The sequence below is a fragment of the Hemitrygon akajei genome, chromosome 14 (assembly GCF_048418815.1).
Source record: "Hemitrygon akajei chromosome 14, sHemAka1.3, whole genome shotgun sequence".
Classification (NCBI taxonomy): Eukaryota; Metazoa; Chordata; class Chondrichthyes; order Myliobatiformes; family Dasyatidae; genus Hemitrygon; species Hemitrygon akajei.
In genome coordinates, this window is record NC_133137.1 from 22,033,686 (window position 1) to 22,105,774 (window position 72,089).

Sequence of the window (72,089 nt, forward strand, 5' to 3'; positions counted from 1 at the left end):
AGTGAATGTGGATACCACCATACAGACACGAGAGTGAATGGGGATCCCACTATACAGATACAGACAGACAGTGAATGGGGATCCCACCATACAGATACGGACAGTGAATGAAGATCCCACCATACAGACACAGTCAGACAGTGAATGGGGATCCCACCATACAGATACAGACAGTGAATGGGGATCCCATCATACAGATACAGACAGTGAATCGAGATCCCACCATACAGATACAGACAGACAGTGAATGGGGATCCAACCATACAGATACAGACAGACAGTGAGTGGGGATCTGACCATACAGATACAGACAGACAGTGAATGGGGATACCACCATACAGATACACACAGACAGTGAATGGTGATCCCACCATACAGACAGACAGTGAATGGGGATACCACAATACAGATACAGACAGACAGTGAATGGGGATACCAGAATACAGATACAGACAGTGAATGGTGATCCCACCATACAGATACAGACAGTGAATGGGGATACCACAATACAGATACAGACAGACAGTGATTGGGGATCCCACCATACAGATACGGACAGTGAATGGGGATCCCACTATACAGATACAGACAGTGAATGGGGATCCCACCATACATATACAGACAGACAGTGAATGGGGATACCACCATACAGATACAGACAGACAGTGAATATGGATACCAGCATACAGATACGAGAGTGAATGGGGTTCCCACCATACAGATACGGACAGTGAATGGGGATCCCACCATACAGATACAGACAGTGAGTGGGGATCCCACCATACAGATACAGACAGACAGTGAATGGGGATCCCACCATACAGACACAGACAGACAGTGAATGGGGATCCCACCATACAGATACAGACAGTGAATGGGGATCCCACTATACAGGCAGACAATGAATGGGGATACCACAATACAGATACAGACAGTGAATTGCGATCCCACTTTACAGATACGGACAGTGAATCGGGATACCACAATACAGATACAGACAGACAGTGAATGGGAAACCCACCATACAGATACAGACAGTGAATCGGGATCCCACCATAATGATACAGACAGACAGTGAATAGGGATCTCACCATACAGATACAGACAGACAGTGAATGGGGATACCACCATACAGATACAGACAGACAGTGAATGGGGATACCAACATACAGATACGAGAGTGAATGGGGTTCCCACAATACAGATACGGACTGTGAATGGGGATCCCACCATACAGATACAGACAGACAGTGAATTGCGATCCCACCATACAGATGCAGACAGTGAATGGGGATCCCACCATACAGATCCAGAGAGTGAATGGGGATCCCACCATACAGATACAGACAGTCACTGAATGGGGTTCCCACCATAGAGATACAGACTGACAGTGAATGGGGATCTCACCATACAGATATAGACAGACAGTGAATGGGGTTCCCACCATAGAGATACGGACAATCAGTGAATGGAGATCCCACCATAACGATACAGACAGTGAATGGGGAACCCACCATACAGATACAGACAGACAGTGAATTGAGATCCCACCATACAGATACAGAAAGTGAATTGTGATCCCACCATACTGATACAGACAGACAGTGAAAGGGTTCCCACTATACAGATACAGACAGACAGTGAATGGGGATACCACCATACAGATACAGACAGACAATGAAGGGGGTTCCTACCATACAGATACAGACTGACAGCGAATGGGGTCTCAGCATACGGATACTGACAGACAATGAATGGGGTTCCCACTGCACAGATACAGACAGACTGTGAATGGTGATCACAGCATACAGATACAGACAGTGGATGGGGATCCCACCATACAGATACAGACAGTGAATGGGGATCCCATCATACAGATACAGACATTGAATGGGGATCCCACTGTACAGATACGGACCGGCAGTGACTGGAGATCCCACCATACAGATACAGAAAGTGAATGGGTTTCCCACCATACAGATACAGTCAGTGAATGGGGATCTCAGCATACAGATACAGACAAACAATGAATGTGTTTCCCACCATACGGATACAGACAGTCATTGAATGTGGATCCCACCATCCAGATACATACAGACAATGAATGGGGTTTGCACCATACTGATACAGACAGACAGTGAATGTGGATCCCACCATCCAGATACATAGAGACAATGAATGGGGTTCGCACCATACTGATAGAGACAGACAGGGAATGGGGATTCCACCATACAGATAAAGACAGTGAATGGGGATCCCACCATACAGATACAGAGAGACAGTGAATGGAGATCCCACCATACAGATACAGACAGTGATTGGGGATCCCACTATACAGATACAGAGAGACAGTGAATGGAGATCCCACCATACTGATACAGACAGTGAATAGGGATCTCACCATACAGATACAGACAGTCACTGAATGGGGTTCCCACCATAGAGATAGAGACTGACAGTGAATGGAAATCCCACCATACAGATACAGACAGTGAATGGGGAGCCCACCATACAGATACAGACAGACAGTGAATGGAGATCCCACCATACAGATACAGAAAGTGAATTGTGATCCCACCATACTGATACAGACAGACAGTGAAAGGGTTCCACTATACAGATACAGACAGTAAATAGGGATCTCACCATACTGATTCAGACAGACAGTGAAAGGGTTCCACTATACAGATACAGACAGTAAATAGGGATCTCACCATACAGATACAGACAGTGAATGGGGATCCCACCATACAGATACAGACAGACATTTATTGGGGTTCCCACCATCGAGATACAGACAGAGAGTGAATGGAGGTCCCACCATACAGATACAGACAGACAATGAATGTGGATTCCACCATACAGATACAGACAGTGAATGGGGATCCCAGCATAGAGATACAGACAGACAGTGAATGGGGATCTCACCGTACAGATACAGAATGACAGTGAATGGGGATCTCACCATACAGATACAGACAGACAATGAAGGGTGTTCCTACCATACCGATACAGACAGACAGCGAATGGGGTCTGAGCATACGGATACTGACAGACAATGAATGGGGTTCCCACTGTACAGATACAGACAGACTGTGAATGGTGATCACAGCATTCAGATACAGACAGTGGATGGGGATCCCACCATACAGATACAGACAGTGAATGCGGATCCCATCATACAGATACAGACATTGAATGGGGATCCCACTATACAGATACAGACCGGCAGTGACTGGAGATCCCACCATACCGATACAGAAAGTGAATGGGTTTCCCACCATACAGATACAGTCAGTGAATGGGGATCTCAGCATACAGATACAGAGAAACAATGAATGTGGTTCCCACCATACGGATACAGACAGTCATTGAATGTGGATCCCACCATCCAGATACATAGAGACAAAGAATGGGGTTCGCACCATAATGATAGAGACAGACAGTGAATGGGGATTCCACCATACAGATAAAGACAGTGAATGGGGATCCCACCATACAGATACAGACAGACAGTGAATGGGGATCCCACCATACAGATACAGACAGACAGTGAATGGTGAACCCACCATACAGATACAGAAAGTGAATTGTGATCCCACCATACTGATACAGACAGACAGTGAAAGGGTTCCCACTATACAGATACAGACAGTGAATAGGGATCTCACCATACAGATACAGACAGACATTGAATGGGGTTCCCACCATACAGATACAGACAGTGAATGGGGATCCCACCATAGAGATACAGACAGACAGGGAATGGGGATCTCCCCGTACAGATACAGACTGACAGTGAATGGGGATCTCACCATACAGATACAGACAGACAATGAAGGGGGTTCCTACCATACAGATACAGACAGACAGCGAATGGGGTCTCAGCATACGGATACTGACAGACATTGAATGGGGTTCCCACTGCACAGATACAGACAGACAGTGAATGGGGATCGAACCATACAGACAGTCAGTGAAAGGGGATCCCACTATACAGACAGACAGTGAATGGTGATACCACAATACGGATACAGACAGTGAATGGGAATCTCACTGTACAGACAGACAGTGAATGGGGATAACACAATACAGATACAGACAGTGAATGGTGATCCTACCATACAGATACAGGCAGTGAATGGGGATCTCACAATACAGATACAGACAGACAGTGAATGGAGATACAACCATACAGATACAGACAGACAGTGAATGGGGATACCACCATACAGATACGAGAGTGAATGGGGATCCCACCATACATATACAGACAATGAATCGTGATCCCACCATACAGATACAGACAGACAGTGAATGGGGATCCAACCATACAGATACAGACAGACAGTGAGTGCGGATCTCACCATACAGATACAGACAGACAGTGAATGGGGATACCACCATACAGATACAGACAGACAATGAATGGGGAACCCACCATACAGATACAGACAGACACGGAATGGGGATCCCACCATACAGACACAGACAGACAGTGAGTGCGGATCTCACCATACAGATACAGACAGACAGTGAATTGGGATCCCACCATACAGATACAGACAGTGAATGGGGATCACACCATACAGATACAGACAGACAGTGAATGGGGATACCACCATACAGATACAGACAGACAGTGAATGGGGATCCCACCATACAGATAGAGACAGACAGTGAATGGAGATCCCACCATTCAGATACAGACAGACAATGAATGGGTTTTCCACCATACAGATACAGACAGTGAATGTGGATCCCACCATACTGATACAGACAGACAGTGAATGGAGATCCCATTATACAGATACAGACAGTGAATGGGGATCCCAGCATACAGATACGGACAGTGAATGGGGATCCCACTATACAGATACAGACAGTGAATGGGGATCCCACCATACAGATACAGACAGACAGTAAATGTGCATCCAACCATACAGATACAGACAGACAGTGAGAGGGGATCTCACCATACAGATACAGACAGACAGTGAATGGGGATACCACCATACAGATACAGAATGTGAATGGGGATCCCACCATACAGACAGACAGTGAATGGGGATCCCACTATACAGACAGACAGTGAATGGGGATCCCACTATACAGACAGACAGTGAAAGGTGACACCACAATACGGATACAGACAGTGAATGGGGATCTCACTCTACAGACAGACAGTGAATGGTGATCCCACCATACAGATACAGGCAGTGAATGTGGATCTCACAATACAGATACAGACAGACAGTGAATGGAGATACCACCATACAGATACAGACAGACAGTGAATGGGGATACCACCATACAGATACGAGAGTGAATGGGGATACCACAATACAGATATAGAAAGTGAATGGGGAACCCACCATACAGATAGAGACAGACAGTGAATGGGGATCCCACCATACAGATACAGACAGTAAATGGGGATCCCACCATACAGATCCAGAGAGTGAATTGGGGATCCCACCATACAGATACAGACAGTGAATGGGGATCCCACCATACAGATACAGACAGTGAATGGGGATCCCACCATACAGCCAGACAGTGAATGGGGATACCACAATACAGATACAGACAGTGAATCGGGATCCCACCATACAGATACAGACAGACAGTGAATGGGGATCCAACCATAAAGATACAGACAGACAGTGAGTGCGGATCTCACCATACAGATACAGACAGAAAGTGAATGGGGATACCACCATACAGATACAGACAGACAATGAATGGGGATACCACCATACAGATACAGACAGACAGTGAATGGCGATCCAACCGTACAGATACAGATAGTCAATGGGGATCCCACCATACAGATGGAGACAGACAATGAATGGGTTTTCCACCATACAGATACAGACAGTGAATGTGGATCCCACCATACTGATACAGACAGACAGTGAATGGAGATCCCACCATTCAGATACAGACAGACAATGAATGGGTTTTCCACCATACAGATACAGACAGTGAATGTGGATCCCACCATACTGATACAGACAGACAGTGAATGGAGATCCCATTATACAGAAACAAACAGTGAATGGGGATCCCACCATACAGATACAGACAGTGAATGGGGATCCCAGCATATAGATTCAGACAGTGAATGGGGATCCCACCATACAGATACAGACAGTGAATGGGGATCCCACCATACAAATACAGACAGTGAATGGGGATCCCACCATACAGGCAGACAGTGAATGGGGATACCACAATACAGAGACAGACAGTGAATGGGGATCCCACCATACAGATACAGACAGTGAATGGTGATCCCATCATACAAATACGGACAGTGAATGGGGATCCCACTATACAGATACAGATAGTGAATCGGGATTACACCATACAGATACAGACAGACAGTGAATGTGAATCCAACCATACAGATACAGACAGACAGTGAGTGGGGATCTCACCAAACAGATACAGACAGACAGTGAATGGGGATACCACCATACAAATAGAGACAGACAGTGAATGGGGATAACACCATACAGATACGAGAGTGAATGGGGTTCCCACCATACAGATACGGACTGTGAATGGGGATCCCACCATACAGATACAGACAGACAGTGAATGGGGATACCACCATACAGATACGGACAGTGAATGGGGATCCCACTATACAGATACAGACAGACAGTGAATGGGGATCCAACCATACAGATACAGACAGACAGTGAGTGCGGATCTCACCATACAGATACAGACAGACAGTGAATGGGGATACCACCATACAGATACAGACAGACAATGAATGGGGAACCCACCATACAGATACAGACAGACAGTGAATGGGGATCCCACCATACAGATACAGACAGTGAATGGGGATACCACCATACAGATACAGACAGGCAATGAATGGGGAACCCACCATACAGATACAGACAGACAGTGAATGGGGATCACACCATACCGATACAGACAGTGAATGGGGATCCCACCACACAGATCCAGAGAGTGTATGGGGATCCCACCATACAGATACAGACAGACAGTGAATGGGGATCCCACCATACAGATACAGACAGTGATAGAGGATTTCACCATACAGATTCAGACAGTGAATGAGGATCTCACCATACAGAAACAGACAGACAGTGAGTGGGGATCTCACCATACTGATACAGACAGACAGTGAATGGGGATCACAGCATACAGATACAGACAGACAGTGAATGGGGATACCACCATACAGATACAGACAGACAGTGAATGGGGATACCACCATACAGATACAGACAGACAGTGAATGGGGATCCCACCATACAGATACAGACAGTGAATGTGGATCCCAGCATACAGATACAGATAGACAGTGAATGGGGATCACACCATACAGATACAGACAGACAGTGAATGGGGATACCACCATACAGATAAAGACAGACAGTGAATGGGGATACCACCATACAGATACAGACAGACAGTGAATGGGGATCCCACCATACAGATAGAGACAGACAGTGAATGGAGATCCCACCATTCAGATACAGACAGAAAATGAATGGGTTTTCCACCATACAGATACGGACAGTGAATGGGGATCCCACCATACAGATACAGACAGACAGTAAATGTGGATCCAACCATACAGATACAGACTGACAGTGAGTGGGGATCTCACCATACAGATACAGACAGACAGTGAATGGGGATACCACCATACAGATACAGAGTGTGAATGGGGATCCCACCATACAGATACAGACAGACAGTGAATGGGGATACCACCATACATATACAGAGTGTGAATGGGGATCCCACCATACAGATACAGACAGACAGTGAATGGGGATCCCACCATACAGATACAGACAGACAGTGAATGGGGATCCCACCATACAGATACAGACAGTGAATGGTGATCCTACCATACAGATACAGGCAGTGAATGGGGATCTCACAATACAGATACAGACAGACAGTGAATGGAGATACCACCATACAGATACAGACAGACAGTGAATGGGGATACCACCATACAGATACGAGAGTGAATTGGGATACCACCATACAGATATAGAAAGTGAATGGGGAACCCACCTTACAGATACAGACAGACAGTGAATGGGGATCCAACCATACAGATACAGACAGTAAATGGGGATCCCACCATACAGATACAGACAGTGAATGGGGATACCACAATACCGATACAGACAGACAGTGAATGGGGATCCCACCATAGAGATATAGACAGTGAATGGGGATCCCACCATACAGATACAGACAATGAATCGTGATCCCACCATACAGATACAGACAGACAGTGAATGGGGATCCAACCATACAGATACAGATAGACAGTGAGTGCGGATCTCACCATACAGATACAGACATACAGTGAATGGGGATACCACTATACAGATACAGACAGACAATGAATGGGGAACCCACCATACAGATACAGACAGACACTGAATGGGGATCCCACCATACAGACACAGACAGACAGTGAATGGAGATCCCACCATTCAGATACAGACAGACAATGAATGGGTTTTCCACCATACAGACACAGACAGTGAATGTGGATCCCACCATACTGATACAAACAGACAGTGAATGGAGATCCCATTATACAGATACAGACAGTGAATGGGGATCCCAGCATACAGATACGGACAGTGAATGGGGATCCCACTATACAGATAGAGACAGTGAATGGGGATCCCACCATACAGATACAGACAGACAGTAAATGTGGATCCAACCATACAGATACAGACAGACAGTGAGTGGGGATCTCACCATACAGATACAGACAGACAGTGAAGGGGGATACCACCATACAGATACAGAGTGTGAATGGGGATCCCACCATACAGACAGACAGTGAATGGGGATCCCACTATACAGACAGACAGTGAATGGGGATCCAACCATACAGATACAGACAGACAGTGAGTGGGGATCTCACCATACAGATACAGACAGACAGTGAATGGGGATACCACCATACAAATAGAGACAGACAGTGAATGGGGATAACACCATACAGATACGAGAGTGAATGGGGTTCCCACCATACAGATACGGACTGTGAATGGGGATCCCACCATACAGATACAGACAGACAGTGAATGGGGATACCACCATACAGATACGGACAGTGAATGGGGATCCCACTATACAGATACAGACAGACAGTGAATGGGGATCCAACCATACAGATACAGACAGACAGTGAGTGCGGATCTCACCATACAGATACAGACAGACAGTGAATGGGGATACCACCATACAGATACAGACAGACAATGAATGGGGAACCCACCATACAGATACAGACAGACAGTGAATGGGGATCCCACCATACAGATACAGACAGTGAATGGGGATACCACCATACAGATACAGACAGGCAATGAATGTGGAACCCACCATACAGATACAGACAGACAGTGAATGGGGATCACACCATACAGATACAGACAGTGAATGGGGATCCCACCACACAGATCCAGAGAGTGTATGGGGATCCCACCATACAGATACAGACAGACAGTGAATGGGGATCCCACCATACAGATACAGACAGTGATAGAGGATTTCACCATACAGATACAGACAGTGAATGAGGATCTCACCATACAGAAACAGACAGACAGTGAGTGGGGATCTCACCATACTGATACAGACAGACAGTGAATGGGGATCACAGCATACAGATACAGACAGACAGTGAATGGGGATACCACCATACAGATACAGACAGACAGTGAATGGGGATACCACCATACAGATACAGACAGACAGTGAATGGGGATCCCACCATACCGATACAGACAGTGAATGTGGATCCCACCATACAGATACAGATAGACAGTGAATGGGGATCACACCATACAGATACAGACAGACAGTGAGTGGGGATACCACCATACAGATAAAGACAGACAGTGAATGGGGATACCACCATACAGATACAGACAGACAGTGAATGGGGATCCCACCATACAGATAGAGACAGACAGTGAATGGAGATCCCACCATTCAGATACAGACAGAAAATGAATGGGTTTTCCACCATACAGATACGGACAGTGAATGGGGATCCCACCATACAGATACAGACAGACAGTAAATGTGGATCCAACCATACAGATACAGACTGACAGTGAGTGGGGATCTCACCATACAGATACAGACAGACAGTGAATGGGGATACCACCATACAGATACAGAGTGTGAATGGGGATCCCACCATACAGATACAGACAGACAGTGAATGGGGATACCACCATACATATACAGAGTGTGAATGGGGATCCCACCATACAGATACAGACAGACAGTGAATGGGGATCCCACCATACAGATACAGACAGACAGTGAATGGGGATCCCACCATACAGATACAGACAGTGAATTGTGATCCTACCATACAGATACAGGCAGTGAATGGGGATCTCACAATACAGATACAGACAGACAGTGAATGGAGATACCACCATACAGATACAGACAGACAGTGAATGGGGATACCACCATACAGATACGAGAGTGAATTGGGATACCACCATACAGATATAGAAATTGAATGGGGAACCCACCTTACAGATACAGACAGACAGTGAATGGGGATCCAACCATACAGATACAGACAGTAAATGGGGATCCCACCATACAGATACAGACAGTGAATGGGGATACCACAATACCGATACAGACAGACAGTGAATGGGGATCCCACCATACAGATACAGACAGTGAATGGGGATCCCACCATACAGATACAGACAGTGAATGGGGATCCCATCATACAGATACGGACAGTGAATGGGGATCCCACTATACAGATACAGACAATGAATCGTGATCCCACCATACAGATACAGACAGACAGTGAATGGGGATCCAACCATACAGATACAGATAGACAGTGAGTGCGGATCTCACCATACAGATACAGACAGACAGTGAATGGGGATACCACTATACAGATACAGACAGACAATGAATGGGGAACCCACCATACAGATACAGACAGACACTGAATGGGGATCCCACCATACAGACACAGACAGACAGTGAGTGTGGATCTCACCATACAGATACAGACAGACAGAGAATGGGGATCCCACCATACAGATAGAGACAGACAGTGAATGGAGATCCCACCATTCAGATACAGACCGACAATGAATGGGTTCTCCACCATACAGACACAGACAGTGAATGTGGATCCCACCATACTGATACAGACAGACAGTGAATGGAGATCCCATTATACAGATACAGACAGTGAATGGGGATCCCAGCATACAGATACGGACAGTGAATGGGGATCCCACTATACAGATAGAGACAGTGAATGGGGATCCCACCATACAGATACAGACAGACAGTAAATGTGGATCCAACCATACAGATACAGACAGACAGTGAGTGGGGATCTCACCATACAGATACAGACAGACAGTGAAGGGGGATACCACCATACAGATACAGAGTGTGAATGGGAATCCCACCATACAGACAGACAGTGAATGGGGATCCCACTATACAGACAGACAGTGAATGGGGATCACACCATACAGATACAGACAGTGAATGGGGATCCCACCACACAGATCCAGAGAGTGTATGGGGATCCCACCATACAGATACAGACAGACAGTGAATGGGGATCCCACCATACAGATACAGACAGTGATTGAGGATCTCACCATACAGATACAGACAGTGAATGAGGATCTCACCATACAGATACAGACAGACAGTGAATGGGGATACCACCATACAGAAACAGACAGACAGTGAGTGGGGATCTCACCATACTGATACATACAGACAGTGAATGGGGATCACACCATACAGATACAGACAGACAGTGAATGGGGATACCACCATACAGATACAGACAGTGAATGGTGATCCTACCATACAGATACAGGCAGTGAATGGGGATCTCACAATACAGATACAGACAGACAGTGAATGGAGATACCACCATACAGATACAGACAGACAGTGAATGGGGATACCACCATACAGATACGAGAGTGAATTGGGATACCACCATACATATATAGAAAGTGAATGGGGAACCCACCTTACAGATACAGACAGACAGTGAATGGGGATCCAACCATACAGATACAGACAGTAAATGGGGATCCCACCATACAGCCAGACAGTGAATGGGGATACCACAATACAGATACAGACAGTGAATGGGGATCCCACCATACAGATACAGACAGTGAATGGGGATACCACAATACCGATACAGACAGACAGTGAATGGGGATCCCACCATACAGATACGGACAGTGAATGGGGATCCCACCATACAGATACAGACAGTGAATGGGGATCCCATCATACAGATACGGACAGTGAATGGGGATCCCACTATACAGATACAGACAATGAATCGTGATCCCACCATACAGATACAGACAGACAGTGAATGGGGATCCAACCAAACAGATACAGATAGACAGTGAGTGCGGATCTCACCATACAGATACAGACAGACAGTGAATGGGGATACCACCATACAGATACAGACAGACAATGAATGGGGAACCCACCATACAGATACAGACAGACACTGAATGGGGATCCCACCATACAGACACAGACAGACAGTGAGTGCGGATCTCACCATACAGATACAGACAGACAGTGAATTGGGATCCCACCATACAGATACAGACAGTGAATGGGGATCACACCATACAGCTACAGACAGACAGTGAATGGGGATACCACCATACAGATACAGACAGACAGTGAATGGGGATCCCACCATACTGATAGAGACAGACAGTGAATGGAGATCCCACCATTCAGATACAGACAGACAATGAATGGGTTTTCCACCATACAGACACAGACAGTGAATGTGGATCCCACCATACTGATACAGACAGACAGTGAATGGAGATCCCATTATACAGATACAGACAGTGAATGGGGATCCCAGCATACAGATACGGACAGTGAATGGGGATCCCACTATACAGATAGAGACAGTGAATGGGGATCCCACCATACAGATACAGACAGACAGTCAATGTGGATCCAACCATACAGATACAGACAGACAGTGAGTGGGGATCTCACCATACAGATACAGACAGACAGTGAAGGGGGAAACCACCATCCAGATACAGAGTGTGAATGGGGATCCCACCATACAGATACAGACAGACAGTGAATGGGGATCCCACCATACAGATACAGACAGACAGTAAATGGGGATCCCACCATACAGACAGACAGTGAATGGGGATCCCACTATACAGACAGACAGTGAATGGGGATCCCAGTATACAGACAGACAGTGAAAGGTGATACCACAATACGGATACAGACAGTGAATGGGCATCTCACTGTACAGACAGACAGTGAATGGGGATACCACAATACAGATACATACAGTGAATGGTCATCCCACCATACAGATACAGGCAGTGAATGTGGATCTCACAATACAGATACAGACAGACAGTGAATGGAGATACCACCATACAGATACAGACAGACAGTGAATGGGGATACCACCATACAGATACGAGAGTGAATGGGGATACCACAATACAGATATAGAAAGTGAATGGGGAACCCACCATACAGATACAGACAGACAGTGAATGGGGATCCCACCATACAGATACAGACAGTAAATGGGGATCCCACCATACAGATCCAGAGAGTGATTGGGGATCCCACCATACAGTCAAACAGTGAATGGGGATACCACAATACAGATACAGACAGTGAATGGGGATCCCACCATACAGATACAGACAGTGAATGGGGATCCCACCATACAGCCAGACAGTGAATGGGGATACCACAATACAGATACAGACAGTGAATCGGGATCCCACCATACAGATACAGACAGACAGTGAATGGGGATCCAACCATACAGATACAGACAGACAGTGAGTGCGGATCTCACCATACAGATACAGACAGACAGTGAATGGGGATACCACCATACAGATACAGACAGACAATGAATGGGGATACCACCATACAGATACAGACAGACAGTGAATGGGGATCCCACCGTACAGATACAGACAGTGAATGGGGATCCCACCATACAGATACATACAGTGAATGGGGATCGCACTATACAGATACAGACAGAGAATGGGGATCTCACAATACAGATACAGACAGACAGTGAATGGAGATCCCACCATTCAGATACAGACAGACAATGAATGGGTTTTCCACCATACAGATACAGACAGTGAATGTGGATCCCACCATACTGATACAGACAGACAGTGAATGGAGATCCCATTATACAGAAACAAACAGTGAATGGGGATCCCACCATACAGATACATGCAGTGAATGGGAATCGCACTATACAGATACAGACAGTGAATGGGGATCTTACAATACAGATACAGACAGACAGTGAATGGAGATACCACCATACAGATACAGACAGACAGTGAATGGGGATACCACCATACAGATACGAGAGTGAATGGGGATCCCACCATACAGATACAGACAGTGAATGGGGATCCCATCTTACAGATACGGACAGTGAATGGGGATCCCACTATACAGATACAGACAATGAACCGTGATCCCACCATACAGATACAGACAGACAGTGAATGGGGATCCAACCATACAGATACAGACAGACAGTGAGTGCGGATCTCACCATACAGATACAGACAGACAGTGAATGGGGATACCACCATACAGATGCAGACAGACAATGAATGGGGAACCCACCATACAGATACAGACAGACACTGAATGGGGATCCCACCATACAGACACAGACAGACAGTGAGTGCGGATCTCACCATATAGATACAGACAGACAGTGAATTGGGATCCCACCATACAGATACAGACAGTGAATGGGGATCACACCATACAGATACAGACAGACAGTGAATGGGGATACCACCATACAGATACAGACAGACAGTGAATGGGGATCCCACCATACAGATAGAGACAGACAGTGAATGGAGATCCCACCATTCAGATACAGACAGACAATGAATGGGTTTTCCACCATACAGATACAGACAGTGAATGTGGATCCCACCATACTGATACAGACAGACAGTGAATGGAGATCCCATTATACAGATACAGACAGTGAATGGGGATCCCAGCATACAGATACGGACAGTGAATGGGGATCCCACTATACAGATAGAGACAGTGAATGGGGATCCCACCATACAGATACAGACAGACAGTCAATGTGGATCCAACCATACAGATACAGACAGACAGTGAGTGGGGATCTCACCATACAGATACAGACAGACAGTGAAGGGGGAAACCACCATCCAGATACAGAGTGTGAATGGGGATCCCACCATACAGATACAGACAGACAGTGAATGGGGATCCCACCATACAGATACAGACAGACAGTGAATGGGGATCCCACCATACAGACAGACAGTGAATGGGGATCCCACTATACAGACAGACAGTGAATGGGGATCCCACTATACAGACAGACAGTGAAAGGTGATACCACAATACGGATACAGACAGTGAATGGGCATCTCACTGTACAGACAGACAGTGAATGGGGATACCACAATACAGATACATACAGTGAATGGTCATCCCACCATACAGATACAGGCAGTGAATGTGGATCTCACAATACAGATACAGACAGACAGTGAATGGAGATACCACCATACAGATACAGACAGACAGTGAATGGGGATACCACCATACAGATACGAGAGTGAATGGGGATACCACAATACAGATATAGAAAGTGAATGGGGAACCCACCATACAGATACAGACAGACAGTGAATGGGGATCCCACCATACAGATACAGACAGTAAATGGGGATCCCACCATACAGATCCAGAGAGTGATTGGGGATCCCACCATACAGTCAGACAGTGAATGGGGATACCACAATACAGATACAGACAGTGAATGGGGATCCCACCATACAGATACAGACAGTGAATGGGTTTCCCACCATACAGCCAGACAGTGAATGGGGATACCACAATACAGATACAGACAGTGAATCGGGATCCCACCATACAGATACAGACAGACAGTGAATGGGGATCCAACCATACAGATACAGACAGACAGTGAGTGCGGATCTCACCATACAGATACAGACAGACAGTGAATGGGGATACCACCATACAGATACAGACAGACAATGAATGGGGATACCACCATACAGATACAGACAGACAGTGAATGGGGATCCCACCGTACAGATACAGACAGTGAATGGGGATCCCACCATACAGATACATACAGTGAATGGGGATCGCACTATACAGATACAGACAGAGAATGGGGATCTCACAATACAGATACAGACAGACAGTGAATGGAGATCCCACCATTCAGATACAGACAGACAATGAATGGGTTTTCCACCATACAGATACAGACAGTGAATGTGGATCCCACCATACTGATACAGACAGACAGTGAATGGAGATCCCATTATACAGAAACAAACAGTGAATGGGGATCCCACCATACAGATACATGCAGTGAATGGGAATCGCACTATACAGATACAGACAGTGAATGGGGATCTTACAATACAGATACAGACAGACAGTGAATGGAGATACCACCATACAGATACAGACAGACAGTGAATGGGGATACCACCATACAGATACGAGAGTGAATGGGGATCCCACCATACAGATACAGACAGTGAATGGGGATCCCATCATACAGATACGGACAGTGAATGGGGATCCCACTATACAGATACAGACAATGAACCGTGATCCCACCATACAGATACAGACAGACAGTGAATGGGGATCCAACCATACAGATACAGACAGACAGTGAGTGCGGATCTCACCATACAGATACAGACAGACAGTGAATGGGGATACCATCATACAGATGCAGACAGACAATGAATGGGGAACCCACCATACAGATACAGACAGACACTGAATGGGGATCCCACCATACAGACACAGACAGACAGTGAGTGCGGATCTCACCATATAGATACAGACAGACAGTGAATTGGGATCCCACCATACAGATACAGACAGTGAATGGGGATCACACCATACAGATACAGACAGACAGTGAATGGGGATACCACCATACAGATACAGACAGACAGTGAATGGGGATCCCACCATACAGATAGAGACAGACAATGAATGGGTTTTCCACCATACAGATACAGACAGTGAATGGGGATCCCAGCATACAGATACGGACAGTGAATGGGGATCCCACTATACAGATACAGACAGTGAATGGGGATCCCACCATACAGATACAGACAGACAGTAAATGTGCATCCAACCATACAGATACAGACAGACAGTGAGTGGGGATCTCACCATACAGATACAGACAGACAGTGAATGGGGATACCACCATACAGATACAGAATGTGAATGGGGATCCCACCATACAAATACAGACAGACAGTGAATGGGGATCCCACCATACAGATACAGACAGACAGTGAATGGGGATCCCACCATACAGACAGACAGTGAATGGGGATCCCACTATACAGACAGACAGTGAATGGGGATCCCACTATACAGACAGACAGTGAAAGGTGACACCACAATACGGATACAGACAGTGAATGGGGATCTCACTGTACAGACAGACAGTGAATGGTGATCCCACCATACAGATACAGGCAGTGAATGTGGATCTCACAATACAGATACAGACAGATAGTGAATGGAGATACCACCATACAGATACAGACAGACAGTGAATGGGGATACCACCATACAGATACGAGAGTGAATGGGGATACCACAATACAGATATAGAAAGTGAATGGGGAACCCACCATACAGATACAGCCAGACAGTGAATGGGGATACCACAATACAGATACAGACAGTGAATGGGGATCCCACCATACAGATACAGACAGTGAATGGGGATCCCACCATACAGCCAGACAGTGAATGGGGATACCACAATACAGATACAGAGAGTGAATCGGGATCCCACCATACAGATACAGACAGACAGTGAATGGGGATCCAACCATACAGATACAGACAGACAGTGAGTGCGGATCTCACCATACAGATACAGACAGAAAGTGAATGGGGATACCACCATACAGATACAGACAGACAATGAATGGGGATACCACCATACAGATACAGACAGACAGTGAATGGCGATCCAACCGTACAGATACAGACAGTCAATGGGGATCCCACCATACAGATGGAGACAGACAATGAATGGGTTTTCCACCATACAGATACAGACAGTGAATGTGGATCCCACCATACTGATACAGACAGACAGTGAATGGAGATCCCACCATTCAGATACAGACAGACAATGAATGGGTTTTCCACCATACAGATACAGACAGTGAATGTGGATCCCACCATACTGATACAGACAGACAGTGAATGGAGATCCCATTATACAGAAACAAACAGTGAATGGGGATTCCACCATACAGATACATACAGTGAATGGGGATCGCACTATACAGATACAGACAGTGAATGGGGATCCCAGCATATAGATTCAGACAGTGAATGGGGATCCCACCATACAGATACAGACAGTGAATGGGGATCCCACCATACAAATACAGACAGTGAATGGGGATCCCACCATACAGGCAGACAGTGAATGGGGATACCACAATACAGAGACAGACAGTGAATGGGGATCCCACCATACAGATACAGACAGTGAATGGTGATCCCATCATACAAATACGGACAGTGAATGGGGATCCCACTATACAGATACAGATAGTGAATCGGGATTACACCATACAGATACAGACAGACAGTGAATGTGGATCCAACCATACAGATACAGACAGACAGTGAGTGGGGATCTCACCATACAGATACAGACAGACAGTGAATGGGGATACCACCATACAAATAGAGACAGACAGTGAATGGGGATAACACCATACAGATACGAGAGTGAATGTGGTTCCCACCATACAGATACGGACTGTGAATGGGGATCCCACCATACAGATACAGACAGACAGTGAATGGGGATACCACCATACAGATACGGACAGTGAATGGGGATCCCACTATACAGATACAGACAATGAATCGGGATCCCACCATACAGATACAGACAGACAGTGAATGGGGATCCAACCATACAGATACAGACAGACAGTGAGTGCGGATCTCACCATACAGATACAGACAGACAGTGAATGGGGACACCACCATACAGATACAGACAGACAATGAATGGGGAACCCACCATACAGATACAGACAGACAGTGAATGGGGATCCCACCATACAGATACAGACAGTGAATGGGGATACCACCATACAGATACAGACAGGCAATGAATGGGGAACCCACCATACAGATACAGACAGACAGTGAATGGGGATCACACCATACAGATACAGACAGTGAATGGGGATCCCACCGCACAGATCCAGAGAGTGTATGGGGATCCCACCATACAGATACAGACAGACAGTGAATGGGGATCCCACCATACAGATACAGACAGTGATTGAGGATTTCACCATACAGATACAGACAGTGAATGAGGATCTCACCATACAGAAACAGACAGTGAATGTGGATCCCACCATACAGATACAGACAGACAGTGAATGGGGATCACAGCATACAGATACAGACAGACAGTGAATGGGGATACCACCATACAGATACAGACAGACAGTGAATGGGGATACCACCATACAGATACAGACAGACAGTGAATGGGGATCCCACCATACAGATACAGACAGTGAATGTGGATCCCACCATACAGATACAGACAGACAGTGAATGGGGATCACACCATACAGATACAGACAGACAGTGAATGGGGATACCACCATACAGATAAAGACAGACAGTGAATGGGGATACCACCATACAGATACAGACAGACAGTGAATGGGGATCCCACCATACAGATAGAGACAGACGGTGAATGGAGATCCCACCATTCAGATACAGACAGAAAATGAATGGGTTTTCCACCATACAGATACAGACAGTGAATGTGGATCCCACCATACTGATACAGACAGACAGTGAATGGAGATCCCATTATACAGATACAGACAGTGAATGGGGATCCCACCATACAGATCCAGAGAGTGAATGGGGATCCCACCATACAGATACAGACAGACAGTAAATGTGGATCCAACCATACAGATACAGACAGACAGTGAGTGGGGATCTCACCATACAGATAAAGACAGACAGTGAATGGGGATACCACCATACAGATACAGAGTGTGAATGGGGATCCCACCATACAGATACAGACAGACAGTGAATGGGGATACCACCATACAGATACAGAGTGTGAATGGGGATCCCACCATACAGATACAGACAGACAGTGAATGGAGATCCCACCATACAGATACAGACAGACAGTGAATGGGGATACCACCATACAGATACGAGAGTGAATTGGGATACCACCATACAGATATAGAAAGTGAATGGGGAACCCACCTTACAGATACAGACAGACAGTGAATGGGGATCCAACCATACAGATACAGACAGTAAATGGGGATCCCACCATACAGCCAGACAGTGAATGGGGATACCACAATACAGATACAGACAGTGAATGGGGATCCCACCATACAGATACAGACAGTGAATGGGGATACGACAATACAGATACATACAGTGAATGGTCATCCCACCATACAGATACAGGCAGTGAATGGGGATCTCACAATACAGATACAGACAGACAGTGAATGGAGATACCACCATACAGATACAGACAGACAGTGAATGGGGATACCACCATACAGATACGAGAGTGAATGGGGATACCACAATACAGATATAGAAAGTGAATGGGGAACCCACCATACAGATACAGACAGACAGTGAATGGGGATCCCACCATACAGATACAGACAGTAAATGGGGATCCCACCATACAGATCCAGAGAGTGATTGGGGATCCCACCATACAGTCAGACAGTGAATGGGGATACCACAATACAGATACAGACAGTGAATGGGGATCCCACCATACAGATACAGACAGTGAATGGGGATCCCACCATACAGCCAGACAGTGAATGGGGATACCACAATACAGATACAGACAGTGAATCGGGATCCCACCATACAGATACAGACAGACAGTGAATGGGGATCCAACCATACAGATACAGACAGACAGTGAGTGCGGATCTCACCATACAGATACAGACAGACAGTGAATGGGGATACCACCATACAGATACAGACAGACAATGAAAGGGGATACCACCATACAGATACAGACAGACAGTGAATGGGGATCCCACCGTACAGATACAGACAGTGAATGGGGATCCCACCATACAGATACATACAGTGAATGGGGATCGCACTATACAGATACAGACAGAGAATGGGGATCTCACAATACAGATACAGACAGACAGTGAATGGAGATCCCACCATTCAGATACAGACAGACAATGAATGGGTTTTCCACCAAACAGATACAGACAGTGAATGTGGATCCCACCATACTGATACAGACAGACAGTGAATGGAGATCCCATTATACAGAAACAAACAGTGAATGGGGATCCCACCATACAGATACATACAGTGAATGGGGATCGCACTATACAGATACAGACAGTGAATGGGGATCTCACAATACAGATACAGACAGACAGTGAATGGAGATACCACCATACAGATACAGACAGACAGTGAATGGGGATACCACCATACAGATACGAGAGTGAATGGGGATCCCACCATACAGATACAGACAGTGAATGGGGATCCCATCATACAGATACGGACAGTGAATGGGGATCCCACTATACAGATACAGACAATGAACCGTGATCCCACCATACAGATACAGACAGACAGTGAATGGGGATCCAACCATACAGATACAGACAGACAGTGAGTGCGGATCTCACCATACAGATACAGACAGACAGTGAATGGGGATACCACCATACAGATGCAGACAGACAATGAATGGGGAACCCACCATACAGATACAGACAGACACTGAATGGGGATCCCACCATACAGACACAGACAGACAGTGAGTGCGGATCTCACCATACAGATACAGACAGACAGTGAATTGGGATCCCACCATACAGATACAGACAGTGAATGGGGATCACACCATACAGATACAGACAGACAGTGAATGGGGATACCACCATACAGATAAAGACAGACAGTGAATGGGGATACCACCATACAGATACAGACAGACAGTGAATGGAGATCCCACCATTCAGATACAGACAGACAATGAATGGGTTTTCCACCATACAGATACAGTCAGTGAATGTGGATCCCACCATACTGATACAGACAGACAGTGAATGGAGATCCCATTATACAGATACAGACAGTGAATGGGGATCCCAGCATACAGATACGGACAGTGAATGGGGATCCCACTATACAGATACAGACAGTGAATGGGGATCCCACCATACAGATACAGACAGACAGTAAATGTGCATCCAACCATACAGATACAGACAGACAGTGAGTGGGGATCTCACCATACAGATACAGACAGACAGTGAATGGGGATACCACCATACAGATACAGACAGACAGTGAATGGGGATCACACCATACAGATACAGACAGACAGTGAATGGGGATACCACCATACAGATAAAGACAGACAGTGAATGGGGATACCACCATACAGATACAGACAGACAGTGAATGGGGATCCCACCATACAGATAGAGACAGACAGTGAATGGAGATCCCACCATTCAGATACAGACAGAAAATGAATGGGTTTTCCACCATACAGATACAGACAGTGAATGTGGATCCCACCATACTGATACAGACAGACAGTGAATGGAGATCCCATTATACAGATACAGACAGTGAATGGGGATCCCACCATACAGATCCAGAGAGTGAATGGGGATCCCACCATACAGATACAGACAGACAGTAAATGTGGATCCAAACATACAGATACAGACAGACAGTGAGTGGGGATCTCACCATACAGATACAGACAGACAGTGAATGGGGATACCACCATACAGATACAGAGTGTGAATGGGGATCCCACCATACAGATACAGACAGACAGTGAATGGGGATACCACCATACAGATACAGAGTGTGAATGGGGATCCCACCATACAGATACAGACAGACAGTGAATGGGGATACCACCATACAGATACGAGAGGGAATTGGGATACCACCATACAGATATAGAAAGTGAATGGGGATCCCACCATACAGATACAGACAGACAGTGAATGGGGATCCAACCATACAGATACAGACAGTAAATGGGGATCCCACCATACAGCCAGACAGTGAATGGGGATACCACAATACAGATACAGACAGTGAATGGGGATCCCACCATACAGATACAGACAGTGAATGGGGATACGACAATACAGATACATACAGTGAATGGTCATCCCACCATACAGATACAGGCAGTGAATGTGGATCTCACAATACAGATACAGACAGACAGTGAATGGAGATACCACCATACAGATACAGACAGACAGTGAATGGGGATACCACCATACAGATACGAGAGTGAATGGGGATACCACAATACAGATATAGAAAGTGAATGGGGAACCCACCATACAGATACAGACAGACAGTGAATGGGGATCCCACCATACAGATACAGACAGTAAATGGGGATCCCACCATACAGATCCAGAGAGTGATTGGGGATCCCACCATACAGTCAGACAGTGAATGGGGATACCACAATACAGATACAGACAGTGAATGGGGATCCCACCATACAGATACAGACAGTGAATGGGGATCCCACCATACAGCCAGACAGTGAATGGGGATACCACAATACAGATACAGACAGTGAATCGGGATCCCACCATACAGATACAGACAGACAGTGAATGGGGATCCAAACATACAGATACAGACAGACAGTGAGTGCGGATCTCACCATACAGATACAGACAGACAGTGAATGGGGATACCACCATACAGATACAGACAGACAATGAATGGGGATACCACCATACAGATACAGACAGACAGTGAATGGGGATCCCACCGTACAGATACAGACAGTGAATGGGGATCCCACCATACAGATACATACAGTGAATGGGGATCGCACTATACAGATACAGACAGAGAATGGGGATCTCACAATACAGATACAGACAGACAGTGAATGGAGATCCCACCATTCAGATACAGACAGACAATGAATGGGTTTTCCACCATACAGATACAGACAGTGAATGTGGATCCCACCATACTGATACAGACAGTGAATGGGGATCTCACAATACAGATACAGACAGACAGTGAATGGAGATACCACCATACAGATACAGACAGACAGTGAATGGGGATACCACCATACAGATACGAGAGTGAATGGGGATCCCACCATACAGATACAGACAGTGAATGGGGATCCCATCATACAGATACGGACAGTGAATGGGGATCCCACTATACAGATACAGACAATGAACCGTGATCCCACCATACAGATACAGACAGACAGTGAATGGGGATCCAACCATACAGATACAGACAGACAGTGAGTGCGGATCTCACCATACAGATACAGACAGACAGTGAATGGGGATACCACCATACAGATGCAGACAGACAATGAATGGGGAACCCACCATACAGATACAGACAGACACTGAATGGGGATCCCACCATACAGACACAGACAGACAGTGAGTGCGGATCTCACCATACAGATACAGACAGACAGTGAATTGGGATCCCACCATACAGATACAGACAGTGAATGGGGATCACACCATACAGATACAGACAGACAGTGAATGGGGATACCACCATACAGATAAAGACAGACAGTGAATGGGGATACCACCATACAGATACAGACAGACAGTGAATGGAGATCCCACCATTCAGATACAGACAGACAATGAATGGGTTTTCCACCATACAGATACAGTCAGTGAATGTGGATCCCACCATACTGATACAGACAGACAGTGAATGGAGATCCCATTGTACAGATACAGACAGTGAATGGGGATCCCAGCATACAGATACGGACAGTGAATGGGGATCCCACTATACAGATTCAGACAGTGAATGGGGATCCCACCATACAGATACAGACAGACAGTAAATGTGCATCCAACCATACAGATACAGACAGACAGTGAGTGGGGATCTCACCATACAGATACAGACAGACAGTGAATGGGGATACCACCATACAGATACAGAATGTGAATGGGGATCCCACCATACAAATACAGACAGACAGTGAATGGGGATCCCACCATACAGATACAGACAGACAGTGAATGGGGATCCCACCATACAGACAGACAGTGAATGGGGATCCCACTATACAGACAGACAGTGAATGGGGATCCCACTATACAGACAGACAGTGAAAGGTGACACCACAATACGGATACAGACAGTGAATGGGGATCTCACTGTACAGACAGACAGTGAATGGTGATCCCACCATACAGATACAGGCAGTGAATGTGGATCTCACAATACAGATACAGACAGACAGTGAATGGAGATACCACCATACAGATACAGACAGACAGTGAATGGGGATACCACCATACAGATACGAGAGTGAATGGGGATACCACAATACAGATATAGAAAGTGAATGGGGAACCCACCATACAGATACAGACAGACAGTGAATGGGGATCCCACCATACAGATACAGACAGTAAATGGGGATCCCACCATACAGATCCAGAGAGTGATTGGGAATCCCACCATACAGCCAGACAGTGAATGGGGATACCACAATACACATACAGACAGTGAATGGGGATCCCACCATACAGATACAGACAGTGAATGGGGATCCCACCATACAGCCAGACAGTGAATGGGGATACCACAATACAGATACAGACAGTGAATCGGGATCCCACCATACAGATACAGACAGACAGTGAATGGGGATCCAACCATACAGATACAGACAGACAGTGAGTGCGGATCTCACCATACAGATACAGACAGAAGGTGAATGGGGATACCACCATACAGATACAGACAGACAATGAATGGGGATACCACCATACAGATACAGACAGACAATGAATGGGTTTTCCACCATACAGATACAGACAGTGAATGTGGATCCCACCATACTGATACAGACAGACAGTGAATGGAGATCCATTATACAGAAACAAACAGTGAATGGGGATCGCACCATACAGATACATACAGTGAATGGGGATCGCACTATACAGATACAGACAGTGAATGGGGATCCCAGCATATAGATTCAGACAGTGAATGGGAATCCCACCATACAGATACAGACAGTGAATGGGGATCCCACCATACAAATACAGACAGTGAATGGGGATCCCACCATACAGGCAGACAGTGAATGGGGATACCACAATACAGAGACAGACAGTGAATGGGGATCCCACCATACAGATACAGACAGTGAATGGTGATCCCATCATACAAATACGGACAGTGAATGGGTATCCCACTATACAGATACAGATAGTGAATCGGGATTACACCATACAGATACAGACAGACAGTGAGTGGGGATCTCACCATACAGATACAGACAGACAGTGAATAGGGATACCACCATACAAATAGAGACAGACAGTGAATGGGGATAACACCATACAGATACGAGAGTGAATGGGGTTCCCACCATACAGATACGGACTGTGAATGGGGATCCCACCATACAGATACAGACAGACAGTGAATGGGGATACCACCATACAGATACGGACAGTGAATGGGGATCCCACTATACAGATACAGACAATGAATCGGGATCCCACCATACAGATACAGACAGACAGTGAATGGGGATCCAACCATACAGATACAGACAGACAGTGAGTGCGGATCTCACCATACAGATACAGACAGACAGTGAATGGGGACACCACCATACAGATACAGACAGACAATGAATGGGGAACCCACCATACAGATACAGACAGACAGTGAATGGGGATCCCACCATACAGATACAGACAGTGAATGGGAATACCACCATACAGATACAGACAGGCAATGAATGGGGAACCCACCATACAGATACAGACAGACAGTGAATGGGGATCACACCATACAGATACAGACAGTGAATGGGGATCCCACCACACAGATCCAGAGAGTGTATGGGGATCCCACCATACAGATACAGACAGACAGTGAATGGGGATCCCACCATACAGATACAGACAGTGATTGAGGATTTCACCATACAGTTACAGACAGTGAATGAGGATCTCACCATACAGGAACAGACAGACAGTGAGTGGGGATCTCACCATACTGATACAGACAGACAGTGAATGGGGATCACAGCATACAGATACAGACAGACAGTGAATGGGGATACCACCATACAGATACAGACAGACAGTGAATGGGGATACCACCATACAGCTACAGACAGACAGTGAATGGGGATCCCACCATACAGATACAGACAGTGAATGTGGATCCCACCATACAGATACAGACAGACAGTGAATGGGGATCACACCATACAGATACAGACAGACAGTGAATGGGGATACCACCATACAGATAAAGACAGACAGTGAATGGGGATACCACCATACAGATACAGACAGACAGTGAATGGGGATCCCACCATACAGATAGAGACAGACAGTGAATGGAGATCCCACCATTCAGATACAGACAGAAAATGAATGGGTTTTCCACCATACAGATACAGACAGTGAATGTGGATCCCACCATACTGATACAGACAGAGAGTGAATGGAGATCCCATTATACAGATACAGACAGTGAATGGGGATCCCACCATACAGATCCAGAGAGTGAATGGGGATCCCACCATACAGATACAGACAGACAGTAAATGTGGATCCAACCATACAGATACAGACAGACAGTGAGTGGGGATCTCACCATACAGATACAGACAGACAGTGAATGGGGATACCACCATACAGATACAGAGTGTGAATGGGGATCCCACCATACAGATACAGACAGACAGTGAATGGGGATACCACCATACAGATACAGAGTGTGAATGGGGATCCCACCATACAGATACAGACAGACAGTGAATGGGGATCCCACCATACAGATACAGACAGACAGTGAATGGGGATCCCACCATACAGATACAGACAGTGAATGGTGATCGTACCATACAGATACAGGCAGTGAATGGGGATCTCACAATACAGATACAGACAGACAGTGAATGGAGATACCACCATACAGATACAGACAGACAGTGAATGGGGATACCACCATACAGATACGAGAGTGAATTGGGATACCACCATACAGATATAGAAAGTGAATGGGGAACCCACCTTACAGATACAGACAGACAGTGAATGGGGATCCAACCATACAGATACAGACAGACTGTGAGTGCGGATCTCACCATACAGATACAGACAGAAAGTGAATGGGGATACCACCATACAGATACAGACAGACAATGAATGGGGATACCACCATACAGATACAGACAGACAATGAATGGGTTTTCCACCATACAGATACAGACAGTGAATGTGGATCCCACCATACTGATACAGACAGACAGTGAATGGAGATCCCATTATACAGAAACAAACAGTGAATGGGGATCGCACCATACAGATACATACAGTGAATGGGGATCGCACTATACAGATACAGACAGTGAATGGGGATCCCAGCATATAGATTCAGACAGTGAATGGGAATCCCACCATACAGATACAGACAGTGAATGGGGATCCCACCATACAAATACAGACAGTGAATGGGGATCCCACAATACAGATACAGACAGACAGTGAATGGGGATCCAACCATACAGATACAGACAGACAGTGAGTGCGGATCTCACCATACAGATACAGACAGAAGGTGAATGGGGATACCACCATACAGATACAGACAGACAATGAATGGGGATACCACCATACAGATACAGACAGACAATGAATGGGTTTTCCACCATACAGATACAGACAGTGAATGTGGATCCCACCATACTGATACAGACAGACAGTGAATGGAGATCCATTATACAGAAACAAACAGTGAATGGGGATCGCACCATACAGATACATACAGTGAATGGGGATCGCACTATACAGATACAGACAGTGAATGGGGATCCCAGCATATAGATTCAGACAGTGAATGGGAATCCCACCATACAGATACAGACAGTGAATGGGGATCCCACCATACAAATACAGACAGTGAATGGGGATCCCACCATACAGGCAGACAGTGAATGGGGATACCACAATACAGAGACAGACAGTGAATGGGGATCCCACCATACAGATACAGACAGTGAATGGTGATCCCATCATACAAATACGGACAGTGAATGGGTATCCCACTATACAGATACAGATAGTGAATCGGGATTACACCATACAGATACAGACAGACAGTGAGTGGGGATCTCACCATACAGATACAGACAGACAGTGAATAGGGATACCACCATACAAATAGAGACAGACAGTGAATGGGGATAACACCATACAGATACGAGAGTGAATGGGGTTCCCACCATACAGATACGGACTGTGAATGGGGATCCCACCATACAGATACAGACAGACAGTGAATGGGGATACCACCATACAGATACGGACAGTGAATGGGGATCCCACTATACAGATACAGACAATGAATCGGGATCCCACCATACAGATACAGACAGACAGTGAATGGGGATCCAACCATACAGATACAGACAGACAGTGAGTGCGGATCTCACCATACAGATACAGACAGACAGTGAATGGGGACACCACCATACAGATACAGACAGACAATGAATGGGGAACCCACCATACAGATACAGACAGACAGTGAATGGGGATCCCACCATACAGATACAGACAGTGAATGGGAATACCACCATACAGATACAGACAGGCAATGAATGGGGAACCCACCATACAGATACAGACAGACAGTGAATGGGGATCACACCATACAGATACAGACAGTGAATGGGGATCCCACCACACAGATCCAGAGAGTGTATGGGGATCCCACCATACAGATACAGACAGACAGTGAATGGGGATCCCACCATACAGATACAGACAGTGATTGAGGATTTCACCATACAGTTACAGACAGTGAATGAGGATCTCACCATACAGGAACAGACAGACAGTGAGTGGGGATCTCACCATACTGATACAGACAGACAGTGAATGGGGATCACAGCATACAGATACAGACAGACAGTGAATGGGGATACCACCATACAGATACAGACAGACAGTGAATGGGGATACCACCATACAGATACAGACTGTCAGTGAATGGGGATCCCACCATACAGATACAGACAGTGAATGTGGATCCCACCATACAGATACAGACAGACAGTGAATGGGGATCACACCATACAGATACAGACAGACAGTGAATGGGGATACCACCATACAGATAAAGACAGACAGTGAATGGGGATACCACCATACAGATACAGACAGACAGTGAATGGGGATCCCACCATACAGATAGAGACAGACAGTGAATGGAGATCCCACCATTCAGATACAGACAGAAAATGAATGGGTTTTCCACCATACAGATACAGACAGTGAATGTGGATCCCACCATACTGATACAGACAGACAGTGAATGGAGATCCCATTATACAGATACAGACAGTGAATGGGGATCCCACCATACAGATCCAGAGAGTGAATGGGGATCCCACCATACAGATACAGACAGACAGTAAATGTGGATCCAACCATACAGATACAGACAGACAGTGAGTGGGGATCTCACCATACAGATACAGACAGACAGTGAATGGGGATACCACCATACAGATACAGAGTGTGAATGGGGATCCCACCATACAGATACTGACAGACAGTGAATGGGGATACCACCATACAGATACAGAGTGTGAATGGGGATCCCACCATACAGATACAGACAGACAGTGAATGGGGATCCCACCATACAGATACAGACAGACAGTGAATGGGGATCCCACCATACAGATACAGACAGTGAATGGTGATCGTACCATACAGATACAGGCAGTGAATGGGGATCTCACAATACAGATACAGACAGACAGTGAATGGAGATACCACCATACAGATACAGACAGACAGTGAATGGGGATACCACCATACAGATACGAGAGTGAATTGGGATACCACCATACAGATATAGAAAGTGAATGGGGAACCCACCTTACAGATACAGACAGACAGTGAATGGGGATCCAACCATACAGATACAGACAGTAAATGGGGATCCCACCATACAGCCAGACAGTGAATGGGGATACCACAATACAGATACAGACAGTGAATGGGGATCCCACCATACAGCCAGACAGTGAATGGGGATACCACAATACAGATACAGACAGTGAATCGGGATCCCACCATACAGATACAGACAGACAGTGAATGGGGATCCAACCATACAGATACAGACAGACTGTGAGTGCGGATCTCACCATACAGATACAGACAGAAAGTGAATGGGGATACCACCATACAGATACAGACAGACAATGAATGGGGATACCACCATACAGATACAGACAGACAATGAATGGGTTTTCCACCATACAGATACAGACAGTGAATGTGGATCCCACCATACTGATACAGACAGACAGTGAATGGAGATCCCATTATACAGAAACAAACAGTGAATGGGGATCGCACCATACAGATACATACAGTGAATGGGGATCGCACTATACAGATACAGACAGTGAATGGGGATCCCAGCATATAGATTCAGACAGTGACTGGGAATCCCACCATACAGATACAGACAGTGAATGGGGATCCCACCATACAAATACAGACAGTGAATGGGGATACCACAATACAGAGACAGACAGTGAATGGGGATCCCACCATACAGATACAGACAGTGAATGGTGATCCCATCATACAAATACGGACAGTGAATGGGGATCCCACTATACAGATACAGATAGTGAATCGGGATTACACCATACAGATACAGACAGACAGTGAATGTGGATCCAACCATACAGATACAGACAGACAGTGAGTGGGGATCTCACCATACAGATACAGACAGACAGTGAATAGGGATACCACCATACAAATAGAGACAGACAGTGAATGGGGATAACACCATACAGATACGAGAGTGAATGGGGTTCCCACCATACAGATACGGACTGTGAATGTGGATCCCACCATACAGATACAGACAGACAGTGAATGGGGATACCACCATACAGATACGGACAGTGAATTGGGATCCCACTATACAGATACAGACAATGAATCGGGATCCCACCATACAGATACAGACAGACAGTGAATGGGGATCCAACCATACAGATACAGACAGACAGTGAGTGCGGATCTCACCATACAGATACAGACAGACAGTGAATGGGGACACCATCATACAGATACAGACAGACAATGAATGGGGAACCCACCATACAGATACAGACAGACAGTGAATGGGGATCCCACCATACAGATACAGACAGTGAATGGGAATACCACCATACAGATACAGACAGGCAATGAATGGGGAACCCACCATACAGATACAGACAGACAGTGAATGGGGATCACACCATACAGATACAGACAGTGAATGGGGATCCCACCACACAGATCCAGAGAGTGTATGGGGATCCCACCATACAGATACAGACAGACAGTGAATGGGGATCCCACCATACAGATACAGACAGTGATTGAGGATTTCACCATACAGTTACAGACAGTGAATGAGGATCTCACCATACAGGAACAGACAGACAGTGAGTGGGGATCTCACCATACTGATACAGACAGACAGTGAATGGGGATCACAGCATACAGATACAGACAGACAGTGAATGGGGATACCACCATACAGATACAGACAGACAGTGAATGGGGATACCACCATACAGATACAGACAGACAGTGAATGGGGATCCCACCATACAGATACAGACAGTGAATGTGGATCCCACCATACAGATACAGACAGACAGTGAATGGGGATCACACCATACAGATACAGACAGACAGTGAATGGGGATACCACCATACAGATAAAGACAGACAGTGAATGGGGATACCACCATACAGATACAGACAGACAGTGAATGGGGATCCCACCATACAGATAGAGACAGACAGTGAATGGAGATCCCACCATTCAGATACAGACAGAAAATGAATGGGTTTTCCACCATACAGATACAGACAGTGAATGTGGATCCCACCATACCGATACAGACAGACAGTGAATGGAGATCCCATTATACAGATACAGACAGTGAATGGGGATCCCACCATACAGATCCAGAGAGTGAATGGGGATCCCACCATACAGATACAGACAGACAGTAAATGTGGATCCAACCATACAGATACAGACAGACAGTGAGTGGGGATCTCACCATACAGATACAGACAGACAGTGAATGGGGATACCACCATACAGATACAGAGTGTGAATGGGGATCCCACCATACAGATACAGACAGACAGTGAATGGGGATACCACCATACAGATACAGAGTGTGAATGGGGATCCCACCATACAGATACAGACAGACAGTGAATGGGGATCCCACCATACAGATACAGACAGACAGTGAATGGGGATCCCACCATACAGATACAGACAGTGAATAGTGATCGTACCATACAGATACAGGCAGTGAATGGGGATCTCACAATACAGATACAGACAGACAGTGAATGGAGATACCACCATACAGATACAGACAGACAGTGAATGGGGATACCACCATACAGATACGAGAGTGAATTGGGATACCACCATACAGATATAGAAAGTGAATGGGGAACCCACCTTACAGATACAGACAGACAGTGAATGGGGATCCCACCATACAGATACAGACAGTAAATGGGGATCCCACCATACAGCCAGACAGTGAATGGGGATACCACAATACAGATACAGACAGTGAATGGGGATCCCACCATACAGATACAGACAGTGAATGGGGATACCACAATACCGATACAGACAGACAGTGAATGGGGATCCCACCATACAGATACAGACAGTGAATGGGGATCCCACCATACAGATACAGACAGTGAATGGGGATCCCATCATACAGATACGGACAGTGAATGGGGATCCCACTATACAGATACAGACAATGAATCGTGATACCACCATACAGATACAGACAGACAGTGAATGGGGATCCAACCATACAGATACAGATAGACAGTGAGTGCGGATCTCACCATACAGATACAGACAGACAGTGAATGGGGATACCACCATACAGATAGAGACAGACAATGAATGGGGAACCCACCATACAGATACAGACAGACACTGAATGGGGATCCCACCATACAGACACAGACAGACAGTGAGTGCGGATCTCACCATACAGATAGAGACAGACAGTGAATTGGGATCCCACCATACAGATAAAGACAGTGAATGGGGATCACACCATACAGATACAGACAGACAGTGAATGGGTATACCACCATACAGATACAGACAGACAGAGAATGGGGATCCCACCATACAGATAGAGACAGACAGTGAATGGAGATCCCACCATTCAGATACAGACAGACAATGAATGGGTTTTCCACCATACAGACACAGACAGTGAATGTGGATCCAACCATACTGATACAGACAGACAGTGAATGGAGATCCCATTATACAGATACAGACAGTGAATGGGGATCCCAGCATACAGATACGGACAGTGAATGGGGATCCCACTATACAGATAGAGACAGTGAATGGGGATCCCACCATACAGATACAGACAGACAGTAAATGTGGATCCAACCATACAGATACAGACAGACAGTGAGTGGGGATCTCACCATACAGATACAGACAGACAGTGAAGGGGGATACCACCATACAGATACAGAGTGTGAATGGGGATCCCACCATACAGATACAGACAGACAGTGAATGGGGATCCCACCATACAGATACAGACAGACAGTGAATGGGGATCCCACCATACAGACAGACAGTGACTGGGGATCCCACTATACAAACAGACAGTGAATGGGGATCCCACTATACAGACAGACAGTGAATGGTGATACCACAATACGGATACAGACAGTGAACGGGCATCTCACTGTACAGACAGACAGTGAATGGGGATACCACAATATAGATACAGACAGTGAATGGTCATCCCACCAGACAGATACAGGCAGTGAATGTGGATCTCACAATACAGATACAGACAGACAGTGAATGGAGATACCACCATACAGATACAGACAGACAGTGAATGGGGATACCACCATACAGATACGAGAGAGAATGGGGATACCACAATACAGATACAGACAGTGAATGGGGATCCCACCATACAGATACAGACAGTGAATGGGGATCCCACCATACAGCCAGACAGTGAATGGGGATACCACAATACAGATACAGACAGTGAATCGGGATCCCACCATACAGATACAGACAGACAGTGAATGGGGATCCAACCATACAGATACAGACAGACAGTGAGTGCGGATCTCACCATACAGATACAGACAGACAGTGAATGGGGATACCACCATACAGATACAGACAGACAATGAATGGGGATACCACCATACAGATACAGACAGACAGTGAATGGGGATCCCACCGTACAGATACAGACAGTGAATGGGGATCCCACCATACAGATGGAGACAGACAGTGAATGGAGATCCCACCATTCAGATACAGACAGACAATGAATGGGTTTTCCACCATACAGATACAGACAGTGAATGTGGATCCGACCATACTGATACAGACAGAAAGTGAATGGAGATCCCATTATACAGAAACAAACAGTGAATGGGGATCCCACCATACAGATACCTACAGTGAATGGGGATCGCACTATACAGATACAGACAGTGAATGGGGATCCCAGCATATAGATTCAGACAGTGAATGGGGATCCCACCATACAGATACAGACAGTGAATGGGGATCCCACCATACAAATACAGACAGTGAATGGGGATCCCACCATACAGGCAGACAGTGAATGGGGATACCACAATACAGAGACAGACAGTGAATGGGGATCCCACCATACAGATACAGACAGTGAATGGGGATCCCATCATACAAATACGGACAGTGAATGGGGATCCCACTATACAGATACAGACAGTGAATCGGGATTACACCATACAGATACAGACAGACAGTGAATGTGGATCCAACCATACAGATACAGACAGACAGTGAGTGGGGATCTCACCATACAGATACAGACAGACAGTGACTGGGGATACCACCATACAGATACGAGAGTGAATGGGGTTCCCACCATACAGATACGGACTGTGAATGGGGATCCCACCATACAGATACAGACAGACAGTGAATGGGGATACCACCATACAGATACGGACAGTGAATGGGGATCCCACTATACAGATACAGACAATGAATCGGGATCCCACCATACTGATACAGACAGACAGTGAATGGGGATCCAACCATACAGCTACAGACAGACAGTGAGTGCGGAGCTCACCATACAGATACAGACAGACAGTGAATGGGGATACCATCATACAGATACAGACAGACAATGAATGGGGAACCCACCATACAGATACAGACAGACAGTGAATGGGGATCCCACCATACAGATACAGACAGTGAATGGGGATACCACCATACAGATACAGACAGACAATGAATGGGGAACCCACCATACAGATACAGACAGACCGTGAATGGGGATCACACCATACAGATACAGACAGTGAATGGGGATCCCACCACACAGATCCAGAGAGTGTATGGGGATCCCACCATACAGACAGACAGTGAATGGGGATCCCACCATACAGATACAGACAGTGAATGTGGATCCCACCATACAGATACAGACAGACAGTGAATGGGGATCACACCATACAGATACAGACAGACAGTGAATGGGGATCCCACCATACTGATACAGACAGACAGTGAATGGAGATCCCATTATACAGATACAGACAGTGAATGGGGATCCCAGCATACAGATCCAGAGAGTGAATGGGGATCCCACCATACAGATACAGACAGACAGTAAATGTGGATCCAACCATACAGATACAGACAGACAGTGAGTGGGGATCTCACCATACAGATACAGACAGACAGTGAATGGGGATACCACCATACAGATACAGAGTGTGAATGGGGATCCCACCATACAGATACAGACAGACAGTGAATGGGGATACCACCATACAGATACAGAGTGTGAATGGGGATCCCACCATATAGATACAGACAGACAGTGAATGGGGATCCCACCATACAGATACAGACAGACAGTGAATGGGGATCCCACCATACAGATAGACAGTGAATGGGGATCCCACTATACAGACAGACAGTGAAAGGTGATACCACAATACGGATACAGACAGTGAATGGGTATCCCACTATACAGATACAGATAGTGAATCGGGATTACACCATACAGATACAGACAGACAGTGAGTGGGGATCTCACCATACAGATACAGACAGACAGTGAATAGGGATACCACCATACAAATAGAGACAGACAGTGAATGGGGATAACACCATACAGATACGAGAGTGAATGGGGTTCCCACCATACAGATACGGACTGTGAATGGGGATCCCACCATACAGATACAGACAGACAGTGAATGGGGATACCACCATACAGATACGGACAGTGAATGGGGATCCCACTATACAGATACAGACAATGAATCGGGATCCCACCATACAGATACAGACAGACAGTGAATGGGGATCCAACCATACAGATACAGACAGACAGTGAGTGCGGATCTCACCATACAGATACAGACAGACAGTGAATGGGGACACCACCATACAGATACAGACAGACAATGAATGGGGAACCCACCATACAGATACAGACAGACAGTGAATGGGGATCCCACCATACAGATACAGACAGTGAATGGGAATACCACCATACAGATACAGACAGGCAATGAATGGGGAACCCACCATACAGATACAGACAGACAGTGAATGGGGATCACACCATACAGATACAGACAGTGAATGGGGATCCCACCACACAGATCCAGAGAGTGTATGGGGATCCCACCATACAGATACAGACAGACAGTGAATGGGGATCCCACCATACAGATACAGACAGTGATTGAGGATTTCACCATACAGTTACAGACAGTGAATGAGGATCTCACCATACAGGAACAGACAGACAGTGAGTGGGGATCTCACCATACTGATACAGACAGACAGTGAATGGGGATCACAGCATACAGATACAGACAGACAGTGAATGGGGATACCACCATACAGATACAGACAGACAGTGAATGGGGATACCACCATACAGATACAGACAGACAGTGAATGGGGATCCCACCATACAGATACAGACAGTGAATGTGGATCCCACCATACAGATACAGACAGACAGTGAATGGGGATCACACCATACAGATACAGACAGACAGTGAATGGGGATACCACCATACAGATAAAGACAGACAGTGAATGGGGATACCACCATACAGATACAGACAGACAGTGAATGGGGATCCCACCATACAGATAGAGACAGACAGTGAATGGAGATCCCACCATTCAGATACAGACAGAAAATGAATGGGTTTTCCACCATACAGATACAGACAGTGAATGTGGATCCCACCATACTGATACAGACAGACAGTGAATGGAGATCCCATTATACAGATACAGACAGTGAATGGGGATCCCACCATACAGATCCAGAGAGTGAATGGGGATCCCACCATACAGATACAGACAGACAGTAAATGTGGATCCAACCATACAGATACAGACAGACAGTGAGTGGGGATCTCACCATACAGATACAGACAGACAGTGAATGGGGATACCACCATACAGATACAGAGTGTGAATGGGGATCCCACCATACAGATACAGACAGACAGTGAATGGGGATACCACCATACAGATACAGAGTGTGAATGGGGATCCCACCATACAGATACAGACAGACAGTGAATGGGGATCCCACCATACAGATACAGACAGACAGTGAATGGGGATCCCACCATACAGATACAGACAGTGAATGGTGATCGTACCATACAGATACAGGCAGTGAATGGGGATCTCACAATACAGATACAGACAGACAGTGAATGGAGATACCACCATACAGATACAGACAGACAGTGAATGGGGATACCACCATACAGATACGAGAGTGAATTGGGATACCACCATACAGATATAGAAAGTGAATGGGGAACCCACCTTACAGATACAGACAGACAGTGAATGGGGATCCAACCATACAGATACAGACAGTAAATGGGGATCCCACCATACAGCCAGACAGTGAATGGGGATACCACAATACAGATACAGACAGTGAATGGGGATCCCACCATACAGCCAGACAGTGAATGGGGATACCACAATACAGATACAGACAGTGAATCGGGATCCCACCATACAGATACAGACAGACAGTGAATGGGGATCCAACCATACAGATACAGACAGACTGTGAGTGCGGATCTCACCATACAGATACAGACAGAAAGTGAATGGGGATACCACCATACAGATACAGACAGACAATGAATGGGGATACCACCATACAGATACAGACAGACAATGAATGGGTTTTCCACCATACAGAGACAGACAGTGAATGTGGATCCCACCATACTGATACAGACAGACAGTGAATGGAGATCCCATTATACAGAAACAAACAGTGAATGGGGATCGCACCATACAGATACATACAGTGAATGGGGATCGCACTATACAGATACAGACAGTGAATGGGGATCCCAGCATATAGATTCAGACAGTGACTGGGAATCCCACCATACAGATACAGACAGTGAATGGGGATCCCACCATACAAATACAGACAGTGAATGGGGATACCACAATACAGAGACAGACAGTGAATGGGGATCCCACCATACAGATACAGACAGTGAATGGTGATCCCATCATACAAATACGGACAGTGAATGGGGATCCCACTATACAGATACAGATAGTGAATCGGGATTACACCATACAGATACAGACAGACAGTGAATGTGGATCCAACCATACAGATACAGACAGACAGTGAGTGGGGATCTCACCATACAGATACAGACAGACAGTGAATAGGGATACCACCATACAAATGGAGACAGACAGTGAATGGGGATAACACCATACAGATACGAGAGTGAATGGGGTTCCCACCATACAGATACGGACTGTGAATGGGGATCCCACCATACAGATACAGACAGACAGTGAATGGGGATACCACCATACAGATACGGACAGTGAATGGGGATCCCACTATACAGATACAGACAATGAATCGGGATCCCACCATACAGATACAGACAGACAGTGAATGGGGATCCAACCATACAGATACAGACAGACAGTGAGTGCGGATCTCACCATACAGATACAGACAGACAGTGAATGGGGACACCATCATACAGATACAGACAGACAATGAATGGGGAACCCACCATACAGATACAGACAGACAGTGAATGGGGATCCCACCATACAGATACAGACAGTGAATGGGAATACCACCATACAGATACAGACAGGCAATGAATGGGGAACCCACCATACAGATACAGACAGACAGTGAATGGGGATCACACCATACAGATACAGACAGTGAATGGGGATCCCACCACACAGATCCAGAGAGTGTATGGGGATCCCACCATACAGATACAGACAGACAGTGAATGGGGATCCCACCATACAGATACAGACAGTGATTGAGGATTTCACCATACAGTTACAGACAGTGAATGAGGATCTCACCATACAGGAACAGACAGACAGTGAGTGGGGATCTCACCATACTGATACAGACAGACAGTGAATGGGGATCACAGCATACAGATACAGACAGACAGTGAATGGGGATACCACCATACAGATACAGACAGACAGTGAATGGGGATACCACCATACAGATACAGACAGACAGTGAATGGGGATCCCACCATACAGATACAGACAGTGAATGTGGATCCCACCATACAGATACAGACAGACAGTGAATGGGGATCACACCATACAGATACAGACAGACAGTGAATGGGGATACCACCATACAGATAAAGACAGACAGTGAATGGGGATACCACCATACAGATACAGACAGGCAGTGAATGGGGATCCCACCATACAGATAGAGACAGACAGTGAATGGAGATCCCACCATTCAGATACAGACAGAAAATGAATGGGTTTTCCACCATACAGATACAGACAGTGAATGTGGATCCCACCATACTGATACAGACAGACAGTGAATGGAGATCCCATTATACAGATACAGACAGTGAATGGGGATCCCACCATACAGATCCAGAGAGTGAATGGGGATCCCACCATACAGATACAGACAGACAGTAAATGTGGATCCAACCATACAGATACAGACAGACAGTGAGTGGGGATCTCACCATACAGATACAGACAGACAGTGAATGGGGATACCACCATACAGATACAGAGTGTGAATGGGGATCCCACCATACAGATACAGACAGACAGTGAATGGGGATACCACCATACAGATACAGAGTGTGAATGGGGATCCCACCATACAGATACAGACAGACAGTGAATGGGGATCCCACCATACAGATACAGACAGACAGTGAATGGGGATCCCACCATACAGATACAGACAGTGAATAGTGATCGTACCATACAGATACAGGCAGTGAATGGGGATCTCACAATACAGATACAGACAGACAGTGAATGGAGATACCACCATACAGATACAGACAGACAGTGAATGGGGATACCACCATACAGATACGAGAGTGAATTGGGATACCACCATACAGATATAGAAAGTGAATGGGGAACCCACCTTACAGATACAGACAGACAGTGAATGGGGATCCCACCATACAGATACAGACAGTAAATGGGGATCCCACCATACAGCCAGACAGTGAATGGGGATACCACAATACAGATACAGACAGTGAATGGGGATCCCACCATACAGATACAGACAGTGAATGGGGATACCACAATACCGATACAGACAGACAGTGAATGGGGATCCCACCATACAGATACAGACAGTGAATGGGGATCCCACCATACAGATACAGACAGTGAATGGGGATCCCATCATACAGATACGGACAGTGAATGGGGATCCCACTATACAGATACAGACAATGAATCGTGATACCACCATACAGATACAGACAGACAGTGAATGGGGATCCAACCATACAGATACAGATAGACAGTGAGTGCGGATCTCACCATACAGATACAGACAGACAGTGAATGGGGATACCACCATACAGATAGAGACAGACAATGAATGGGGAACCCACCATACAGATACAGACAGACACTGAATGGGGATCCCACCATACAGACACAGACAGACAGTGAGTGCGGATCTCACCATACAGATAGAGACAGACAGTGAATTGGGATCCCACCATACAGATAAAGACAGTGAATGGGGATCACACCATACAGATACAGACAGACAGTGAATGGGTATACCACCATACAGATACAGACAGACAGAGAATGGGGATCCCACCATACAGATAGAGACAGACAGTGAATGGAGATCCCACCATTCAGATACAGACAGACAATGAATGGGTTTTCCACCATACAGACACAGACAGTGAATGTGGATCCAACCATACTGATACAGACAGACAGTGAATGGAGATCCCATTATACAGATACAGACAGTGAATGGGGATCCCAGCATACAGATACGGACAGTGAATGGGGATCCCACTATACAGATAGAGACAGTGAATGGGGATCCCACCATACAGATACAGACAGACAGTAAATGTGGATCCAACCATACAGATACAGACAGACAGTGAGTGGGGATCTCACCATACAGATACAGACAGACAGTGAAGGGGGATACCACCATACAGATACAGAGTGTGAATGGGGATCCCACCATACAGATACAGACAGACAGTGAATGGGGATCCCACCATACAGATACAGACAGACAGTGAATGGGGATCCCACCATACAGACAGACAGTGACTGGGGATCCCACTATACAAACAGACAGTGAATGGGGATCCCACTATACAGACAGACAGTGAATGGTGATACCACAATACGGATACAGACAGTGAACGGGCATCTCACTGTACAGACAGACAGTGAATGGGGATACCACAATATAGATACAGACAGTGAATGGTCATCCCACCATACAGATACAGGCAGTGAATGTGGATCTCACAATACAGATACAGACAGACAGTGAATGGAGATACCACCATACAGATACAGACAGACAGTGAATGGGGATACCACCATACAGATACGAGAGAGAATGGGGATACCACAATACAGATACAGACAGTGAATGGGGATCCCACCATACAGATACAGACAGTGAATGGGGATCCCACCATACAGCCAGACAGTGAATGGGGATACCACAATACAGATACAGACAGTGAATCGGGATCCCACCATACAGATACAGACAGACAGTGAATGGGGATCCAACCATACAGATACAGACAGACAGTGAGTGCGGATCTCACCATACAGATACAGACAGACAGTGAATGGGGATACCACCATACAGATACAGACAGACAATGAATGGGGATACCACCATACAGATACAGACAGACAGTGAATGGGGATCCCACCGTACAGATACAGACAGTGAATGGGGATCCCACCATACAGATGGAGACAGACAGTGAATGGAGATCCCACCATTCAGATACAGACAGACAATGAATGGGTTTTCCACCATACAGATACAGACAGTGAATGTGGATCCGACCATACTGATACAGACAGACAGTGAATGGAGATCCCATTATACAGAAACAAACAGTGAATGGGGATCCCACCATACAGATACCTACAGTGAATGGGGATCGCACTATACAGATACAGACAGTGAATGGGGATCCCAGCATATAGATTCAGACAGTGAATGGGGATCCCACCATACAGATACAGACAGTGAATGGGGATCCCACCATACAAATACAGACAGTGAATGGGGATCCCACCATACAGGCAGACAGTGAATGGGGATACCACAATACAGAGACAGACAGTGAATGGGGATCCCACCATACAGATACAGACAGTGAATGGGGATCCCATCATACAAATACGGACAGTGAATGGGGATCCCACTATACAGATACAGACAGTGAATCGGGATTACACCATACAGATACAGACAGACAGTGAATGTGGATCCAACCATACAGATACAGACAGACAGTGAGTGGGGATCTCACCATACAGATACAGACAGACAGTGACTGGGGATACCACCATACAGATACGAGAGTGAATGGGGTTCCCACCATACAGATACGGACTGTGAATGGGGATCCCACCATACAGATACAGACAGACAGTGAATGGGGATACCACCATACAGATACGGACAGTGAATGGGGATCCCACTATACAGATACAGACAATGAATCGGGATCCCACCATACTGATACAGACAGACAGTGAATGGGGATCCAACCATACAGCTACAGACAGACAGTGAATGGGGATACCATCATACAGATACAGACAGACAATGAATGGGGAACCCACCATACAGATACAGACAGACAGTGAATGGGGATCCCACCATACAGATACAGACAGTGAATGGGGATACCACCATACAGATACAGACAGACAATGAATGGGGAACCCACCATACAGATACAGACAGACCGTGAATGGGGATCACACCATACAGATACAGACAGTGAATGGGGATCCCACCACACAGATCCAGAGAGTGTATGGGGATCCCACCATACAGACAGACAGTGAATGGGGATCCCACCATACAGATACAGACAGTGAATGTGGATCCCACCATACAGATACAGACAGACAGTGAATGGGGATCACACCATACAGATACAGACAGACAGTGAATGGGGATCCCACCATACTGATACAGACAGACAGTGAATGGAGATCCCATTATACAGATACAGACAGTGAATGGGGATCCCAGCATACAGATCCAGAGAGTGAATGGGGATCCCACCATACAGATACAGACAGACAGTAAATGTGGATCCAACCATACAGATACAGACAGACAGTGAGTGGGGATCTCACCATACAGATACAGACAGACAGTGAATGGGGATACCACCATACAGATACAGAGTGTGAATGGGGATCCCACCATACAGATACAGACAGACAGTGAATGGGGATACCACCATACAGATACAGAGTGTGAATGGGGATCCCACCATATAGATACAGACAGACAGTGAATGGGGATCCCACCATACAGATACAGACAGACAGTGAATGGGGATCCCACCATACAGATAGACAGTGAATGGGGATCCCACTATACAGACAGACAGTGAAAGGTGATACCACAATACGGATACAGACAGTGAATGGGGATCTCACTGTACAGACAGACAGTGAATGGGGATACCACAATACAGATACAGACAGTGAATGGTGATCCCACCATACAGATACAGGCAGTGAATGTGGATCTCACAATACAAATACAGACAGACAGTGAATGGAGATACCACCATACAGATACGAGAGTGAATGGGGATACCACCATACAGATATAGAAATTGAATGGGGAACCCACCATACAGATACAGACAGACAGTGAATGGGGATCCCACCATACATATACAGACAGTAAATGGGGATCCCACCATACAGATACAGACAGTGAATGGGGATCTCACAATACAGATACAGACAGTGAATGGGGATCCCATTATACAGATACGGACAGTGAATGGGGATCCCACTATACAGATACTGACAGTGAATGGGGATCCCACCATACAGATACAGACAGTGAATGGGGATCTCACCATACAGATACAGACAAACAGTGAATGGGGATACCACCATACAGATACAGACAGGTAATGAATGGGGATACCACCATACAGATACAGTCAGACAGTGAATGGGGATCCCAACATGCAGATACAGACAGTGAATGGGGATGCCACTATACAGATACAGACAGTGAATCGGGATTACACCATACAGATACAGACAGACAGTGAGTGGGGATCTCACCATACAGATACAGACAGACAGTGACTGGGGATACCACCATACAGATAGAGACAGACAGTGAATGGGGATACCACCATACAGATACGAGAGTGAATGGGGTTCCCAACATACAGATACGGACTGTGAATGGGCATCCCACCATACAGATACAGACAGACAGTGAATGGGGATACCACCATACAGATACGGACAGTGAATGGGGATCCCACTATACAGATACAGACAATGAATCGGGATCCCACCATACTGATACAGACAGATAGTGAATGGGGATCCAACCATACAGCTAAAGACAGACAGTGAGTGCGGAGCTCACCATACAGATACAGACAGACAGTGAATGGGGATACCATCATACAGATACAGACAGACAATGAATGGGGAACCCACCATACAGATACAGACAGAGAGTGAATGGGGATCCCACCATACAGATCCAGAGAGTGTATGGGGATCCCACCATACAGATACAGTCAGACAGTGAATGGGGAACCCAACATACAGATACAGACAGTGAATGAGGATCTCACCATACAGATACAGACAGACAGTGAATGGGGATCACACCATACAGATACAGACAGACAGTGAATGGGGATACCACCATACAGATACAGACAGACAGTGAATGGGGATACCACCATACAGATACAGACAGACAGTGAATGGGGATCCCACCATACAGATACAGACAGTGAATGTGGATCCCACCATACAGATACAGACAGACAGTGAATGGGGATCACACCATACAGATACAGACAGACAGTGAATGGGGATACCACCATACTGATACAGACAGACAGTGAATGGAGATCCCATTATACAGATACAGATAGTGAATGGGGATCCCACCATACAGATCCAGAGAGTGAATGGGGATCCCACCATAGAGATACAGACAGACAGTAAATGTGGATCCAACCATACAGATACAGACAGACAGTGAGTGGGGATCTCACCATACAGATACAGACAGACAGTGAATGGGGATACCACCATACAGATACAGAGTGTGAATGGGGATCCCACCATACAGATACAGACAGACAGTGAATGGGGATACCACCATACAGATACAGAGTGTGAATGGGGATCCCACCATATAGATAAAGACAGACAGTGAATGGGGATCCCACCATACAGATACAGACAGACAGTGAATGGGGATCCCACCATACAGATAGACAGTGAATGGGGATCCCACTATACAGACAGACAGTGAAAGGTGATACCACAATACGGATACAGACAGTGAATGGGGATCTCACTGTACAGACAGACAGTGAATGGGGATACCACAATACAGATACAGACAGTGAATGGTGATCCCACCATACAAATACAGGCAGTGAATGTGGATCTCACAATACAAATACAGACAGACAGTGAATGGAGATACCACCATACAGATACGAGAGTGAATGGGGATACCACCATACAGATATAGAAATTGAATGGGGAACCCACCATACAGATACAGACAGACAGTGAATGGGGATCCCACCATACAGATACAGACAGTAAATGGGGATCCCACCATACAGATACAGACAGTGAATGGGGATCTCACAATACAGATACAGACAGTGAATGGGGATCCCATCATACAGATACGGACAGTGAATGGGGATCCCACTATACAGATACTGACAGTGAATGGGGATCCCACCATACAGATACAGACAGTGAATGGGGATCTCACCATACAGATACAGACAAACAGTGAATGGGGATACCACCATACAGATACAGACAGGTAATGAATGGGGATACCACCATACAGATACAGTCAGACAGTGAATGGGAATCCCACCATACAGATACAGACAGTGAATGGTGTTCGCACTACACAGATACAGACAGTGAATGGGGATCCCAGCATATAGATTCAGACAGTGAATGGAGATCCCACCATTCAGATACAGACAGTCAATGAATGGGTTTTCCACCATACAGATACAGACAGTGAATGTGGTTCCCACCATACTGATACAGACAGACAGTGAATGGAGATCCCATTATACAGATACAAACAGTGAATGGGGAACCCACCATACAGATACAGACAGACAGTGAATGGGGATCGCAGTATACAGATACAGACAGTGAATGGGGATACCAGCATATAGATTCAGACAGTGAATGGGGATCCCACCATACAGATACAGACAGTGAATGGGGATCCCACCATACAGGCAGACAGTGAATGGGGATACCACAGTACAGAGACAGACAGTGAATGGGGATCCCACCGTACAGATACAGACAGTGAATGGGGATCCCATCATACAGATACAGACAGTGAATGGGGATCCCACCAAATAGATACAGACAGTGAGTGGGGATCACACCATACAGATACAGAAAGACAGTGAATGGGGATCACACCATACAGATACAGACAGACAGTGAATGGGGATACCACCATACAGATACAGACAGACAGTGAATGGGGATACCACCATACAGATACAGACAGACAGTGAATGGGGATCCCACCATACAGATACAGACAGTGAATGTGGATCCCACCATACAGATACAGACAGACAGTGAATGGGGATCACACCATACAGATACAGACAGACAGTGAATGGGCATACCACCATACAGATAAAGACAGACAGTGAATGGGGATACCACCATACAGATACAGACTGACAGTGAATGGGGATCCCACCATACAGATAGAGACAGACAGTGAATGGAGATCCCACCATTCAGATACAGACAGAAAATGAATGGGTTTTCCACCATACAGATACAGACAGTGAATGTGGATCCCACCATACTGATACAGACAGACAGTGAATGGAGATCCCATTATACAGATACAGACAGTGAATGGGGATCCCACCATACAGATTCAGAGAGTGAATGGGGATCCCACCATACAGATACAGACAGACAGTAAATGTGGATCCAACCATACAGATACAGACAGACAGTGAGTGGGGATCTCACCATACAGATACAGACAGACAGTGAATGGGGATACCACCATACAGATACAGAGTGTGAATGGGCATCCCACCATACAGATACAGACAGACAGTGAATGGGGATACCACCATACAGATACAGAGTGTGAATGGGGATACCACCATACAGATACAGACAGACAGTGAATGGGGATCCCACCATACAGATACAGACAGACAGTGAATGGGGATCCCACCATACAGATACAGGCAGTGAATGGGGATCTCACAATACAGATACAGACAGACAGTGAATGGAGATACCACCATACAGATACAGACAGACAGTGAATGGGGATACCAACATACAGATACGAGAGTGAATGGGGATACCACCATACAGATATAGAAAGTGAATGGGGAACCCACCTTACAGATACAGACAGACAGTGAATGGGGATCCAACCATACAGATACAGACAGTAAATGGGGATCCCACCATACAGCCAGACAGTGAATGGGGATACCACAATACAGATACAGACAGTGAATGGGGATCCCACCATACAGATACAGACAGTGAATGGGGATACCACAATACCGATACAGACAGACAGTGAATGGGGATCCCACCATACAGATACAGACAGTGAATGGGGATCCCACCATACAGATACAGACAGTGAATGGGGATCCCATCATACAGATACAGACAGTGAATGGGGATCCCACTATACAGATACAGACAATGAATCGTGATCCCACCATACAGATACAGACAGACAGTGAATGGGGATCCAACCATACAGATACAGACAGACAGTGAATGGGGATCCCACCATACAGATACAGACAGTAAATGGGGATCCCACCATACAGATACAGACAGTGAATGGGAATCTCACAATACAGATACAGACAGTGAATGGGGATCCCATCATACAGATACGGACAGTGAATGGGGATCCCACTATACAGATACTGACAGTGAATGGGGATCCCACCATACAGATACAGACAGTGAATGGGGATCTCACCATACAGATACAGACAAACAGTGAATGGGGATACCACCATACAGATACAGACAGGTAATGAATGGGGATACCACCATACAGATACAGTCAGACAGTGAATGGGGATCCCACCATACAGATACAGACAGTGAATGGGGATCCCACCATACTGATACAGACAGACAGTGAATGGGGATCCAACCATACAGCTAAAGACAGACAGTGAGTGCGGAGCTCACCATACAGATACAGACAGACAGTGAATGGGGATACCATCATACAGATACGGACAGTGAATGGGGATCCCACTATACAGATACTGACAGTGAATGGGGATCCCACCATACAGATACAGACAGTGAATGGGGTTCCCAACATACAGATACGGACTGTGAATGGGCATCCCACCATACAGATACAGACAGACAGTGAATGGGGATACCACCATACAGATACGGACAGTGAATGGGGATCCCACTATACAGATACAGACAATGAATCGGGATCCCACCATACTGATACAGACAGACAGTGAATGGGGATCCAACCATACAGCTAAAGACAGACAGTGAGTGCGGAGCTCACCATACAGATACAGACAGACAGTGAATGGGGATACCATCATACAGATACAGACAGACAATGAATGGGGAACCCACCATACAGATACAGACAGAGAGTGAATGGGGATTCCACCATACAGATCCAGAGAGTGTATGGGGATCCCACCATACAGATACAGTCAGACAGTGAATGGGGAACCCAACATACAGATACAGACAGTGAATGAGGATCTCACCATACAGATACAGACAGACAGTGAGTGGGGATCTCACCATACAGATACAGACAGACAGTGAATGGGGATCACACCATACAGATACAGACAGACAGTGAATGGGGATACCACCATACAGATACAGACAGACAGTGAATGGGGATACCACCATACAGATACAGACAGACAGTGAATGGGGATCCCACCATACAGATACAGACAGTGAATGTGGATCCCACCATACAGATACAGACAGACAGTGAATGGGGATCACACCATACAGATACAGACAGACAGTGAATGGGGATACCACCATACTGATACAGACAGACAGTGAATGGAGATCCCATTATACAGATACAGATAGTGAATGGGGATCCCACCATACAGATCCAGAGAGTGAATGGGGATCCCACCATAGAGATACAGACAGACAGTAAATGTGGATCCAACCATACAGATACAGACAGACAGTGAGTGGGGATCTCACCATACAGATACAGACAGACAGTGAATGGGGATACCACCATACAGATACAGAGTGTGAATGGGGATCCCACCATATAGATACAGACAGACAGTGAATGGGGATCCCACCATACAGATACAGACAGACAGTGAATGGGGATCCCACCATACAGATAGACAGTGAATGGGGATCCCACTATACAGACAGACAGTGAAAGGTGATACCACAATACGGATACAGACAGTGAATGGGGATCTCACTGTACAGACAGACAGTGAATGGGGATACCACAATACAGATACAGACAGTGAATGGTGATCCCACCATACAGATACAGGCAGTGAATGTGGATCTCACAATACAAATACAGACAGACAGTGAATGGAGATACCACCATACAGATACGAGAGTGAATGGGGATACCACCATACAGATATAGAAATTGAATGGGGGAACCCACCATACAGATACAGACAGACAGTGAATGGGGATCCCACCATACAGATACAGACAGTAAATGGGGATCCCACCATACAGATACAGACAGTGAATGGGGATCTCACAATACAGATACAGACAGTGAATGGGGATCCCATCATACAGATACGGACAGTGAATGGGGATCCCACTATACAGATACTGACAGTGAATGGGGATCCCACCATACAGATACAGACAGTGAATGGGGATCTCACCATACAGATACAGACAAACAGTGAATGGGGATACCACCATACGGATACAGACAGGTAATGAATGGGGATACCACCATACAGATACAGACAGGTAATGAATGGGGATACCACCATACAGATACAGTCAGACAGTGAATGGGGATCCCACCATACAGATACAGACAGTGAATGGTGTTCGCACTACACAGATACAGACAGTGAATGGGGATCCCAGCATATAGATTCAGACAGTGAATGGAGATCCCACCATTCAGATACAGACAGTCAATGAATGGGTTTTCCACCATACAGATACAGACAGTGAATGTGGTTCCCACCATACTGATACAGACAGACAGTGAATGGAGATCCCATTATACAGATACAAACAGTGAATGGGGATCCCACCATACAGATACAGACAGACAGTGAATGGGGATCGCAGTATACAGATACAGACAGTGAATGGGGATACCAGCATATAGATTCAGACAGTGAATGGGGATCCCACCATACAGATACAGACAGTGAATGGGGATCCCACCATACAGGCAGACAGTGAATGGGGATACCACAGTACAGAGACAGACAGTGAATGGGGATCCCACCGTACAGATACAGACAGTGAATGGGGATCCCACCAAATAGATACAGACAGTGAGTGGGGATCTCACCATACAGATACAGAAAGACAGTGAATGGGGATCACACCATACAGATACAGACAGACAGTGAATGGGGATACCACCATACAGATACAGACAGACAGTGAATGGGGATACCACCATACAGATACAGACAGACAGTGAATGGGGATCCCACCATACAGATACAGACAGTGAATGTGGATCCCACCATACAGATACAGACAGACAGTGAATGGGGATCACACCATACAGATACAGACAGACAGTGAATGGGCATACCACCATACAGATAAAGACAGACAGTGAATGGGGATACCACCATACAGATACAGACTGACAGTGAATGTGGATCCCACCATACAGATAGAGACAGACAGTGAATGGAGATCCCACCATTCAGATACAGACAGAAAATGAATGGGTTTTCCACCATACAGATACAGACAGTGAATGTGGATCCCACCATACTGATACAGACAGACAGTGAATGGAGATCCCATTATACAGATACAGACAGTGAATGGGGATCCCACCATACAGATCCAGAGAGTGAATGGGGATCCCACCATACAGATACAGACAGACAGTAAATGTGGATCCAACCATACAGATACAGACAGACAGTGAGTGGGGATCTCACCATACAGATACAGACAGACAGTGAATGGGGATACCACCATACAGATACAGAGTGTGAATGGGCATCCCACCATACAGATACAGACAGACAGTGAATGGGGATACCACCATACAGATACAGAGTGTGAATGGGGATACCACCATACAGATACAGACAGACAGTGAATGGGGATCCCACCATACAGATACAGACAGACAGTGAATGGGGATCCCACCATACAGATACAGGCAGTGAATGGGGATCTCACAATACAGATACAGACAGACAGTGAATGGAGATACCACCATACAGATACAGACAGACAGTGAATGGGGATACCAACATACAGATACGAGACTGAATGGGGATACCACCATACAGATATAGAAAGTGAATGGGGAACCCACCTTACAGATACAGACAGACAGTGAATGGGGATCCAACCATACAGATACAGACAGTAAATGGGGATCCCACCATACAGCCAGACAGTGAATGGGGATACCACAATACAGATACAGACAGTGAATGGGGATCCCACCATACAGATACAGACAGTGAATGGGGATACCACAATACCGATACAGACAGACAGTGAATGGGGATCCCACCATACAGATACAGACAGTGAATGGGGATCCCACCATACAGATACAGACAGTGAATGGGGATCCCATCATACAGATACAGACAGTGAATGGGGATCCCACTATACAGATACAGACAATGAATCGTGATCCCACCATACAGATACAGACAGACAGTGAATGGGGATCCAACCATACAGATACAGACAGACAGTGAATGGGGATCCCACCATACAGATACAGACAGTAAATGGGGATCCCACCATACAGATACAGACAGTGAATGGGAATCTCACAATACAGATACAGACAGTGAATGGGGATCCCATCATACAGATACGGACAGTGAATGGGGATCCCACTATACAGATACTGACAGTGAATGGGGATCCCACCATACAGATACAGACAGTGAATGGGGATCTCACCATACAGATACAGACAAACAGTGAATGGGGATACCACCATACAGATACAGACAGGTAATGAATGGGGATACCACCATACAGATACAGTCAGACAGTGAATGGGGATCCCACCATACAGATACAGACAGTGAATGGGGATCCCACTATACAGATACAGACAGTGAATCGGGATTACACCATACAGATACAGACAGACAGTGAGTGGGGATCTCACCATACAGATACAGACAGACAGTGACTGGGGATACCACCATACAGATAGAGACAGACAGTGAATGGGGATACCACCATACAGATACGAGAGTGAATGGGGTTCCCAACATACAGATACGGACTGTGAATGGGCATCCCACCATACAGATACAGACAGACAGTGAATGGGGATACCACCATACAGATACGGACAGTGAATGGGGATCCCACTATACAGATACAGACAATGAATCGGGATCCCACCATACTGATACAGACAGACAGTGAATGGGGATCCAACCATACAGCTAAAGACAGACAGTGAGTGCGGAGCTCACCATACAGATACAGACAGACAGTGAATGGGGATACCATCATACAGATACAGACAGACAATGAATGGGGAACCCACCATACAGATACAGACAGAGAGTGAATGGGGATCCCACCAGTCAGATCCAGAGAGTGTATGGGGATCCCACCATACAGATACAGTCAGACAGTGAATGGGGAACCCAACATACAGATACAGACAGTGAATGAGGATCTCACCATACAGATACAGACAGACAGTGAGTGGGGATCTCACCATACAGATACAGACAGACAGTGAATGGGGATCACACCATACAGATACAGACAGACAGTGAATGGGGATACCACCATACAGATACAGACAGACAGTGAATGGGGATACCACCATACAGATACAGACAGACAGTGAATGGGGATCCCACCATACAGATACAGACAGTGAATGTGGATCCCACCATACAGATACAGACAGACAGTGAATGGGGATCACACCATACAGATACAGACAGACAGTGAATGGGGATACCACCATACTGATACAGACAGACAGTGAATGGAGATCCCATTATACAGATACAGATAGTGAATGGGGATCCCACCATACAGATCCAGAGAGTGAATGGGGATCCCACCATAGAGATACAGACAGACAGTAAATGTGGATCCAACCATACAGATACAGACAGACAGTGAGTGGGGATCTCACCATACAGTTACAGACAGACAGTGAATGGGGATACCACCATACAGATACAGAGTGTGAATGGGGATCCCACCATATAGATACAGACAGACAGTGAATGGGGATCCCACCATACAGATACAGACAGACAGTGAATGGGGATCCCACCATACAGATAGACAGTGAATGGGGATCCCACTATACAGACAGACAGTGAAAGGTGATACCACAATACGGATACAGACAGTGAATGGGGATCTCACTGTACAGACAGACAGTGAATGGGGATACCACAATACAGATACAGACAGTGAATGGTGATCCCACCATACAGATACAGGCAGTGAATGTGGATCTCACAATACAAATACAGACAGACAGTGAATGGAGATACCACCATACAGATACGAGAGTGAATGGGGATACCACCATACAGATATAGAAATTGAATGGGGAACCCACCATACAGATACAGACAGACAGTGAATGGGGATCCCACCATACAGATACAGACAGTAAATGGGGATCCCACCATACAGATACAGACAGTGAATGGGGATCTCACAATACAGATACAGACAGTGAATGGGGATCCCATCATACAGATACGGACAGTGAATGGGGATCCCACTATACAGATACTGACAGTGAATGGGGATCCCACCATACAGATACAGACAGTGAATGGGGATCTCACCATACAGATACAGACAAACAGTGAATGGGGATACCACCATACAGATACAGACAGGTAATGAATGGGGATACCACCATACAGATACAGTCAGACAGTGAATGGGGATCCCACCATACAGATACAGACAGTGAATGGTGTTCGCACTACACAGATACAGACAGTGAATGGGGATCCCAGCATATAGATTCAGACAGTGAATGGAGATCCCACCATTCAGATACAGACAGTCAATGAATGGGTTTTCCACCATACAGATACAGACAGTGAATGTGGTTCCCACCATACTGATACAGACAGACATTGAATGGAGATCCCATTATACAGATACAAACAGTGAATGGGGATCCCACCATACAGATACAGACAGACAGTGAATGGGGATCGCAGTATACAGATACAGACAGTGAATGGGGATACCAGCATATAGATTCAGACAGTGAATGGGGATCCCACCATACAGATACAGACAGTGAATGGGGATCCCACCATACAGGCAGACAGTGAATGGGGATACCACAGTACAGAGACAGACAGTGAATGGGGATCCCACCGTACAGATACAGACAGTGAATGGGGATCCCATCATACAGATACAGACAGTGAATGGGGATCCCACCAAATAGATACAGACAGTGAGTGGGGATCTCACCATACAGATACAGAAAGACAGTGAATGGGGATCACACCATACAGATACAGACAGACAGTGAATGGGGATACCACCATACAGATACAGACAGACAGTGAATGGGGATACCACCATACAGATACAGACAGACAGTGAATGGGGATCCCACCATACAGATACAGACAGTGAATGTGGATCCCACCATACAGATACAGACAGACAGTGAATGGGGATCACACCATACAGATACAGACAGACAGTGAATGGGCATACCACCATACAGATAAAGACAGACAGTGAATGGGGATACCACCATACAGATACAGACTGACAGTGAATGGGGATCCCACCATACAGATAGAGACAGACAGTGAATGGAGATCCCACCATTCAGATACAGACAGAAAATGAATGGGTTTTCCACCATACAGATACAGACAGTGAATGTGGATCCCACCATACTGATACAGACAGACAGTGAATGGAGATCCCATTATACAGATACAGACAGTGAATGGGGATCCCACCATACAGATCCAGAGAGTGAATGGGGATCCCACCATACAGATACAGACAGACAGTAAATGTGGATCCAACCATACAGATACAGACAGACAGTGAGTGGGGATCTCACCATACAGATACAGACAGACAGTGAATGGGGATACCACCATACAGATACAGAGTGTGAATGGGGATCCCACCATACAGATACAGACAGACAGTGAATGGGGATACCACCATACAGATACAGAGTGTGAATGGGGATCCCACCATACAGATACAGACAGACAGTGAATGGGGATCCCACAATACAGATACAGACAGTGAATGGTGATCCCACCATACAGATACAGGCAGTGAATGTGGATCTCACAATACAAATACAGACAGACAGTGAATGGAGATACCACCATACAGATACGAGAGTGAATGGGGATACCACCATACAGATATAGAAATTGAATGGGGAACCCACCATACAGATACAGACAGACAGTGAATGGGGATCCCACCATACAGATACAGACAGTAAATGGGGATCCCACCATACAGATACAGACAGTGAATGGGGATCTCACAATACAGATACAGACAGTGAATGGGGATCCCATCATACAGATACGGACAGTGAATGGGGATCCCACTATACAGATACTGACAGTGAATGGGGATCCCACCATACAGATACAGACAGTGAATGGGGATCTCACCATACAGATACAGACAAACAGTGAATGGGGATACCACCATACAGATACAGACAGGTAATGAATGGGGATACCACCATACAGATACAGTCAGACAGTGAATGGGGATCCCACCATACAGATACAGACAGTGAATGGTGTTCGCACTACACAGATACAGACAGTGAATGGGGATCCCAGCATATAGATTCAGACAGTGAATGGAGATCCCACCATTCAGATACAGACAGTCAATGAATGGGTTTTCCACCATACAGATACAGACAGTGAATGTGGTTCCCACCATACTGATACAGACAGACAGTGAATGGAGATCCCATTATACAGATACAAACAGTGAATGGGGATCCCACCATACAGATACAGACAGACAGTGAATGGGGATCGCAGTATACAGATACAGACAGTGAATGGGGATACCAGCATATAGATTCAGACAGTGAATGGGGATCCCACCATACAGATACAGACAGTGAATGGGGATCCCACCATACAGGCAGACAGTGAATGGGGATACCACAGTACAGAGACAGACAGTGAATGGGGATCCCACCGTACAGATACAGACAGTGAATGGGGATCCCATCATACAGATACAGACAGTGAATGGGGATCCCACCAAATAGATACAGACAGTGAGTGGGGATCTCACCATACAGATACAGAAAGACAGTGAATGGGGATCACACCATACAGATACAGACAGACAGTGAATGGGGATACCACCATACAGATACAGACAGACAGTGAATGGGGATACCACCATACAGATACAGACAGACAGTGAATGGGGATCCCACCATACAGATACAGACAGTGAATGTGGATCCCACCATACAGATACAGACAGACAGTGAATGGGGATCACACCATACAGATACAGACAGACAGTGAATGGGCATACCACCATACAGATAAAGACAGACAGTGAATGGGGATACCACCATACAGATACAGACTGACAGTGAATGGGGATCCCACCATACAGATAGAGACAGACAGTGAATGGAGATCCCACCATTCAGATACAGACAGAAAATGAATGGGTTTTCCACCATACAGATACAGACAGTGAATGTGGATCCCACCATACTGATACAGACAGACAGTGAATGGAGATCCCATTATACAGATACAGACAGTGAATGGGGATCCCACCATACAGATCCAGAGAGTGAATGGGGATCCCACCATACAGATACAGACAGACAGTAAATGTGGATCCAACCATACAGATACAGACAGACAGTGAGTGGGGATCTCACCATACAGATACAGACAGACAGTGAATGGGGATACCACCATACAGATACAGAGTGTGAATGGGGATCCCACCATACAGATACAGACAGACAGTGAATGGGGATACCACCATACAGATACAGAGTGTGAATGGGGATCCCACCATACAGATACAGACAGACAGTGAATGGGGATCCCACAATACAGATACAGACAGTGAATGGTGATCCCACCATACAGATACAGGCAGTGAATGTGGATCTCACAATACAAATACAGACAGACAGTGAATGGGGATACCAACATACAGATACGAGAGTGAATGGGGATACCACCATACAGATATAGAAAGTGAATGGGGAACCCACCTTACAGATACAGACAGACAGTGAATGGGGATCCAACCATACAGATACAGACAGTAAATGGGGATCCCACCATACAGCCAGACAGTGAATGGGGATACCACAATACAGATACAGACAGTGAATGGGGATCCCCCCATACAGATACAGACAGTGAATGGGGATACCACAATACCGATACAGACAGACAGTGAATGGGGATCCCACCATACAGATACAGACAGTGAATGGGGATCCCACCATACAGATACAGACAGTGAATGGGGATCCCATCATACAGATACAGACAGTGAATGGGGATCCCACTATACAGATACAGACAATGAATCGTGATCCCACCATACAGATACAGACAGACAGTGAATGGGGATCCAACCATACAGATACAGACAGACAGTGAATGGGGATCCCACCATACAGATACAGACAGTAAATGGGGATCCCACCATACAGATACAGACAGTGAATGGGAATCTCACAATACAGATACAGACAGTGAATGGGGATCCCATCATACAGATACGGACAGTGAATGGGGATCCCACTATACAGATACTGACAGTGAATGGGGATCCCACCATACAGATACAGACAGTGAATGGGGATCTCACCATACAGATACAGACAAACAGTGAATGGGGATACCACCATACAGATACAGACAGGTAATGAATGGGGATACCACCATACAGATACAGTCAGACAGTGAATGGGGATCCCACCATACAGATACAGACAGTGAATGGGGATCCCACTATACAGATACAGACAGTGAATCGGGATTACACCATACAGATACAGACAGACAGTGAGTGGGGATCTCACCATACAGATACAGACAGACAGTGACTGGGGATACCACCATACAGATAGAGACAGACAGTGAATGGGGATACCACCATACAGATACGAGAGTGAATGGGGTTCCCAACATACAGATACGGACTGTGAATGGGCATCCCACCATGCAGATACAGACAGACAGTGAATGGGGATACCACCATACAGATACGGACAGTGAATGGGGATCCCACTATACAGATACAGACAATGAATCGGGATCCCACCATACAGATACAGACAGACAGTGAATGGGGATACCATCATACAGATACAGACAGACAATGAATGGGGAACCCACCATACAGATACAGACAGAGAGTGAATGGGGATCCCACCATACAGATCCAGAGAGTGTATGGGGATCCCACCATACAGATACAGTCAGACAGTGAGTGGGGAACCCAACATACAGATACAGACAGTGAATGAGGATCTCACCATACAGATACAGACAGACAGTGAGTGGGGATCTCACCATACAGATACAGACAGACAGTGAATGGGGATCACACCATACAGATACAGACAGACAGTGAATGGGGATACCACCATACAGATACAGACAGACAGTGAATGGGGATACCACCATACAGATACAGACAGACAGTGAATGGGGATCCCACCATACAGATACAGACAGTGAATGTGGATCCCACCATACAGATACAGACAGACAGTGAATGGGGATCACACCATACAGATACAGACAGACAGTGAATGGGGATACCACCATACTGATACAGACAGACAGTGAATGGAGATCCCATTATACAGATACAGATAGTGAATGGGGATCCCACCATACAGATCCAGAGAGTGAATGGGGATCCCACCATAGAGATACAGACAGACAGTAAATGTGGATCCAACCATACAGATACAGACAGACAGTGAGTGGGGATCTCACCATACAGATACAGACAGACAGTGAATGGGGATACCACCATACAGATACAGAGTGTGAATGTGGATCCCACCATACAGATACAGACAGACAGTGAATGGGGATACCACCATACAGATACAGAGTGTGAATGGGGATCCCACCATATAGATACAGACAGACAGTGAATGGGGATCCCACCATACAGATACAGACAGACAGTGAATGGGGATCCCACCATACAGATAGACAGTGAATGGGGATCCCACTATACAGACAGACAGTGAAAGGTGATACCACAATACGGATACAGACAGTGAATGGGGATCTCACTGTACAGACAGACAGTGAATGGGGATACCACAATACAGATACAGACAGTGAATGGTGATCCCACCATACAGATACAGGCAGTGAATGTGGATCTCACAATACAAATACAGACAGACAGTGAATGGAGATACCACCATACAGATACGAGAGTGAATGGGGATACCACCATACAGATATAGAAATTGAATGGGGAACCCACCATACAGATACAGACAGACAGTGAATGGGGATCCCACCATACAGATACAGACAGTAAATGGGGATCCCACCATACAGATACAGACAGTGAATGGGGATCTCACAATACAGATACAGACAGTGAATGGGGATCCCATCATAAAGATACGGACAGTGAATGGGGATCCCACTATACAGATACTGACAGTGAATGGGGATCCCACCATACAGATACAGACAGTGAATGGGGATCTCACCATACAGATACAGACAAACAGTGAATGGGGATACCACCATACGGATACAGACAGGTAATGAATGGGGATACCACCATACAGATACAGTCAGACAGTGAATGGGGATCCCACCATACAGATACAGACAGTGAATGGTGTTCGCACTACACAGATACAGACAGTGAATGGGGATCCCAGCATATAGATTCAGACAGTGAATGGAGATCCCACCATTCAGATACAGACAGTCAATGAATGGGTTTTCCACCATACAGATACAGACAGTGAATGTGGTTCCCACCATACTGATACAGACAGACAGTGAATGGAGATCACATTATACAGATAGAAACAGTGAATGGGGATCCCACCATACAGATACAGACAGACAGTGAATGGGGATCGCAGTATACAGATACAGACAGTGAATGGGGATACCAGCATATAGATTCAGACAGTGAATGGGGATCCCACCATACAGATACAGACAGTGAATGGGGATCCCACCATACAGGCAGACAGTGAATGGGGATACCACAGTACAGAGACAGACAGTGAATGGGGATCCCACCGTACAGATACAGACAGTGAATGGGGATCCCATCATACAGATACAGACAGTGAATGGGGATCCCACCAAATAGATACAGACAGTGAGTGGGGATCTCAGCATACAGATACAGAAAGACAGTGAATGGGGATCACACCATACAGATACAGACAGACAGTGAATGGGGATACCACCATACAGATACAGACAGACAGTGAATGGGGATACCACCATACAGATACAGACAGACAGTGAATGGGGATCCCACCATACAGATACAGACAGTGAATGTGGATCCCACCATACAGATACAGACAGACAGTGAATGGGGATCACACCATACAGATACAGACAGACAGTGAATGGGCATACCACCATACAGATAAAGACAGACAGTGAATGGGGATACCACCATACAGATACAGACTGACAGTGAATGGGGATCCCACCATACAGATAGAGACAGACAGTGAATGGAGATCCCACCATTCAGATACAGACAGAAAATGAATGGGTTTCCCACCATACAGATACAGACAGTGAATGTGGATCCCACCATACTGATACAGACAGACAGTGAATGGAGATCCCATTATACAGATACAGACAGTGAATGGGGATCCCACCATACAGATCCAGAGAGTGAATGGGGATCCCACCATACAGATACAGACAGACAGTAAATGTGGATCCAACCATACAGATACAGACAGACAGTGAGTGGGGATCTCACCATACAGATACAGACAGACAGTGAATGGGGATACCACCATACAGATACAGAGTGTGAATGGGGATCCCACCATACAGATACAGACAGACAGTGAATGGGGATACCACCATACAGATACAGAGTGTGAATGGGGATCCCACCATACAGATACAGACAGACAGTGAATGGGGATCCCACCATACAGATACAGACAGACAGTGAATGGGGATCCCACCATACAGATACAGGCAGTGAATGGGGATCTCACAATACAGATACAGACAGACAGTGAATGGAGATACCACCATACAGATACAGACAGACAGTGAATGGGGATACCAACATACAGATACGAGAGTGAATGGGGATACCACCATACAGATATAGAAAGTGAATGGGGAACCCACCTTACAGATACAGACAGACAGTGAATGGGGATCCAACCATACAGATACAGACAGTAAATGGGGATCCCACCATACAGCCAGACAGTGAATGGGGATACCACAATACAGATACAGACAGTGAATGGGGATCCCACCATACAGATACAGACAGTGAATGGGGATACCACAATACCGATACAGACAGACAGTGAATGGGGATACCACCATACAGATACAGACAGTGAATGGGGATCCCACCATACAGATACAGACAGTGAATGGGGATCCCATCATACAGATACAGACAGTGAATGGGGATCCCACTATACAGATACAGACAATGAATCGTGATCCCACCATACAGATACAGACAGAGAGTGAATGGGGATCCAACCATACAGATACATACAGACAGTGAGTGCGGATCTCACCATACAAATACAGACAGACAGTGAATGGGGATACCACCATACAGATACAGACAGACAATGAATGGGGAACCCACCATACAGATACAGACAGACAGTGAATGGGGATCACACCATACAGATACAGAAAGACAGTGAATGGGGATACCACAATACTGATACAGACAGACAGTGAATGGAGATCCCATTATACAGATACAGATAGTGAATGGGGATCCCACCATACAGATCCAGAGAGTGAATGGGGATCCCACCATAGAGATACAGACAGACAGTAAATGTGGATCCAACCATACAGATACAGACAGACAGTGAGTGGGGATCTCACCATACAGATACAGACAGACAGTGAATGGGGATACCACCATACAGATACAGAGTGTGAATGGGGATCCCACCATACAGATACAGACAGACAGTGAATGGGGATACCACCATACAGATACAGAGTGTGAATGGGGATCCCACCATATAGATACAGACAGACAGTGAATGGGGATCCCACCATACAGATACAGACAGACAGTGAATGGGGATCCCACCATACAGATAGACAGTGAATGGGGATCCCACCATACAGATAGACAGTGAATGGGGATCCCACTATACAGACAGACAGTGAAAGGTGATACCACAATACGGATACAGACAGTGAATGGGGATCTCACTGTACAGACAGACAGTGAATGGGGATACCACAATACAGATACAGACAGTGAATGGTGATCCCACCATACAGATACAGGCAGTGAATGTGGATCTCACAATACAAATACAGACAGACAGTGAATGGAGATACCACCATACAGATACGAGAGTGAATGGGGATACCACCATACAGATATAGAAATTGAATGGGGAACCCACCATACAGATACAGACAGACAGTGAATGGGGATCCCACCATACAGATACAGACAGTAAATGGGGATCCCACCATACAGATACAGACAGTGAATGGGGATCTCACAATACAGATACAGACAGTGAATGGGGATCCCATCATACAGATACGGACAATGAATGGGGATCCCACTATACAGATACTGACAGTGAATGGGGATCCCACCATACAGATACAGACAGTGAATGGGGATCTCACCATACAGATACAGACAAACAGTGAATGGGGATACCACCATACAGATACAGACAGGTAATGAATGGGGATACCACCATACAGATACAGTCAGACAGTGAATGGGGATCCCACCATACAGATACAGACAGTGAATGGTGTTCGCACTACACAGATACAGACAGTGAATGGGGATCCCAGCATATAGATTCAGACAGTGAATGGAGATCCCACCATTCAGATACAGACAGTCAATGAATGGGTTTTCCACCATACAGATACAGACAGTGAATGTGGTTCCCACCATACTGATACAGACAGACAGTGAATGGAGATCCCATTATACAGATACAAACAGTGAATGGGGATCCCACCATACAGATACAGACAGACAGTGAATGGGGATCGCAGTATACAGATACAGACAGTGAATGGGGATACCAGCATATAGATTCAGACAGTGAATGGGGATCCCACCATACAGATACAGACAGTGAATGGGGATCCCACCATACAGGCAGACAGTGAATGGGGATACCACAGTACAGAGACAGACAGTGAATGGGGATCCCACCGTACAGATACAGACAGTGAATGGGGATCCCATCATACAGATACAGACAGTGAATGGGGATCCCACCAAATAGATACAGACAGTGAGTGGGGATCTCACCATACAGATACAGAAAGACAGTGAATGGGGATCACACCATACAGATACAGACAGACAGTGAATGGGGATACCACCATACAGATACAGACAGACAGTGAATGGGGATACCACCATACAGATACAGACAGACAGTGAATGGGGATCCCACCATACAGATACAAACAGTGAATGTGGATCCCACCATACAGATACAGACAGACAGTGAATGGGGATCACACCATACAGATACAGACAGACAGTGAATGGGCATACCACCATACAGATAAAGACAGACAGTGAATGGGGATACCACCATACAGATACAGTCTGACAGTGAATGGGGATCCCACCATACAGATAGAGACAGACAGTGAATGGAGATCCCACCATTCAGATACAGACAGAAAATGAATGGGTTTTCCACCATACAGATACAGACAGTGAATGTGGATCCCACCATACTGATACAGACAGACAGTGAATGGAGATCCCATTATACAGATACAGACAGTGAATGGGGATCCCACCATACAGATCCAGAGAGTGAATGGGGATCCCACCATACAGATACAGACAGACAGTAAATGTGGATCCAACCATACAGATACAGACAGACAGTGAGTGGGGATCTCACCATACAGATACAGACAGACAGTGAATGGGGATACCACCATACAGATACAGAGTGTGAATGGGGATCCCACCATACAGATACAGACAGACAGTGAATGGGGATACCACCATACAGATACAGAGTGTGAATGGGGATCCCACCATACAGATACAGACAGACAGTGAATGGGGATCCCACCATACAGATACAGACAGACAGTGAATGGGGATCCCACCATACAGATACAGGCAGTGAATGGGGATCTCACAATACAGATACAGACAGACAGTGAATGGAGATACCACCATACAGATACAGACAGACAGTGAATGGGGATACCAACATACAGATACGAGAGTGAATGGGGATACCACCATACAGATATAGAAAGTGAATGGGGAACCCACCTTACAGATACAGACAGACAGTGAATGGGGATCCAACCATACAGATACAGACAGTAAATGGGGATCCCACCATACAGCCAGACAGTGAATGGGGATACCACAATACAGATACAGACAGTGAATGGGGATCCCACCATACAGATACAGACAGTGAATGGGGATACCACAATACCGATACAGACAGACAGTGAATGGGGATCCCACCATACAGATACAGACAGTGAATGGGGATCCCACCATACAGATACAGACAGTGAATGGGGATCCCATCATACAGATACAGACAGACAGTGAATGGAGATACCACCATACAGATACAGACAGACAGTGAATGGGGATACCAACATACAGATACGAGAGTGAATGGGGATACCACCATACAGATATAGAAAGTGAATGGGGAACCCACCTTACAGATACAGACAGACAGTGAATGGGGATCCAACCATACAGATACAGACAGTAAATGGGGATCCCACCATACAGCCAGACAGTGAATGGGGATACCACAATACAGATACAGACAGTGAATGGGGATCCCACCATACAGATACAGACAGTGAATGGGGATACCACAATACCGATACAGACAGACAGTGAATGGGGATCCCACCATACAGATACAGACAGTGAATGGGGATCCCACCATACAGATACAGACAGTGAATGGGGATCCCATCATACAGATACGGACAGTGAATGGGGATCCCACCATACAGATACAGACAGTGAATGGTGTTCGCACTGCACAGATACAGACAGTGAATGGGGATCCCAGCATATAGATTCAGACAGTGAATGGAGATCCCACCATTCAGATACAGACAGTCAATGAATGGGTTTTCCACCATACAGATACAGACAGTGAATGTGGTTCCCACCATACTGATACAGACAGACAGTGAATGGAGATCCCATTATACAGATACAAACAGTGAATGGGGATCCCACCATACGGATACAGACAGACAGTGAATGGGGATCGCAGTATACAGATACAGACAGTGAATGGGGATACCAGCATATAGATTCAGACAGTGAATGGGGATCCCACCATACAGATACAGACAGTGAATGGGGATCCCACCATACAGGCAGACAGTGAATGGGGATACCACAGTACAGAGACAGACAGTGAATGGGGATCCCACCGTACAGATACAGACAGTGAATGGGGATCCCATCATACAGATACAGACAGTGAATGGGGATCCCACCAAATAGATACAGACAGTGAGTGGGGATCTCACCATACAGATACAGAAAGACAGTGAATGGGGATCACACCATACAGATACAGACAGACAGTGAATGGGGATACCACCATACAGATACAGACAGACAGTGAATGGGGATACCACCATACAGATACAGACAGACAGTGAATGGGGATCCCACCATACAGATACAGACAGTGAATGTGGATCCCACCATACAGAAACAGACAGACAGTGAATGGGGATCACACCATACAGATACAGACAGACAGTGAATGGGCATACCACCATACAGATAAAGACAGACAGTGAATGGGGATACCACCATACAGATACAGACTGACAGTGAATGGGGATCCCACCATACAGATAGAGACAGACAGTGAATGGAGATCCCACCATTCAGATACAGACAGAAAATGAATGGGTTTTCCACCATACAGATACAGACAGTGAATGTGGATCCCACCATACTGATACAGACAGACAGTGAATGGAGATCCCATTATACAGATACAGACAGTGAATGGGGATCCCACCATACAGATCCAGAGAGTGAATGGGGATCCCACCATACAGATACAGACAGACAGTAAATGTGGATCCAACCATACAGATACAGACAGACAGTGAGTGGGGATCTCACCATACAGATACAGACAGACAGTGAATGGGGATACCACCATACAGATACAGAGTGTGAATGGGGATCCCACCATACAGATACAGACAGACAGTGAATGGGGATACCACCATACAGATACAGAGTGTGAATGGGGATCCCACCATACAGATACAGACAGACAGTGAATGGGGATCCCACCATACAGATACAGACAGACAGTGAATGGAGATCCCATTATACAGATACAGACAGTGAATGGGGATCCCACCATACAGATCCAGAGAGTGAATGGGGATCCCACCATACAGATACAGACAGACAGTAAATGTGGATCCAACCATACAGATACAGACAGACAGTGAGTGGGGATCTCACCATACAGATACAGACAGACAGTGAATGGGGATACCACCATACAGATACAGAGTGTGAATGGGGATCCCACCATACAGATACAGACAGACAGTGAATGGGGATACCACCATACAGATACAGAGTGTGAATGGGGATCCCACCATACAGATACAGACAGACAGTGAATGGGGATCCCACCATACAGATACAGACAGACAGTGAATGGGGATCCCACCATACAGATACAGGCAGTGAATGGGGATCTCACAATACAGATACAGACAGACAGTGAATGGAGATACCACCATACAGATACAGACAGACAGTGAATGGGGATACCAACATACAGATACGAGAGTGAATGGGGATACCACCATACAGATATAGAAAGTGAATGGGGAACCCACCTTACAGATACAGACAGACAGTGAATGGGGATCCAACCATACAGATACAGACAGTGAATGGGGATCCCACCATACAGATACAGACAGTGAATGGGGATACCACAATACCGATACAGACAGACAGTGAATGGGGATCCCACCATACAGATACAGACAGTGAATGGGGATCCCACCATACAGATACAGACAGTGAATGGGGATCCCATCATACAGATACGGACAGTGAATGGGGATCCCACTATACAGATACAGACAATGAATCGTGATCCCACCATACAGATACAGACAGACAGTGAATGGGGATCCAACCATACAGATACAGACAGACAGTGAGTGCGGATCTCACCATACAAATACAGACAGACAGTGAATGGGGATACCACCATACAGATACAGACAGACAATGAATGGGGAACCCACCATACAGATACAGACAGACAGTGAAAGGGGATCACACCATACAGATACAGACAGTGAATGGGGATCCCAACATACAGATACAGACAGTGAAAGAGGATCGCACCATACAGATACTGACAGACAGTGAATGGGGATCCCACCATACAGATACAGACAGTGATTGAGGATCTCACCATACAGAGACAGACAGTGAAAGAGGATCTCACCATACAGATACAGACAGACAGTGAGTGGGGATCTCACCATACATATACAGACAGACAGTGAATGGGGACACCACCATACAGATACAGACAGACAGTGAATGGGGATACCACCATACAGATACAGACAGACAGTGAATGGGGATCCCACCATACAGATACAGACAGTGAATGTGGATCCCACCATACAGATACAGACAGACAGTGAATGGGGATCACACCATACAGATACAGACAGACAGTGAATGGGGATACCACCATACAGAGAAAGACAGACAGTGAATGGGGATACCACCATACAGATACAGACAGACAGTGAATGGGGATCCCACCATACAAATAGAGACAGACAGTGAATGGAGATCCCACCATTCAGATACAGACAGAAAATGAATGGGTTTTCCACCGTACAGATACAGACAGTGAATGTGGATCCCACCATACTGATACAGACAGACAGTGAATGGAGATCCCATCATACAGATACAGACAGTAAATGTGGATCCAACCATACAGATACAGACAGACAGTGAGTGGGGATCTCACCATACAGATACAGACAGACAGTGAATGGGGATACCACCATACAGATACAGAGTGTGAATGGGGATCCCACCATACAGATACAGACAGACAGTGAATGGGTAAACCACCATACAGATACAGAGTGTGAATGGGGATCCCACCATACAGATACAGACAGACAGTGAATGGGGATCCCACCATACAGATACAGACAGACAGTGAATGGGGATCCCACCATACAGACAGACAGTGAATGGGGATCCCACTATACAGACAGACAGTGAAAGGTGATACCACAATACGGATACAGACAGTGAATGGGGATCTCACTGTACAGACAGACAGTGAATGGGGATACCACAATACAGATACAGAGTGTGAATGGGGATCCCACCATACAGATACAGACAGACAGTGAATGGGGATCCCACCATACAGATACAGACAGACAGTGAATGGGGATCCCACCATACAGATACAGGCAGTGAATGGGGATCTCACAATACAGATACAGACAGTGAATGGGGATCCCACCATACAGATACAGACAGACAGTGAATGGGGATACCAACATACAGATACGAGAGTGAATGGGGATACCACCATACAGATATAGAAAGTGAATGGGGAACCCACCTTACAGATACAGACAGACAGTGAATGGGGATCCAACCATACAGATACAGACAGTAAATGGGGATCCCACCATACAGCCAGACAGTGAATGGGGATACCACAATACAGATACAGACAGTGAATGGGGATCCCACCATACAGATACAGACAGACAGTGAATGCGGATACCAACATACAGATACGAGAGTGAATGGGGATACCACCATACAGATATAGAAAGTGAATGGGGAACCCACCTTACAGATACAGACAGACAGTGAATGGGGATCCAACCATACAGATACAGACAGTAAATGGGGATCCCACCATACAGCCAGACAGTGAATGGGGATACCACAATACAGATACAGACAGTGAATGGGGATCCCACCATACAGATACAGACAGACAGTGAATGGGGATACCAACATACAGATACGAGAGTGAATGGGGATACCACCATACAGATATAGAAAGTGAATGGGGAACCCACCTTACAGATACAGACAGACAGTGAATGGGGATCCAACCATACAGATACAGACAGTAAATGGGGATCCCACCATACAGCCAGACAGTGAATGGGGATACCACAATACAGATACAGAGTGTGAATGGGGATCCCACCATACAGATACAGACAGACAGTGAATGGGGATACCACCATACAGATACAGAGTGTGAATGGGGATCCCACCATACAGATACAGACAGACAGTGAATGGGGATCCCACCATACAGATACAGACAGACAGTGAATGGGGATCCC